General features: G+C 32.9%; 1 long non-coding RNA gene across 2 annotated transcripts; it reads right to left on the bottom strand.

Moving 5' to 3' along the window:
- Positions 1-23,622: 23,622 nt before the first annotated feature.
- LOC117909257 lies at positions 23,623-58,234 on the bottom strand. 2 transcript variants are annotated; one of them, XR_004650323.1, is made up of 7 exons: positions 58,148-58,234; positions 56,575-56,623; positions 52,449-52,521; positions 27,418-27,492; positions 27,185-27,291; positions 25,733-25,799; positions 23,623-23,854 (listed from the first exon to the last, which is right to left on the bottom strand). It is a non-coding gene; the product is annotated as an uncharacterized LOC117909257 (long non-coding RNA). The 2 variants fall into 2 exon arrangements; XR_004650324.1 differs by lacking the exons at positions 52,449-52,521; positions 56,575-56,623; positions 58,148-58,234 and adding exons at positions 28,906-28,963; positions 39,473-39,627.
- Between the last annotated feature and the right edge of the window lie 13,855 nt (positions 58,235-72,089).

Genomic DNA, 72,089 nt, shown 5'->3' with positions numbered 1-72,089 from the left:
GGATCATTTTAAAATATTTTTGTCCATAAGAAAAGATTGAAAGAGAGAAGGTCAACCATTCATTTTTCTTTCTCAAAATCTCATTCTTTTTTTACAAGAGAGGTTTTAGAGACTTCAACATTTGAAAACTTTTCTTTTTCTTCTCTAAGTTTTTTTCAAGTTGTTGAATTTTCTTTTTGAGAGAAGCATTTTTCAAGCCAAGTTTTTCAAGATCCTCATATAAATCTTCAAAGGCATCATGTAAATCATCATGGCTAATATTAGAATTTACCTCATCGAGTTCATCTATTGCCATGAAGCATATGTTTGCCACTTCTTTCTCATTTTCTTCTTTAGAGGATTCATCTTCATTTTCACTTCAGGTGGCTATCATTGTCTTCTTTTTTCTCTTCTTGGCTTTAACTTTGTAGAGAGGACAATCATATTTAATGTGTCTCGGTTTTGTGACTTGAAGCATACCAAGTCCTTCTTCTCATCTCATCTCTCCTTGTCACCATTTGATGAAAATTCATTTTCAAAGAAGTCTCTTCTAGAAGTGAACATTTTGTTAGGATAGATTCCTTAAAAGCATGGCATGATGTAATAAATTTGGAATTCATTATTTATTTAATGATGCTCTAGTTTCATTTTTATCTATCCTTATTCCATGTAGTATACTTTATAAGCATTTCTGTCTGCATCTTTTGCATTGTACGTGACTTAGGTGCATTAGAAGTTGTACAGAAGATCTAATTCATGGGTTCGTTGCAAATAGATGACTTGTTCACAATTGATTTGTGGGTCTAGGCAACCCATTAGAGGTTGTAGTACACTACCTTCTAATTGGAGGGATGATTGGTCTTGGCTATCAGGATGGGTTTCCCATGGTGAGTGCACTAGTGTGTATGGTTACACATTGGACAGGACCTATGGTGAGTCATGACTTAAGGCTATCAAGTAGTCATGATCTCACCAAGGTGCTTCATTGTGTTGTCTCTCAACCTTGAGAGAATATTGAGTTTATGCTAAAGTTAGCAATGACTTTAACCTACGAGTGAGATCATAAGCTGATCATATATTCCCTATGGATTAGGTCACTATTAATGGAAATAGGTAGCAATAGGTATTCTCAATAGATGCACCATGATATCTCATGGGATTGAGACAATGTGTCCCCTTAGGTGATACTAAGGCGGTGTTTTCATGGAAACTATGACCATAGTAGTTCCTTAAGTGGAACTTGACATAGGCACTTTACGAACTAAGACATGTCAATTGAATACACAATAGGAGGATTTGTAACTCAAGGATAGTAGAGGTATTCTTGAAAGGTTGATAGGTTTCACCTTGTTAGACTATGGACATCGGTTCATGGGGAGATTGAACACAATGGATAGCATGTTATATACTCGAGCAAGTAGTGACTCGTTCTTATTTACATAGGATACTAGAGTTCAATTGATCTCTATAGTGGGATGTTGAATCAACTTCAGAATTGGATTATGAGCGAGCCAATACTCCTATGGGTCCTAGTGGTCCCCGCTTTGAGTTCATATACCTTGTTGCCGCCAATTATGAGGGTCGGATTGGCTCTAGGTTCACTTTTGTGCATAAGGGTGTTTTGGTAACTATGCAAGATTGCACAAGGGTAAGTGAACAAGGTGTCTAGATTGGGATAATTAATTAATTAGTTGGCATTATTAGGTTAATTAATCAATTAGAACCCATTTTAGGCTAGATTAAGTGACCTAAGCCTATATGGGCTCAAGTCACTTAACCTTAGTTAGGAATCCTATAAATACCCCATAAGAGTTAGGGTTTCCATAACTTTTTGTCTTCCACCATCCAAAGAGAAAGAGAGCCATAGCCTCCACCCTCCTTTCCTCTCCACCGAAAGTGTGCTAAGCATAAGGTTGAGTCATCAGACAAAAGATCGTGGGTTTACGAGACTTCCAACAACTTCAAGGTTGTCTTCAAAAATTAGAATTTAAGGTTTGGGAACATCTAAACTTAAAGATTGGTACTTTAACCCTAAAAGATCAATTTTTCATAAATTGGTATTGCTTCTGTTGCTTAGATCTAAGATGCTAACATCTTCTTCCTTTAAACTTTTCACCATTCATGAACTTGTTGAACTTCCTTGTGATAAGGGCTAAGTCTTCATCTTCTTCACTTTCCTTTTCTTCTTCAACTTCTTTTTCTTCCTTAGTTATAGCCTTGAAATATATACTCTTCTTCTTTTTGTCTTGTCTTCTTGTTGCTTCTTTCCAAAGTGATCTCATATGTCATCAATGACCCTATGAGCTCCTCCAAAGGTAGTTTGATCAAGTCTTTGGCTTTTTGAATTGTGGTGACCTTTGCATCCCACTTTGATGGGAGTGATCTCAAGATCTTCATTACCTTCTCTGATTCCTTGTAGGTCTTTCCCAAGGCTTCAAGACCATTGACAATGTCGGTGAACCTACTAATCATCTTAACAATAATTTCATTATCTTTCATAGAAACAATTCATAACTATGAACAAGTAAATTGATATTTGACTCTTTGACTGGATTTGTTCCTTCATGAGTTACTTTAAGTAATCTCTAAATTCCTTTAGCTAATTTGCATTGACAAACTCTATTGTATTCATTTCTATCTATAACACATTGAAAAGTATAAATGACTCTAGCATTCAGTTGAACATTTCTTCTATCACGCTCATCCCATTCTTGTTTGGGTTTTGGAACCATAACCCCATCAATAAGTTTTGAAGTAATTGTGGGACCATCTTCAATGACATCCTAAAGGTCAAGATCGGGGTATTGTAAAAACCAAGTCATTTTAGTTTTCCAATAGAGATAATCGGTTCCCGTAAAAAAATGGAGGTCTATTGGTTGCAAAACTTTCAAAGTGAGATGAAATTGATGGATTAGCCATTACCTCTTAGATGATTAAGTCTTAAACAAGGAGCCTAACTTTGATACCAATTAAGAAAATAAGGTTAATCTAATTAAAAAAAAAAAAAAAAACACCCAAGAGGGAGAGGGGTAAATTGGGTTTTCGAAAAACTTTTTCAAGCACAACAATTTTAAGCAAAATAATAAACAAATGTAAAGAAATTGAGTTAGAGAGATCAAACACAATTTTATAGTGGTTTTACACCCATTGCTTACGTCCACTCTCTTCAAGCTCCTAATCAAGTGAGGGTTCCACTATCTTTAAAACTTCAACCAAACTTCTAAAGTCTTTATACTTAGATTCCAGCTCCAATGGGCTCTTACACAATTCTTTAAGTAATTACCAGCTTGAAGAATTCCATACACACAACCTCACTTAATCATAACTTAGCTCAATAAATGCTCAAATATAAGGAAAAACAAGGATGAATGACAAAGGTGCACTAAATGGTATGCAAGTGAAGAGTTAATGCACCAAAAGAAAGAAGTGAGAGCTATGAATGAAGAATAGGTAGGTAGGCAATTGATTGCAAGTGTTCTCTAATTCATAAATGAAATGGAGCTTTCAATTTTTAGGTTTCTATTCTTGGGCCCCAAAAATGCTAAAAAACAACCTTGATCAATTGAGCTTTCGTTTGATCGATTGACTAGTTGTTAGGCATTAACTTCATGACAGATAACCATTGGGCCTTAACCGGGCCTTGACTAGGAAGACATACCCCTTGACTGGGAGAGGTTTCACCTTGACCGAGAATGCAAGGCTATTAGAAGAGAGAGAAGATTTTTGCATCCCTTAATCAGTCCTTGATTAGGAAGGCTTAATCGATTGAATGATTCCATGATTGGTTGACCCGATTCACTAGTCCTCTTGACCGATTCACCTATTTTAGCCCAAAAAACTATATATATATATATTATTTTATTTTTTCTGTTCCTTTCACTTCTAACACTTAGGCAAGGTCTTTAAGAGTATTGATATGTCAATTTTAAAACAATTTGTCTATGATTTGTATGAGAAAACTTGGGTTTTAATTGAAATTTAACTTTAATGCATAAATCGAGTTTTTGATGATGCATGAATTAGTATGAATAACCTAGGTGCACTCATGCCTTCACCTTAGATATATTTCCTAAGATTAAAAAGTCTTTTTGCATTCATTTGGTCATTTGATGATTTTCTTGAATATCCTTTTGAATTATCAAATCAAAACCTGAAACTCTTCTAATTCAAAATCATTAGCAACTTAACCATGATTTATTATCATTAAAACGTAATTAAGAGAACCCTTGGGGCAACACTTTTTAATAAATAGTTAATATTTTAATTAAAATTTTTATAGTTTTCTTTCATATAAAAACTAAGATAAATTAAATTTAGAAAATTAAAAAAAATTAAAAAATTAACTATTAATTAGAGGTATATATGATTTTGTTAAATATATCATACAAATTCTTTTTTTAAAAATTCTATTTTTTTTATTAAGTTTATAAATTTTCTTTATTCAACATTGTTTAAGGCTATGTTTGGTTCTTGGAAAGTACTAGGGAAAGAAAAAAAATACTAAGGAAAATTATTTTTTCATGTTCGATTTCACTATAAAAAATACAAAAGAAAATCAAATTTAGCTATAAATTTTTAGATTTTAAAATTACTTAATCTTTATATAATGGAGGGAAATAAGTGAAATGAATATGAAGAAACATATAAAAATAAATTATTAATTTGAATTTTTTTTTTCTGATTTTTTTTTTCTTTTTTTTCTTTTTTCCTCTTTGTTTTCTTTCCCTCATATTTTCCCTCAAATTTTTTGGAACCAAACTTAGACTAAGAGTTAGATTATTTTCTTCTTTGTAGGCATGACAAGGAGAGGTGGAGAGACAAGTGTTTTTTTTTTAAATTTTCTTTTTTTCTATTTATCCAAAGAAAGTTCATGCCATTCCTTGAATCCTAATTTTGAGGGCCTTGGACTATAAAAAGGAAGTCCATGTCAATTCTTTCTAAAAAAAGCTTTCCCCTAAAAATTTAATTTGACCAACAAGTAAATCTTAAAATTTAAAATTACATTAAAATTTTAAAAATATAAATTAATTTCATATTACAAAATACAACTGTTGAGAACAATTTTAAAAAATAGTTATGTAATATTTTTTAGAACAAAGGTCTATTTGAAAACTTAGAAATATCCTTAACTTATTTTATGTGTTTCCAAATATTTTTTAAAAATAATATTAATACATAGTAATTTATTTTTGTTTAATTATTTTTTTAAATAATCCCTAAAAAACATGTGAAAATTGTTATCTAATATTTTTTGAAAAAAAGTCTTTTTGGGAACTTGAAATGTTATCAACCTATTTTATGTGTTTGTACATGTCTTTTATAGTTGTGATTTAATTAAATTTCAAAATAAAATTTTAAGATAAATAATAATAATAATCAAATGAAAATTAAATTAAGATAACAATTGCAACTTAAAAAATAAAAAAAATAAAAAAAATATCGTAATATTTAATAAAATTTGACAAAGATTTTATTTATTATTTTTTAAAATTTTCTTGAAATTTAATAATATTGATTATGATGAGTACTTAAAGGGAGAATATTAATATATTAAATAGCTGCAATGCTTGTGTAACATGTATCATCCAAATTTATAAAATTCCATTAATTGAGCCCGAATAGACATTTTATATGATATTAGTGTCACAAGATGCTTCACAGATTAAGTGTCTTCACTTGTCTAAGTGTTGTACGAGCTTAGGGAAAGACTAAGTCCGTGACGTTAAGCTCACTTGCTGTTAATGGAGATTGTCCCTTTAAAAGGAGGGGGAACAATTATGCTTTAAGGATAGATGAGAGTGAAAATTGCTCTAATGCATTTTATCTCTAACATACAGAAAATGAGAGCCAAGGGGATCTCATTTTTCTCTGTATATTCCTCCTCCACGTCTTCCAAGTGCTCAGTGAACTTGTTCTTCAAAAACTGCAAATGATCAACAGACATTTTGTTAGATGACATTCAAATTGATGATGAGGTTAGATGTATTTGCTAAAATGGGGAGGTTTATGGTCTCAATAAAAGTTCTCAATCTCCCTTGCATATATTGTGCTTTCCTCCTCTATGAAGAAAGCAATTTCTTCATTCTTCTTAAACAAAGAATCCTCCATTTTGATGAAGAAGTGCTTGAGATTCTTAATTCGCTGACAATTGGGTTTCACAAAAGGCATCTTCCATTGCAAGGAACATTTTTGAGAAGTGAGAAAGGGAACAAGGGAACATAACCCTAAAGCAAACAAGTAAAGCTGCCAGGAATACCATTAATTGCCTACTTTTACTCTTCAAAGTTCAAAATTCACCATCTTGCTTTTATCACTCATCATCTTAGAAATCTGTTTTTCTTTTTTCTTTAAAAATAAATAAATTATTTTGGTAAATTTAAGTCTTCTTGATTTCTATAATTTTTTTTTAAAAAATGAATTCAATAACAAAAATTCTTTTAAAGGATATTTTAAAAATAAAAATTTATTAAAAAATTTAAATACAAGTCTTGATTTCACTAATTTTTAGAAAATTTCGTAAGAATTTTGTTCTTGAAAAAAAGTTTTAAAACTGCCATATATTTATAAAATTCAATAATTTCATAATTCTATTTTACCAAATGTTTAAACATTTTTAATAAAGAGTGAATAATTTGATTAAAAAAATTATAGTTTTCTCTCCTATAATAACTAAGATAAATTAAATTAAAAAAAAATTGACTAATTTTGTTAAATGTATTATACAAATTCTGTTTTCAAAAAAAAAAAAAAAAAAAAACCTATTTTTTTACTAAGTTTGTAGATATCCAATTAGATTATTTTCTTATCACCAGGCAAGGAGAGGTAGAGAGGGAAGTTTTTCTTTTTTATTTATTTGAATTTCTCCTTCCTTTTATCAGAAGAAGCCCATACCAATCCTTGATTCCTAATTTTTGAGGGGCCTCATGGCCTATAAAAAGGAAGTTGGCCATGGCCTAAAATCACATGTCAATTCAAAATAAAGGAAAAAATATAAATTAATTTTAGCAATAGCCTCTTTGTTGAAAAAGTTTAGTTATATTTATATGCCCACTTTTTTATTAAAGAAAGAAAAGATGAGTTTACAAATATTTTCAAAAATAATTTTCAAAACATTATATTTCTATATATATATACCAACAACACCCAGGACAAGGTCATATGCAATGAAAACAGGAATTATGCCATGATTCAAAACAAAGAAGAGGGTTAGAAACCAAACAAGATAAATAACCAAAGAAATTTAAAAAGAGAAGGAACCTCAAACTTTTTAGTTCATAAATATAAAACCATCCATGATAGCAGGTAAATTGGAAACATAAAACAAACCATCCATGATAGGAAGTAAACTCAAAATAAACTTGAAAATTTACATAATTTAAAGACCATCCATCATAGGAGGTAAATCTTAAAACATAGATACATAAGGAGAAATATCTTACAATGGGAGGAAAACTTTGAAGAAAGCTTGGGCCTTGAAGGGCTTACATGTTGAGAGAGAAAGAAGAGAGAAGAAAGAGCATAAGCTTGGAAGAGATTTCAGATCTAAAATTCTAGGTGCTTACAAATGAGGATCAAGCCTTCTTAAATAGCCAAAAAGATGGGACAAAGCACTGTTTGCTTTTTGACTATCTGCTATGAATAGTAATCTTGTGCATGAATAGTGAATAGAGAATATTAAAATTCACTTTTCCATTGAATTCCACCGAAAAACCCACTTTCAGAGAAGACTACTGTCAGGTTGCTTTATACTGTGTAGTCACATGCTTGCTGCTTTTGGAGCTGAAATGCAAAGCTGTAAAATATTCCTGATGGTAGGAAGACATAAGGCTGATGATTACTTAGATCTTCTTATTAGAGGAAGGATTCCTTCACAGTCGTCACCATTGTCTGGAAGATAGCATGTTGAATCATCAGATTCTACATAAGAATTTTCTTAGGAAAAGCTTGAGCTTCCTTCTTCAAGGATTTTCTGGAAATCTTGAGGGGTCTTAGCTGCTGCGAGCATAGCTTGTAGCTGTTGCTTTTTGAGGAGAAACTGAGACATATCATCATTGACTGAGACTTGTGTGGGGTTCTTGAGGAAATACTGCTTAACTGCATCAATAGATGCATCATTTTTCAAGGCGTCCCACCATTTAGTTTTAAAAGTCCTTCCCTGAGATGGAAAGGCTGCTGATTCATTTGTAATGATAATATAGTCCCACTAGACTATCCAAGCAAGGCCAAATTTGATGAAAAATAATAGTAAAAGGGGAAAAGCTTAAAGTTCTCTAGAGATAACAAAAGAACTGTTGAATAGCTCAAAGTCATCAAGGATGGGCTTAGGAAGAATCTTAATAGTCAGACCATAATAAGTCCACCAACTGTAGAACCAAAATAGGAAAGATGAAAGCTGATTCTTAGATGGAAAATAGAACATCAATGAATGATGGAAGTCCCTATTCTAGATCAGAAAATCATTAAACCATGTTCTCTAATAATCCCAATAATTAAAAAACCTTGGCTTTGATGGTTCAGAAAATTCCCTTGAAAGATTAGGATTTCCACCCCATTGCTTGACAGTAAGAATCTTATAGATATGGCAGGTGGAGAATGCCAAGCCCATATGGTTGAATTTATCAGCGTTATGCTTAATTTTAACAGAATCAGTTTTTATAAGGACTGCTTCATAAAACTCTCTTGTTTTTTAAATATCACCAGAGGGATAATGAAAATTTTCTTGAAAAGCTTTTGCAGCAATTTCTTTGGGGTTTTCAGAGAAAAATTCTCTTTCAATAACCAAAAGAGGTTGATTTAAATCACTTTTCCAATATCTTGATTTCGTTGAAAAAGGTATGGGGTTGGCAGCCACCACAATTTGCTTGTTTGAAAAAGAAGAGCTTGATGCTAATTCCTTTTGAGAGGGATTAGCCTTTGTGACTTGCTTGAAGGACTGAGACCCTGAAATGGATGGGTATTAGGTGGCCTTGACTGGATTAACTGGATCAGAATGATCATAGTACAAGGTCATCATCTTATTAGGCATAGGGTTAGAAGAATGAAGCCTTGCTTATTCTTCTTCAACTTGTTGGCTCCATAGCATTTTATAGGGAGAAGGAGCTTGATTGGATTGGGTTTTCTAGTTGGGAGCTTGGGTATTCTTTTTAGGGACCATGGTCTCATGAACCTTGCAAATTCCACGAGTTGAGTGATTAGGAATGGAACTTTCTCTTTTAATAAACTTAATTTGAAAATTAGGGTTTAAAATAATCCAATCATTTAAATTATACTTAAAAGCTATATACTTAATTGTTTTGTCAGATGTAAAAACAACTTTTAAAAATCCTTGGTTCAAAATATCAGTTTAAAATTTTGAAATGCATAAAGGAATGCTTAAAATGTCATTTATAATGAGATTATGAATGAATTGGGTACCTAATATCTTAGGTGGATCATCTATTCCAACAAGATTAATTTCTTGATCACAAGGAGTGATGTTTCCAACAGGATTAGCAAATTCAAAAAGAATTTCCTTATCAAAAAGCTTTGTTCTTATACCTTGGTTATCTACCCACAAGGGATAAATAAAGCTTAAGAAGGGTATTCCTAGGAGGGCTTTTTCCTTAAGATCCTTAACAAGGATAAAGGTTTGCTTAATACAGATGTCATGGTTACGGATAAGAACATCTGTTAATTTATACTTAATGGCAAGTCTTTTTCCATTGGCTCCAAATAGAGACTGACTAGTCTCTTCACATAAAGGAATAGGTACAAGACCTTCTTAAAGGCAATTTTCAGCTGCTCCTGAATCAATCAAAGCAATAATATCAAGGACAAATTGATCTTTGACTACTATATTAAGGGAGATTTCCCACCTCTGGAAGATAACCCTACTCATAGTATTCAAAAAAGTATTTGTATCATTATCATTAACATGAGAAGATTCTGGAATATCCATAAGGTTTCCTTGGTTGACGATTATATTGATTTGTTCTTGGAGATTAGAGAGACCTAAACCTATGAATTGTCTTAACTCCTTAATCTCTTTTCTATACTACTTGACTTCATCATGAAGTTCCTTAATGCTAATTTCCTTAGGAGACTGTTGGTCAAACCTGTTTAAGATATCATTAAGGTTATAAGGATTTGCAATATTCTTAGCTTCTATCTTAACAACAGATTTCTTAAAAACTTCATAAAGATTTTGCTTAGTCTTTTCATCTTCAGCTTTCCTTAAAGTATCTAGGATAAATTCCTAATCTTGGCTTATAACATTTATAGTTTTATGACAGCAATTAAAATTACCCTTAATACATTCTGCTTGGGCACTAGAAGATTGGCTAGAAACTTCACCACTACTGTCTAGTTGATTAATGTCATCTTCATTATCTGAATCAGTCCTTGATTCAGAATATGTGGAGTTTAACATTACCTTACAAAGCATATTTTTTTAGCTCATTTGAGACACTTAAGTTATTAATCCTTTGCTTAACTCTACAATCTTTTTTATAATGGCCAACCTTGCCACATTTAAAACAGATAATTGGTTTAACATCTAAAGGGGCTTCTACTTTTTTCTGGGTATCTTTGTTGACCCTTCTTTGGACGTGTCTTGACTGCTTAGTATCATGCATCCTATAGTTGTCATAGGTACCTCTCTTACTGTGGTAAAACTTATCTTTGCTAGGCTTCTTGCTTGGTTTTTGTTTAGAGGGAGGCATAGTTTCCTTTTGGTTGAAACCAAACTAGCTACAGAATTATCCAAATTCATTCTTGTAGATTTTTTGTTCATTCTTCATTTGTTGCTTAAGCTTGAATTCGTTGCACAAATTAATCCCTTCAGTTGTGACAATGCTTATAATCTCACCATAGGTTAGCTTATCATAAGGGATTTGACCATTATACTGTTCCCTTATCTTAATCCTAATTCTCTCAGAGAAAAGCTTGGGTAATCCTGAGATGAATTTTTCTTTCCAAAAAGACTGGTTACAATATGATCTTAGCATGACTTTGGTTCGGAAGACTTCCTTATACCACCTAAAATCATGAAGCTTGGGACACTTAAGGTTGGTTAAGAGATCTGCAGTTTTATCATTAATTTTTGCAGGATCTCCAATGAAGTGCTTAGATATTGAGTAGATTAGAGTAGTTATGACATCCTCTATATCTTGGTCATCTTCGTCCTTAACAACTTCACTATTCTCATTAATCCTATAGGCTTTTAGGATACTATTTCTATCATCAAAAGTGAGATAATTATCCCACCAACCCTTAAGCTGACCTGTAAACCCAGCAACAATGGTCTGAGCTACAGCATGATCTGGTAGTCGATTGTTTAATTTATAGGCTGTACTTACCATGGTCATTTCTTGAAGCTTAGTGAGTATGTTATACTCGGTCATACCGTCTATGTTCCATTCATAGATAGTACCACTAGTGTATGAGGCTTGAGTATACTGATTTCTTTCCTCAAACTGCATGTCAGGAAAGGTAGGTATAGGATAGTAATTCCTAGTCTTAAAGGCTTCCAAATTGTTAATATCTTTTGAAATAGTTTGATTATGGGGTTCCTCAAACATCTTAATTAGTTCATCAGCTTCTTCTTCTGAACTAATATCTCATTTAACCATATTGATTCTCTTATGAGGCTGGACAGTCAAAGGGACAACATGATTATCCTTAATCTTCTGATTAATTCTATCAACAAAAGCCTGGTTGATTTGGGGATTTTCTTGGAATTCCTTAGAAAATTCAAAAGACTTAATTTTATCAGTGCTCTTAGTGTTATTAACACGCTTATAAGGATAGTATGGATATTCCTCTTGTTTGAAGAGTTCAAACCAAATCCAAAACTTAATATTTTTCTTTTCTTATCCTAAGTAGGCATAGAATTCTTCTTGGTAAATGGCTCTAATGACTTTAGGGATAGTGCTAAAGAACCAATCATTTCTTTGCTTATTGACTTCAGAATAGAAGTCATTTCTTAAGAGATCCTTGTTGATCTCAAAGTCCTCATCACTTAGGCTTATTGTGTTAATCATCTGAGAATAGGTAGGAGACATAACAGGGGACTCATCCTGTTGGGATTCCTGAGTAGACTCATTTTCCTCAGTGTAAAATGGTCTAGCCACGTTGGTGTGACTTCTAACACCTGTTAGCTTAATGTTCTTAGGATTTCTTAAGCTGGAACCTTCTTCTTCCCTAGTGGTTCTAATTGGGATAGAAGAACTTGAAGCTCTAGAGGGTTCATAAACTGAAACTCTAAGGTTGTTGGAATGTCTGAAAAGAGTTGGAGAAAACCAGTTCTCCTCCTCCATTCGGATATTGAACAATTTGTTCAATCCTTTCAGATCGTTGTGCAATGGCTGGAACAACATTAGCAAAATGCCAGTTTTCAGGAAACTCAATATCTTTCCACAAGATCTTCTTAGGAATGATGAAATCTGACTTATCTAGCATATCTGAGTGAAAGTAAGTGGTCTCACCCTTAGGACTAGTGCAAAGAGCCCCAAATCCAACGCTTGTGTTCATGCTCTTATAGGCAAACCTGGTTATGATTGAAACAGGACTGTTTCCTGGTTGGATCTTAAAGCCATGGTCTTAATATGCAGGACAACAGAATCTAAGATGTCTGCATCTCTTATTTTAATTGTGAAGTTAGGATAACACTGGAAATAAACTGGGCCATCATTCAGTCCAGCTTGGACAGCTCCTATAATAGAATCTCGATATTCGAGATGCCTATTATCCCTTAAACACATGACAATCGAGGTGTTTAAACCTAATCTTGTCAAAGGCTTAGCTGCTACTTGAATCATACCAAAGTGTATGAAATTATAGCCATCTTTCTTATGTTTTTCAATGGATCTGTTATCTAGAAGTCTTATGAGTTAATCGTCTTGTTCTAAGCTGATTGACATTTCAGAGGTCTTGATGGTATAATCTGTAAAAAACTTAAAGGTTCTTTTCTTATAAATTTCTTGATTAGACACCTTGGGTAACTTCCAATCATCTAAATCATTTTGGATCTTAGGATAATTGATCTCTTCACTGTTTACAATAGTATCTTGAGAATCACTAGATCTCCTAGACATGGTTCTGAAAATTGAACTCATTTTAGGGTTTTGATCTAGAGCCTAATAGCAGATTGACAAACCTTATGAGACGTCACCCCAACCCTCTTACAGCCTAACAAACACCTATCCACGGCTAACAACGGCTCAACCGGCAGGGCTCCTCGTGCTCCTATGCACACTGCTACCTATCCTAGGATAGCTCAAAACACCCAAAACAAACCCAACTTCCCTATATATATATATATATATATATATATATATATATATATATATATATATATATATTTTAAAATAAAAGTTTGTTTGATAACTTGAAATATTCTCAACCTGTTTTATATTTTTAAAAATAAATTTTATATTTATTGTTTTATATTTAATCATTTTTGTATAATTACTTTTTAAAAAAAAACCCCTAAAATAATTCTAAAAAAACTTGTTTTGAAAATAATTGAGAAACAAAATGTGTTTTTATATTATTTTATTTTAAAAATAAAATATTAATTTTAAATTTACTTTTTTTTCAGCTACAAAAGAGAAGAAGAGACCATACAAATCATATTTTAATTTTCTCACAAGAGAACATTATTTTAGTAATTTATTAGTACCACATTGGATTTGCTTTTGGGCATTGCACTAAGAAATGCATGGAATAGCCCACAAATGAAAGCTATTGTAAAGGTAATACTGCCTTTGTTGACCTTACATATATAATATTTTTTATAAGCCTTCCTTGTTTTAGAGAAAGAATTTAGTATGTTTGAAGGAAATGGGGAAGAATAAAGAGCAATAAAAGGAATAAATTAAAGGAGGTAAAGGTTCTCTTTATATTTTATGAGTGTTTATGCCTAGGATAGGCTCTTTCTTAATTAATGAATCTTCCTTATAATTTTCTTATATGTACCATGTTCACTCGTAGATTTCAAATAGAATCAAATAAAAAAATAGATTGTACCTAAATATGGAAAAAAGAAAAAGATAGTACATAAGAGAACTATAAAAACTAACATTTAAATAAAGTTATAAAACTTATATGGTATTTGACATTATTCCACATGACTTGAACCCGTAACATTTGGATCTGATACCAATTGTTAAATTAAGTTTTAACTATTTTTATCTAAAAACCAATTGATGTTTAGTGAAGATAAGTAAAACCTTTTGATGATATTTAACATCATACCACAGGGACCTATTCTAAGAACTATCATTTGAGTGATCCATTCCAAGGATTAAGAGTGATGTTTTTACACCATAACAAGATCACTTTAAGGCTACACCATTCTTAGTTCTTTTTATTTACTTATTTAATTTTTCAAATTTCAACATTCAAATAAATCTCAACACTCTCTACAAATTAGTTTACATAAAAAACTCTTTTTACTATGTTTATATCATTATTTTTAATATAAAATTTAATTCAATTATTTATTTTAAAATCTTACTTTATTGGATTAGTAGTAATTATATAAATATGGAGTTTAATTTTTTACATTGCTTTTCTCATAAATGAAAATTCATTATTTCATAAATCTACAACTTTACATCTTCAACCAACAAGACACCTTTCATGTCTTATTAATATTCGAAATTGCTCATTACTTGTAGTATTTTAATATATTTTTGGAGCATTGTTGAGTATTCTCATTTCATAGTCGATCATTTTATATCTATTTCAACATGTCTAGCCATTTCCATTTTTTCCCCTTATTTTGGGCATATTTACATGTTTAATTTCCATTTTAGAGTGTGCAAAAATGTTCAGGAAGATGCCGTAAGCATTAGGAAGAATTTGAGCATGAAGATGAGCTCAAAATAAGACCCTAACAGAATTTGAGAGCCACATCAAGTGCTGAAAATTCTAAGTTCGGAGAAATTTGGCCTTTCTTTATTTCCTACATGTGTAGGTTAAACCATGAAGTCGCTTAGTTTTTCTATCTCTTGATCTAGGTTGCTACATCCTTATTATGTAATTCTTGGGTTTAAGTTTGGACTTAGTGACTGGTGTATTCTATTCTCGTAACCTTATTTTAAATTATAAAATGCTTATGATCCAATTTGGAAGTTTGGATTTTAATCTTTTAAAACTAGATATGTGATTAGGTCATACATTGGTAAAAAATAAATGTTTAATGAATCATAAGATGATATGGAAGTTAGTTTTGGCACTCGTAAATAAGTTAATTTCATATTACAAAGCACAGTTTTTAAGAACAATTTTAGAAAAGTTTTTTTGAGTTATTGAAATGTCCTTGACCTATTTTATGTGTGTGTACATGCCTTTTTCAATTGTTATTTAATTGAATTTCAAAAATAAAATTTTAAAATAAAAATAATGATTATGGAATAAAAATTATTAAAAAATAAATTAAGATAGCAGTTGCAACTTGAAAAAATAAAAATAAAATAAAAACTATTTGAATATTTAATAGATTTTGAGAAAGATTTTATTTATTTATTTTAAAATTTTCTTGAAATTTAATGTGTTAATTATGGGGAATACTTAAAGGATACATATTAATATATTAAATAGTTGCAATGTTTATGTGACATCTATCATCCAAATTTATAAAATGTCATTATTTGAGCCCAAATATGTATTTTATATGACCTTAGGTTTATTTGTTGTTAATAGAGATTGTACCTTTAAAAAAAAGGACAATTATGCTTTAGAGATGGATGAGGGTGAAAATTGCTCTAAAGGGATTAAACTTTACATAAATAGTGTTAAAAGCTAAAAGAAGTTATGAAATTATAAGGCTAATGTATCATCCATAAATACCCAAAATACCTTTAAGAGTCTTTCTTAAAAATGGACAATTAAGTACTCATAATAATTAATACATTAATATTTCAAGAAAAATTAAATAATAATTTTTTTTTTCAAAAATCTATTTAGTATTCAATATTATTTATTTATTTTTTTAAGTTGCAACATTGTCTTAATTTATTTTTTATTAGTTTAATATTTGATTATTACTATTATTGTTTTTATTTTTGAAATTTAACTAAATAACAACTATATAAGACATATTTATATCAACTTATTTAAATTAATTTAACATTCTATTATTATTAGTTTTTATTTTGAAATTTAATTAAATAACACAATGTTTATCTTAATTTAATTTTCATTAATCTAACATTCCATTATTAGTATTTGTTATTATAAAATTTTGCATTTTTTTAAAATTGAATTAAATAACAATTTTATAACACATGTTTATCTTAATTTATTTTTCATTAATTAAACATTCAATTATCATTATTTTTTATTTTTTATTTTGATTTTTTAAAAATTTAATTAAATAACAACTCTATAAGACATGTTTATCTTAATTTATTTTCATTAATTTAATGTTCAATTATTATTATTATTTATTTTGAAAATTGATTTTTTTTTTAAATTGCGACTCTATAAAACATGTACAAATTTGTAAATTATGAATTTATGTATGTATATATTTTTCCATTTTCTTTGTTAGTTTTCCATATCAAATTATTAGAAAATGACAGGCTGCCTCAAGTTGCTTAGTGTACAACCATCATAATTAATTCTCCTCTCTTCTGAATATGCTTCAGACAAGTATCAACCTTGTTTCTATGGTGAATAATCATATCCAAAATATGGATGTGCCAACAAAGCTTGGAAATGCTATACTTACATTACTTCGGAATTTGGGTATGAAACAAATTTAGAGCTTGATTTATATCTTAATTTTATAGATAGTAATTTTCTCTATGGAGATTGATCTCAAACTGCCTTCAGGCCAAGAGGACAAGTTCAACACTGGATCAAAGACGAATCATGATATTGTTGATTTCCCTTATGGAATTCATGTTAGTGAAGATGTCTACAATAGGTGACATGCATTGCTTATTCTTCAAATATCTGGTGTATCCAACGTCTCATCTCACTATATATTGAAGCGCGGGACAACAGACCCAAAGATGGGGCAAACTATAGATGAAGTATCAAATGGGCTTCATTGTAGGGTGCAACGTTTCAATGATCTATGTAAACGGGCCATTAAATTGAGTGAAGAAGGGAAACCTTTGAAATTGCAATTCAGGCATTTTTTATGTGTAACATGTTGCTCAAGATATTTATGTTGAGGAGAAGAAAAATGGTTTTCTTCTATATATGAAAGATACAACAGAGGAGGGCTATATATAACCTGTACATGAGGTTAATTTGGAAGAAACTAATCACACTAATCTAGGCTACAATCTTGGATGATTTACAATTAAATAAAACTAACTTGGTAACTAAAATATTTTTATTTCTATAATTGCTCCTTCAACAACTCACATCAATACTCCCCCTCAAGTTGGTGCATAGATATCATCAATGCCCAATTTGTCAAGTGAGGTGTGAAATATTTTGCTAGAGACAGCCTTTGTAAGAATATCTACTAGTTGATCTTCTGACTTCACAAAAGGAAATTGAATGACTTTGTCTTCGAGCTTCTGCTTGACGAAATGCCGAATCCACTTCAACATGTTTGGTGCAGTCATGTTGAACTAGGTTGTGCGCGATTGCTATGGCTGCCTTATTATCACAAAACAAGTTCATTGTATCCTGAGATGAACACTCAATTTCCTCCAATAATCTTTTTAACCAAAGTAGCTCACATAATCCTTTAGCCATGCCTTTAAACTCAGCCTCTGCACTAGATAAAGCAACTACCTTCTGTTTTTTACTCCTCCAAGTGACCAGATTACCTCCCACAAATGTGAAGTAGCTCGATGTAGATTTTCTATCAGTAATGTTCCCTGCCCAATCTGCGTCCGTATAGCCGTCAATGTGCAAATGTTGGTTTTTCGTGAACATTAGTCCTCTTCTTGGAGAAGACTTCAAGTATTGTAAAATACAAACCAAGCTCATATGATCTTCGCTAGGACAATGCATGAATTGACTAACCAAGCTCACCTCATAAGCAATATCAGGCCGTGTGTGAGATAAGTATATCAGCTTTCCCACAAGGCATTGATACCTTTCTTTATTGGTACGGGTCTGGTTAGGAAATTCTCCCAAGCCATGGTTTTGAACAACTGGTGTATCAGTAGGTCTACAATCAAGCACTCTTGTTTCAGACAATAAGTCAAGCACGTACTTCCTTTAGGATAGAAATATGCCTCATTTTGATCGAGCTACTTCAATCCCCAAAAAATACTTCAACCCTCCAAGATTTTTCATCTCAAATTCAGTTGCTTGTCATTTCCTGTAATTATCATATCATCAACATAGATTATTAGAGTTGTTACCTTCTCCCGTTGGTGCTTCAAGAAGAGAGTACGATCTGAATTACTTGGCTTGAAACCGTGCTTTCTCATGGCAAGGCTAAATCTTCCAAACTATGCTTTAGGAGACTGTTTCAATCCGTTCAACGCCTTTTGTAACTTGCAAACTACCTTCCCCTGTGTCGAAGAAACAAAACCCAACGGAATGTTCATGTACACCTCCTCTTCAAGATCCCCATGGAGAAAGGCATTTTTTTACGTCAAATTGGTGCAACGGCCAATCCAAATTTGTAGCAAGAGAGATTAGTACTCTCACAGTATTAATTTTGCTACAGGTGAGAAAGTTTCTTGATAATCTACCCTATATGTTTGAGTATATCCCTTCGCAACGAGTCTTGCTTTATATCTTTCAACTGATCCATTTGCTTTGTGTTTGACAGAGAACACCCATCGACATCCCACAATTTTCTTCCCCTCAGGCAATGACACAAGCGCCCAAGTATCATTTTTCTGTAATGCTTTCATCTCTTCCTCTATCGCTTGGTTCCATTTGGGATTATTCATGGCTTCACTCACTGTATCAAGAACACCATCAACAGATAATTTATGAACCAATGCCTTGAGAGGTTCATACAATTTTTGAGTTGAGATATGGTTGGCAATTGGGTACTTTGACTTGCTTGTTCCATGATCGGGTGAATAGAAGTTTGGTGGTTGCCCACGGTTATGCCTAAAAGATAGTTTATAGCCAGCAGAAATATTGTGAGGAGAGTTTATAACTTGTACCTCAAGAGTATTCTCAGGAGATTGGTCTGATTGTGGTACTCTCAGGTCATGGAAGGGTTGTTCACTTTCAATTTTCGTAACTTCTCCATTTTGATATACTCTTGCTGGTTGTTGTTCGATCTTTGCTTTGACATGCTCAGCATTTTCAACTTCTCCTCTTTGATCTATCAGTATTGCCATTGGTTCTCTTAGCTGAACCTCCCCTATATCATTTGAAGTTTCTTCAAAGCTTGGCCAATTTTCCCAATTCTGCTCTTCACTCATCATCTCCCCCTAAAGAGAGGAGCGGGAAGATTGAGAAGTGAATAAATTCTCTGATTCAATAAAGGTGACATCCATGGTGGTATAGAGTCACCTTGTAGCTGGATTGTAACATCAGTATCCTTTCTTATGAGCTGCATAGCCAAGAAAAACACAACGGACAACACATGGATTAAGCTTTTTCCGTTGATTCTTGTGTATATGAACATATGTAACACAACCAAACTTTCTTGGAGGAAGCATTAGAACTGATGGTAACGTCACATGTTGTGCGAGAACTTGAAGAGGGGTTTTGTAGTGCAAAACTCGTGATGGCAGTCAGTTCATTAAGTATACAGCAATTATTACTGCATCTGGCCAAAATCATTTAGGGACATAAGCAGCAATTAAGAGAGCTCGAGTGATTTCTAAGATGTGTCTATTCTTGCGCTCTGCAACACCATTCTGTTGCGGTGTTTGAGAACATGATGCAAACCATGTTCCTGAAAGTATCTATGAAGTTGTGCATTATCATATTCCCTGCCATTATCAGTCGAAGAATTTGAAGTTTAGCAGAAAATTATGTTCGAATCATATTATGAAATGATCGAAATATTTCAAACACTTCATGTTTATTCTTCAACACATAAAGCCAAGTCATTCGTGTACAATCATCGACAAAGGTTACAAACCAGCGAACACTAGAAGAAATAGTAATAGGAGCAAGGCCCCAAACGTCAGAATGAACAATAAAAAAAGGGGTGTCACATTTGTTCAAACTGATTAAATAAGGTACCCGATGACTCTTAGCTTGAATACAAGCTTCACATTTAAAATCTAACTCATTAAACTTCATAAATAAATCTGGAAATAAACATCTCAAATACCGAAATGAGGGATGCCCTAACCGATTATACCATAACCAAATCTGTCTTTCCTTAACTCCAGCAGAATGCATATTATTTGCTCGACCATAACTGAAATCATCCATGTAATACAACCCTTCCCTTTTAGTACCACGACCAATAATCTCCTTGGTGAGAATATCCTGAAACAAACAAAACTTAGGATACATTAGAGCACAACAATTCAATTCCTCAGTCACTTGTCCAGTAGATAACAATTTATTGGAAAGTGATGGAACTAGTAAGGTATTTGGTAATGAAAAAGAAGGAGAAAGAGCCACTGTTCCAAACCCTGTTATTGGATATGTTACTCCATTAGCATTGGCAATGCATATTCGTTTCAGTTGGGTGGCTTTAGAGAAGTCACAAGGGTCAAAGGTCATGTGGTCCGTTGCCCCAAAGTCAATGATCCAGCCATCATGGTTCCCCGTTTTCGAGCAAGAAAAAACATAACCTTGGTTACCCAAGTCATTCTGAGCAATCTGTTCACTAGTGGAGATAGAAAATTCTTGTTGTGGTACAAGAGATAGTTGAGGCTCTATGCTCATAAGAGCTGCATGACTAGGATTGTCACCTCCACTTGCTTCACATTTTTTCTTTGCCTTGAGTTCATGCTACCAATCTAGATAACCATGTAGTTTGAAGCATGTTTCTTTGGTGTGTTTTGTATTCCCACAATGTGTGCATCCTCCTCTTTCCCCTTGTGACTTTGGTTTTGTGGCTATGTTAGGCTTTCCATTTTATGACGTTTGAAAAGATAATTGGTGTTGAGGTTTATGTCCTCCTCTTGAAAGCAGAGCACCACCAGATTTGGTATCTTCATTCATCATCATTACGGATTGCCTCAAATCCTCTCTTCGAACTTGTGCATAAGCTTGTTCCACTATTGGGAATGGTTGTATCTGCAGCATATCTGCTTGGATCTTGTCAAGCCGATCATCAAGTCCGTCTAAGAAGGTGTAGGCTTTATCTTCTTGCAAAAAAGAGTTATATTTTTGTATATCAATATCACATTCCATAGGATTTGGTCGATGAAAGTCGATTTCTCTCCACAAGCCTTGCAGATTGTTGTAGTATGTCTCGATAGATCCTCCTCCTTGTTTGAGTCTGGTTACTCTTCTTTTGAGATCATATACTTGTGATTTATCAGTGCCATCAAAGTACGTAATAGCAATATTATCCCAAACAGCTTTAGCCGTTGAGAATCTGATAAAGTTATTGACTAACTTTGGATCCATAGAATTGATTAGCCATCCCTTCACCACTGCGTTTTCAGTTCTCCATTTTCTGAATGCAGGATCTATTTGCAGAGGCTATGGAAGATCTCCATTTATGTATCCCAACTTGTCTTTACCTGAGATATACATCTTGACAATTTGGGAGCATAGTGCATAATTGGTACCATCTAACTTGATTCCAATCTGTGTAGCAGGTTCATGACTTGTGATCTGGTTCTGAGTTTGGTTGTGGTTTAGTACTTGTGTCATTCTTGTCGTAAGATCTGCGAGAATTGAATCCTCCCCTTCGTGTTTTTCCACCACAGTGGGAGGTGTTTCCATTTTCCTCTTTCTGTTTTTTTTTTTCCAGAAATTCAATGGCCCTAGAATCTCTGCTCTGATACCATGTTGAGGAGAAGAAAAATGGTATTCTTCTATATATGAAAGATACAACAGAGGAGGGCTATATATAACCTATACATGAGGTTAATTTGGAAGAAACTAATCACACTAATCTAGGCTACAATCTTGGATGTTTACAATCAAATAAAACTAACTTGGTAACTAGAATATTTTTATTTCTATAATTGCTCCTTCAACAACTCACGTCAATAATTTCGTCTTCTATATTATACTTTAAGTGGTGCTTTACACTTACTATAGGGACAATTAATTGAACTCCGTACTACCTATTCGTGATGGCTATTTTAGCAACAATAGGGCATGTAGGGGCTGGTGTGACACTTGAACTGTAGTTCTGATAGTGGCTCTCCATGATATCTTAGTTGTGATATGAACAAAAGTGGTTTTGACAAGTTGGTTCCATTTTTTTTCCATGTTTGGTTTAAGTGTAGGGAAGAAGGGCGGGCTCATCTCAACTAGGGTTTGCTTTGCCAATTCGGTGTTAGTAATCAATATAAAACTATGCTATAAGAAGATTTATGATTGTGTGTTCTTCAATTTGTGTCTATTTCTGCCCTTGAATTGAATTGCTTTTAATCTTGATTGGTTATCACATTATCTGTGGAAGAGAAGAGGTGGTGCATCCCTTTATATCGTCTCTGACATCATGAACCTAAAGAATATATATGGAAATGAAAGATGCTAATATCTTCTCTGTTTGTAGTTATTCCTGCTGTATAGTGTTCGAACTCTCCTTTAAAATGAAGTAATTTAGTTTAAGCACTCCATTAAAGGGGGGACAAGATGCTAGTTGTGAAATTATTTTTATATGCTTATTCAAATTAATTCACTTATTTTTGTTTTTTTATATAAAGATTTAATAATTTGAAAATATATAAATTTTTAATTAATTTTGTTTGTTTAATTTTCAAATATTTTTCATGGCAAACCAAATATAAGAGAATAATATTTTTAAACCAAATTTGAAAATAAAAATAGCAAACAAAGAAAAAATATTACTTAAAAATAGGCCTTACAAATTATTGTAAGTCTCCGAATAAAATAAGAGTTAGTTATTTTGCTATGAGGTATACAAGTATGGTCCTTATTAGGTGAGTTCCCTTAGCTCATCATATTGTTGAATAGAAGTTTTAGTGTTTTTTTTAAAAAAAAAATTAATTCAAACCTTGTTCGAATTAACTTCTATTTACCCGAATAAGAACTTTTATGTATGTTTAAATAATTGTAATCAAGTCATTGTAGTCATTGCCACATTCACTCTTGAATCTTCACTTTGTTGTCAAGCGATAAAATAAAATGTTGTTCCCAATACCATCTGTCTTCAAATATATACACCGCATTGAAACTTCAGCCTGCTGCAAGTTTGAAGCATAGAAGGGGACGATCCACAAAAGTAATCACTCATTCTAGTTATAAATGACTTTCATAAACTTTTTTCTTTCTTTTATTATTTTTCTCTTCAATTCTTTTACATCTTTTATTTGGTGAAAATAGTTGTCCATACATAAAATCATAGCATAAACCGTTTCTCATTCTAGGAATGGTGATTCTCAAATTTGTCTCCCTCTATTTAAGCATACCAAACCAAGACCAGCCCAAACCAAATAGCTCCCTCCATTGGTTTTTAGAGTTGCAATCTAGAGTATAAAATATCTATAAATAATTATCAAGAAAGTAAAATTCTTTTTCCCATGAAAAACAATTATCTCCATCTACTTAGTTGCATAGCAATGATATAAATATTTATTGGCAACTAAAGCAATTCAACTAGATTTTTTATACCATGGAGCTAAGAATACTACTCAACTCTTCTTAAAACATTCTCATATCAAGCTATTTTAATTTGCATTTTGAATTGGAATTTACATACACTCTTGTTTTTCCTGAATAAAAAGTGTCAATCACCTTATTGTCATCCTCAATGAGGGTGTTTCCATCGATTCCCATCAATGCTCATATGGATGTGGCTGACTGCACTATTGTAAAGCTCTAACTGGATTGATCCCACCTGATTGGGAAATAAAAATAAAGCATATCTTAATAGATTTTATTCTTTATAGTCTTCAGCACTATTATGGTATAATAAAAATTAGAAGAGATGAATTTCCTAAACTAAAATATGATCATATTTGCTTTATGAGATGAATTTGTTTATCATTAAACCGTGTAATTAATGAGTAACAAGTATTTGATTAACATTAAATATTGCTATAATTGAAAATTATTGATAAAGGTTATTGAATTGATGGTGTATTCTTGCAAACTATGAGTTATTCCACACCTAAATAGCTAGGGATATACAATAGAAAATTTGCTTCAAGTTATTTTAATCAACCAGTCTTTCAATTGAAAATTAACAATTAACTTGTCACCATGGGTGTAGAAGTTGTCAATCAAGAATATAAATGCATAGTATTAGTGTATTTTGGTTAGTTGGATATTTTTTTCAATTTCTTACTAATTAGATGCAACTTACTTACTTGGGTCTTAATGGTTAAGAAAACTTTAATCTTCTATGGAATTGAGTTCGGGAAGGTACAAAGTCGTCTAGTTCTAAGTAAGCATACATTTATGATTGGTAAAGCTTTTCAAATAACTAATATAATAAATTAGGATGAAAATTACTGTGTTTTCTAAGTTGGTTTCTATTACTTTTTTAATTCCAAAAATTGTTTTCGAATTTAAAAATTTTTTTTTATTCCTAAATTTTAGTTTGATTTAAGAAAGGAATTTTGGAATGTTTTAAAAATTGGAAACTCTCCTAATTGGTTACTAGGGTTTTTGGAATGTTTTACTATTGGGAAACTTTTCATAATGGAAGTCTAGGGTGTTTCAAATATAAAAGGATTTGTTTTATTGAAAATTATCGAACTCCAAGAAAATTCTATGTGAAAGAGTTGTAATAGAGCAATTGTCATCTCAAAGCTTCATCTTCCAATTCTCAAACTTTTCAAGATCCTTCTTGAATTACATCTAGTTTTCTACAAAGGTCTAGACTAGAACGACTAAACCTTAATAAGAGCTTTAAGGAATTCACTAAGGAGCATAAGAGAGTGTTTTATTGGGAATGTGGAAAATAGGTGGGGTTGCAGATCTAAGACCCTAGGGAGTTGGCGCATTTAGTTAGGTAAAACTATGTACTATCTTTTCAAATTTAGTGAATCATTTGCAGTTGAGAGACTATTTATGGTTTTCACACTTAGTAGGTTGCTAGGTGGTTTTTCATGTTATACCCTATGTATTGTTAGAATCAATTTTATTTATCTATGCGTGAAGTTTTTACTCTCAGTAAAAAAATAATTGAAAAGGACATACTAAGGTGATAAAGAATAAAATTTTGGGATTAATTCAAGAACTATCTATTCACACACCCCTTGGTAGTTCTGTTACATCAAGACTAACTATAAAATTTCTTTCAGATAGTAGTATTATTGGGTTAGCCTTTAGGTTTCCACAATAAAATTTCACCGGTTTTCTTACCTAATTACTTATTTAATGCACTAGTGTGAATATCCAAATATAGATTAATGCTTCATATTTGTAAGTTTGTTTTGTAAGAATCCTTGAGTTCGAATGCCTTAAAACATTACCTAGTTCCAAGTTTTTGGAAAATATAAATGCATTCTAACTAACCTATGCAAGGCATTCCCCACGATCTTTGGAAGGAAGAAAATCATCTCCATGCTATGCATCTTTAAAACAAATAACTTCAAGAAGCTGATCATTTACAAAAGAATCTTTGAAGTTTCTCTATACATCAAAATCAACTATGATTCTTTAGAGAGCTATCTAATGATGTGATCATAAGGTTGGCTTGTTATAAGAATAAGAAGAAATCACTCTTCTCATTGGAAATGAAAGAGAATATTTGAGAAAGAGAACTTACATATTTTTCTTTTACATTTGGTCTATCTGGAAAGCAAGGCAAGTTAAGGCAAACAATTGACCTGGTGCTACATATCAGAGAAAGAAGTCACAATGATGATCAATCAAGTACAACCCATATAATATGAAAAACCTTTATTACCTTAATACATGGTAGTTATAATAGCATAAAGACTAGGTTCTGCTTAGCAGTTAAGAGGTTTATTATCTAAAAAACTTTAGCTTTTGGGGATTAATTATTAGTTTATTATGAATTTAAAGTCATTCTAAGACAATACCCTATTTTTATAGCTTTCCTTTCCACTTCTTTGTTTTCTTTTAACAAATTGTCTCTTTTTCTATTATTATTACTTCTTGTTATCAACCTTCTGTAAATAACATCGCATATTTTTTATCAATCAAACTAGATCATCAAATTCATCAACTATGACAATCTTAGATTCTTCACTCAAAGGTTATGACCTTGATGGCTATGTTAATAGAACATTTTCTTTTCTTCATCAATACACCATATCTAAAGATAATATAAAGAACTCGAATGTCAAACTTACATGGCCTAAAAAATTTTTTTATATCTTTTGACATGCTTTTGAATGCCCATTTTCACCTTATTCATTTGCAATTATCTAAATTTCTTATGGTGATATTTAAACATTCATTAATACAAGGTAGTCAAACTTGTGAATGTATCTTAAACATGTAAAAATACTTATTATATGATTTGTCCAAATTATACATGAGTCCAATCTTCAACAATTGATTTCTACAATCTTCCATATGAACATAACCTCATCATATATGAACTTTACCACCATTTTAATGATATTTCAATGGAATGTTTTCAAGTCCACTTATGATCCTTTAAAAACACTTAGAACAACTATGTATAGAATAGTGCAACACCATTTTTGTGTGTTGATTTTCATTTTAATTTTGAGAGTACTTTTCTTCATGAAATACTTTTGAACAAGGGTACCAATCCCTTTTCAAGGTCATGGCGAAAATTCAAGAGGTAAAGGACATTGTTTTTGTTTTCGAAATGCCTTCAACTATTTATAGGTTGTTTACCATGCACACTATATGCACCAAATAGGCCTGCACAATTGTACGACATTTTTACTTGTCATTATCCATATCATCCTTGTCCTTAAGCCAAACCTCTTTCAAATTTAATATCTCAATTTTGGTAAGTTGTTGGAAGGTTTATGAACAACATCTAAAGTTAAAGTGGTTGAACATAGTAATTCACCTCAATCCTATTATCATTTCACTTGTACTATGGAGTTCAAGGTAGTTATTTGATCATTGTCTTCCATTGTAGAGACACTTAGAAATGTAAGCCCGTCATAGCCATTGTAGAGATACTTAGAAATGTGACTAAGGATTGAAGTTATAATTAAAGGAAGTTTAATTGAAAATTATAAATTAGAATATAGTAGCATTTTATATTTACCTGTGGGGTATGCTTATTTCCTTCCACTCTCCTAGTTGATCTTTTGTTTTGATGCAAATAGGGAGTTCAAGGTAGTTATTTGATCATTGTCTTCCATTGTAGAGACACTTAGAAATGTAAGCCCGTCATAGCCATTGTAGAGATACTTAGAAATGTGACTAAGGATTGAAGTTATAATTAAAGGAAGTTTAATTGAAAATTATAATTAGAATATAGTAGCATTTTATATTTACCTGTGGGGTATGCTTATTTCCTTCCACTCTCCTAGTTGATCTTTTGTTTTGATGCAAATAGGTAGAACAATGTTCCTGCATTCTCATGCTCTTCACATTATTAAAAAATAAAACAAAATGCTATTATAGAATTAAATATTCCTTTTTAGTACATAAAACCATCTAAAAGTCAATTTGATAGATTGAAAATAAAGATATCCTTGCACATTAATAACTATGAATTCAAGCAAAAGTTAAGATTTCAACTTCCTATGTTGACATAAGCCATAAATAAACTATTCTAATTCTAGTGTTAAAAACGTTCAAGCATGAACTTTCCAATAATGGATATGTATGGAGAGGGTAGTTGTTTAAGGAACATGATTAGGAAATCATGTTACTTGTACATCATTGAAAAGTGTAAATTTGATCTTTAAAACTTTAGTCTTGAGTCCTAAGAATAAAATTAATTTTAAGTGAAAGGTATAGTCATGACATATATTCACATGATCTTTATGTTTGTATATATGTATATATGAAGTTGTTAAACATGGACATGCTTATGTGGCTATCCCATTTATGCATGCTAAGTGCCTCAAGGAGATAATGCTAGTTGTGTACTGTGCATGTCAAGGTCAAATCCTTTCAATTAACCTTCATTAGTTAGCTCTAATTGGCACTTTTTCACTCCATAAGGGTTCCTTCAATTATCATCTTCATTACTTCTCAAAAAGGTAGTTATATGAATTAACATTATTTCCAAGAGGCCATGAAGGGAATATATATACACTACAAGAAAAATGAAATACAATGACGCTTTTTACATGTCAAGAAATGTAAAAGATGATGCTTCTCTAAAGCGTCGTCTTCTGGCCTGTCATTGTATGTTTTAACCAACAATGATGCTTTTAGGAAGCGCCATCTTTGATGAATACCTTTAATGACATTTAAAAAAGTGTCATCTTTGAATAACATTAACAATGACGCTTGTAAAACCCGTCATCTTTGAACATTTTCTAGAGAAATATTTTTTATAAAATTGATTATCTTGACACTTTAAAAGAGTGTCATCGTTAATATATTTTATCAATGACACTTTCAGAAGTGATATCTTTGATTCATGTTAACAATGACACTTAATAGAAACACCATTTTTGAACATTTCTTATTAAAAATAATATTTGTATTCTATTATTAAAATAATGATTTCCTATATAATTAAATAAAAAGAAAAAACAAATCCCTCAAAATTAAATTAAATTTTACTAATGAAAATATCTTCAAATATTAATATACAATAACTTAGTTCAAACCATCGATGTAACTACTTATATACAATAATTATATACAAATTTCTTAATTAAATCAAAATATTTCAAGAACAATATCTAATTCTTTTAACAAAAGAACAAATATTTAGTGCAACTATTAACATCTATATTCTACAAAAAATACAGTTCAACCTCCAAATGACTTTATTGATGTAGTCTTCATAGTTTTCAACATCACCTTCGATCCTTTAACATAATGATTTCTCTTCTTTTGGCAAATCAATTTTCTTCGCAACCTATAAACAAATACAGGAAAAATAAAAAACCTCTAAATTATACATGTAACAACCAATAAGTGCAATTGAAACTATATATACCTTTCACAAAAATCGGAAGGAGAAAAACATTAAACCAATATAAAATGAAATGTAGAAAAATTTGAGAAAAATAAACATGAGTTAGAGAAAAATAGTTAGAACTTATCACTTAAAGATAAAATGTCTTTCATTGATTGAACAAAGAAACTTTGTAATAAAATAGTGTTTCATTAGTAAAAAAAAATAAAAAATTATTCAAAAGTAATATATTTCTAAATATGATATAACATCAAAAAGTTAAAAATAATGATTCATGGTACCCCAAACAAATAAGAGGATAAATGAAACATGACATAAACAACTAACCCAAAATAAATGCTCTACAAGCAAAGTAGTGAACATAAAAAATTGAAATATACAAAGAAAATACCAAAGGAATACAAGACTAGGGGAGTTCCTTCTCTAAAACTTTAAAAGCTATAAATAATGGGGAAAATAAAGAAAAGAGATGTAAATTTTCCTTACCATTAATTATTTTCATGTTATATTTTCTCAGAAATTTTCAAACCTAGATAGAGAATTTCTTTCATTAATTTTTTAATAGGTTGCTTTCTTATAGAAGTAAAATTTCGCATTCAATCATCACTCATCTTTTTTTATTGATCAAATGGAAAAGTGGAAGAAGAGACACATACATGTAGAAGTAGACTATATATTTTAATGTATAGAGGCCAATTATTAATATTAATAATACTTCTTATTTCTAAAAAGAAAATAACAAAAATGAAAAATGGTTGCATTTTTTTAATATACATATGCCTATTCTATAGTATGGTGTTGAAAAGCAAGACTTTTAAGATTGCGTTAACAATCTTAACATGAATACATTTAGTCCCCTCATCTTTAAATGATTTTGTATTTTATCCTTTCCATCATGTTCCGGTCCACCTAATAGGGTCTTAAGAATGTTATGTTATATTTTTATCCCATTAATTCTCTTATTTGGTTTAAGAATTTGAATTTGAGAATCTATTTTCACCCAAAATCCATCATGTTGATATATTATTATAAACAATATGTAGTTTATTTAAGCTTACAAACAAATAAAACTAATTATAATTAGGTAAGGTACATGAAGGTGGTAGTGGCTGGCTAACAATGGATTGGTTTGAACTCACCACAAACTAAGTTGGTTGTGGTGAATGTTGACCTTCATTGGGGAGGGGGAGGGGCAATATAATAAAACATCTAGCCTTCATCAAGGGTATGAGCAAGAGATTAGAGAAAGTAATTGTGGACCCGCATTTTTCATGTGCGTCCCCACTCGATCGGCGAGACTCGCTTTTTATTTGTGAAAAATAATTTTTGGAAAAGTTGGAGTCGCCACTTATTTTATTTTTATTTTAAAGGGAAAATAAAACAAGAAAGAAAAACCCTAAAATGTGACTCCATAATTTTTGGAAAAAAGACATGTCTTTGAAAAACCCGAGTCTTGGTCCGGGGATCAGGTTACTTATTGGGAAGGTACCTCTAGGAGGTAGCACCCCTCTAAGCCCTACAAAGGTCTCTACTAACAAAGTTAAGGGAAGTGTGGTCATTAATCAGTTAATTATGGATACCTAAGTAGGCTAGGTGATTTCAAATATTGCATGCCTAACAAGAAAACAAACCATAAGAGAGAATCGAAGTGCGTACCTGAACGACTTCTCAAGCGCTATCATAAAACATAAGAGTTAGTGTAGAAATCTATCACACAACATATGTCTTATCCGGGCAAATCTAATATATATTTAAACACCCAAGAATGACATCATGCATGGATGTAGTCACCAATAGCATACGTGTCCCTAGAATTCTCGAAAAAAAAAGATGAGAAGGAGCGTACCTGGATAGTAAGCTAAAGCGCCTTTATGGGAAGCAAGGTTAGCCCAATAACAAATATAAAACAAATTCAAGCATATCTCCAAGAGGAATCAAAATCAATTAAACACCAAACAATCATCTTTAAAATCAATATTAGTGAAGATATCAAGAATGTAGGACCCCCCACCAAAGTCCATATTACTTTTGCACGAATTGATTCAATGAATTCCATTGTTTGGAATCATGAAGTTTGTTCATGCTTGTCAAAAATCGAGAAAATCATAAAATAGTTGAAGATGATGAAAATGCATGCCGGAAGGGAAAGTGGCAGCAAATAGTATGTTAAAATTTGGATTTTATGCCTAGAGACTTCTCAGGAATTTTAAATAAAACTAGAGTTATTTTTGACGGGAAAAGACTTTGAAATCCAGATTTAAAATGTGTAAGATAACAAAAAGAATAAGGAGAAACATTAGGAGGAGTATGATGTGTGGCAAGGTGACCACTATATGAGTGAGGTCTGGAGGTGCACTTGAGACTAAATGGTTGAAACAGATTGCATAGGGAGGATTCTGTAGACCACTGGTTGTCTAGAAAGAAACTGAATGTGTTCGTTTCTGAGCCCATGTTCACTGGATTTTAGGGTGCCACCTCATTTAAAAAAAGAAAGGCTTCAATACAACTCTGGTTTCTCAGGATCACAATCTGAATTATCAACAGAAACTTCTGGTGAAGACATAATGCTCAATTTCAGATTAAATTTCCTGTTCTATAACTCGTTTTCTCTGAATTTTCCTTTAATGACTGTGCTTTCTGATCATATAAGTTGCCCGTCTGGTTCCTTGTTTGAGACTCTGTCGAACCTGGAATAATGCTTCTAGGTCTAGTTGAGGGGACCTTCACCCCTTTTCATGGAACCTGAGGCATACGTTAATTCGAAACTCTATTACTTTGCCTTCCATTGCTTTAAGTCTTTTAGCCATCTCAGCCACAAATCTGGAGATTCATTTATCTTTCTTTAATATTCAAGCTAAATGTCAATTCAGTCCGCTTAAACCCTGATTTGAATGATTTTGAACCCTCTTTTTGCGCTCTTGATGTCTTTCACTCCAACTACAACGGCAAACCACCCTTCAAAAAAAAGAAATCTGGACCGAATCCTAAAATTTTTTAATTCACAACCTCCTGAGCCTGACTGAGAGTCAACACAATTGAATCACCTTGAATAAGAGTGCTTCTAAAAATCCTCCGGAATATAGACACAAGTGCAGCATTCACTAATAATGACCATTGTATGTCATAAAGGAATGCTTCTTTCTCATAATCATCGATGCAAATTGACTCTTAATGGGCCCCATTGCCTGCATCACATCAAAGACTGGACAGATAGAGAGATTCACAATTTCGATAGCTATCTTTGCATTATTTGGGCAGGGCAATCATGTTATGGATATATAGCTCGAAGGTGACTTGCGTTTTGTTCTGTATCATCAGTAGCAGCCTCAAACCCACCATAGGTTTGAGTGGTATTAAAAGACTCAACATGATCAGCTGTAGGTGATCGAGCAGCCAATTCATCATTGATCAAATCAATAAAAGCTTGGATATCATTGCCGAGTGGCCTAAAATCATTAGATAAATCATTAAAGTCATTAAGTATATTACTGATCTTCATGAAAACCCTCCCCCTTGCTTCGGTAGAGCGAACACAAGCTGCCACTAAAATTGGTTAGCCCGGATTGCTAATTTATGCATCCAATCACCATCGATTTTTCTTGTCCTTTTTGGAACTTCTGGAATATGGATGAAACCTGTGAAGAATGTGGTGGAATTACGTTCTGCAAGCACAAAGTCTCCAGTTACTTGAAATGCTTCGAAATCATGGTTCCAGTTTACATCTACAAGCATTGACTCAAGTAAGTTCGTATCAGCTTGGGTGGCTTTCGGTTCCAAAAGCTCTAACAACAACATGATTCTCAAATATCCGAACAGCAATGTCCAAAATTGAACCAAGAAAATTCTTTAGCAGCAGTCTGTGTTGTCCCTACTGGAGCCATCGCAGGAGAAACTAAGCTAACTGCCAAAAAGGTTCTAGCCAGTGAGATCCCATTCTGACGTTTCGGTTTTGGTGACTGATAGTTTTCTAATTGTCTCTGCAAATAATGTAAACCAATAGTTCCATTGAATGGATTGTCATTCAGAGCAAGGATCCGAATACTTGTAAGGCCATCAAAGAAATCAGCGAGGGTGGTGTCGACTTCATTGTAATCGAAGAAGGCGAGTTGCAATTCAGACAATCTGTGAGAAGAAGACAATTTTCCATTGAAGTGGTTCATTTGAAACCCCAAATTGCAGAGCATTGAAAGCTGGTTGAAGTTCTGAGGGAGAGGTCCCTTTAATCCCAATCCCTTAACTTGAATCTGCGTAACTCTGTCACCACTATAAAGTACACGAGGCCACAAATTTGACTCCACCCGTTGGCTCCTTTCCTTCATTCATTCGCTTTAACAAGTCACATTTAATTTCGAAGAATATTATATAATCTTCAAGTATGTTCAAATCAAAGGGCTCTAGTTTGTTAACCTTTACACTCTCTAGCAGGTTCTGTTCTTGTCTCTTCCTATTATACAAAAGTTCGAGCAAGTTTCATAAAGCCTGAATTTCTACACGTAGCCACTATTGGGGTCAGGTTTATCCAAGTGTGCTGCTCCAACAGAATTACTGATGTGTCAGTTTCTCTAAAAAATCACCTTGTGAATCAATCCACAATACCGAGGCATCCCATCATCAGAACTTCCTAAGTTTTCAGCAAGTAGGCAAGCATTTATGCTTGACTCAACTCTACCGATGACAACAAACCCATCCAAATCAAACTTCATAGCTGTTTCTTCTTTTCCATTAATCTCAACTGGTATCCTTCCTGAAAGAATCCTTTTCTTATGACGACCTGACAGTAAAGCCCTTTTGCGAGAATGGCTCAGAGTTTTGATCATCATCTGATTCTATTGTATTACCGGGATGATTGCTTTGGTAAATGGAGTTCAACAGAAACCACACATTCATGACTCTAAAATTCAGCTTACTAGTAACCAGATGGAATACACCATTTTCTGGTTCAGGCATTCGTTTCTGGTCAAATTCTAGCGCCTATCTTGAAACCCCAAGACCGAATTCATAGCCCGACGTAGCCTTTCCTAAGAAGTTGGAGAAATTGTTTCTCTAGTTGAAAAGCTTTCAAGACCGTGCTGAGGCTCTGAATGTTGATAGTTTCCCGTTACAATTGACGTGAGTTCCTCATCAGCAGTGTCATAAGAGTGACTTCATGAGAAGTTTCTTGCTGTATCAGAATCAACAGCATTAGGGGCTGCTTCATCTCTTTTGCAGGCAGACATTCATCTTTAGGAACCAAACAGCAAGGGGGCATCATCATAAATTGCAGCAAGACTAAAATCCTGAATTGCACCTCTAGGTGTTCTAGAAAACTTAGTCATGTCTGCCTCCTATGTTATCTTCTGATAAATCTGTTCTTTCCAAATGCTTTAAGAGGTTGAAATCAATACAAACTGCAGAAGCATCATGGTCGTCGATGTATTCAAATTCTGTATTCTTCAAGGAATCACAAGTGGGCACAGTTTCGTCTAAAGGAGCCAAACCATCTGATCAACTTGGGGAAATATCCATGGTTCTAAGGATGGAAAGGATGCTAACTATGCTATTTGAAGCAGAAGACTGGTAATGTAACTAGGAATGCAACCTCAGGTGCCCTCAACTTTCTTCTCTCTTTCCCATAAATTTCCATGCGATTAAGCTCAATGACGTTATCGAATTCAAACAGTGGCTGCAGATCTTTGACGCGTACTTTGAACCCAAAACTGCTGTTGCTTTCATTGGCAACAAACTGACCGACTTCGCCATTGGCAGAGCTACTGCCGCCATCAGTGTTGCCAGAGTCATACGAAAAGCTAGAAATCTTTTCAGATAAAGTAATTAATGTCACTTGAAAGAGTAGAATACATTGGAAGTTCCAACTCCTCAGTCGTGTCAGCAAGATTCAATTCAGAAATATGCTCACACCTTGATAAATCTGGAACTGTCATACCATCATTTCCTTGATTCGATAAATACTAAACAGTTCACCCTTCAAGATACCAAGACGTAAGCCATACTTTACCATAGGATTCAGTTCCTTATCAAGGGTTTCCTTCCGCAAGGTACCTTTTCTTGAACCAAAACCAGCTGCGACCAAAACTTGATACGGTATTTCTGTCCATGTTAAAGGATTCATAGATCTCCCCCAAAACTTCAGCACAAACTCATTTTGTCCAACCGATTGAAGTAACCCAAGATACTTGCAGTTTTTAATCACATGAAGGAACAATCCACTTCTAGGCTGTCAACTACCACAGGGTAAGTATATAGAAAATAAAGGACCTTGAACATTTTCTTGACAAGCTCTGGAGGAGAATCTCAAGGTTGCATGCAGAATGGTTGTCTCATCTTAACAGCATTGGGGGAAATTTGGCCAGCAAGTCTTTGCAAAGTGAACAGCCATGTAGTCCATTGGTAGCAAAATGAGCAGATCATGTCACAGGAACTGATTCAATTACTAAATCGTCCAAGTTTAGGTGATCCTTAGGATCTGGATAATTTGGACAACCAGATGGAAAATCATCTTCACCGTCGGCATCAGAAACAGCTGCAGCAGCCACAGCTACAGGTTCTGCTTGAAATGTCTCAGGTATTGAATCACCTGAGATTAAAAGATCTTTTGGATCTAGACAATTTTGATTATTGGATGGAATATCCTTTTCACTATCAGCACCAATAGCATTGTCACAGATCTGCTGATGGGTTAGTGAAGAATTAGAATTTGCCAGAAGCTGATTTAAGACCCCCATCCGGTGAGAAACTCGAAGACAAACAACATGGTTATTAACTTCTCGATGAGGATGTACATAAGGCTGCAAATAAATTATGGTTGCTGGAATATCCATCCAGCATTACTGTGAATCAAACTCCACTTGTTGTGGTTGTATAGCAAAGGGGTACAATTCTCCCAAACTCAACATCAGGCCTAGAAAATGATGTCTGGGGAGGACCAGTCTTAAACACTAAAATCCCCAATGGAATGGTAGAGATATCTGCATAGGTTGCTGGATTGGGATCCGCACATGCCAATCTTGTAGCAGGTTCATTAGATGCAGCTGAATTTCCTCTGAGAGACAATGCACTGCTAAACGGTGGCCCATTAACATCCCCTTGATGCTGAACCAAGTTATCAGTGGCATTATTTCCACTCACATTAGAATTCTGTGTGGAAGTTGCACTTGCTATACTCTCTTTTCTAGCTATACCACCCCCAATTCCATCTACTGTTTCCTTTTTCAAGATCTTCATTCCCCATATTTATGGATTTAACTTCTAGAGTCTCATACGAAGTTCCATTAGCTGCACATATTTCTGACAGATGGCTTGACTCCAACATATAATAACTTTCCATGAATTTTGAAAAGCAACCTTTTGGTGAAGCTGACGATTGATGACCATCCAGTCCCTTGATTGGAATTGTTCCATTGAAGGATAGATTACGAGAGAAAAATTCAGGAATTCTAATATTAAGGTAACATGCCTCTCCAATAAAACTTCCATCAAGTGATATGTGAATTTGTGAGTCACAAGAACCCAATTGGGAGGCAGCGTGTCAATCGTAGTTAAATGCATCTTCACATATTTCATCTATCAAAGCAAACACCCCATGTTCAGTCTTCGCATCATCACTCAAAGTATGCACTTGAGAGGCTGGTGGAGCAGAATCACTGTTGAAAATCATTAATTCATCACCAGAATCATTCATTTCTCTTGCCCGCTGAGCATTGTTCCACCTTGTCTTCATTTAATACAAAAGCCACTGTATCATGTCCAGAAGAAAAATCTGCTGCCACAGCAATTAATCCAAAGCTAGCACTATCATCTTCATTTTCTTTGCTTCATTCACCAATAGGCAAGGATCCATCAATCTCATGTTCCATATTATTCAAATCAGTACTCAACTTCACATTCCGCACCTCAACGACAAGAACATCTGAATCAAAGTTATGAACGTCACTCTGCCTGGAGACGACATTTTGAATGCAAACTTGAGTAGACTTAGATGGAGTGGGAATTGGAACAGGGACTCCAGCATTTATATCTTTCCCATGAACTCCAATTGCACATTTTATATTTTCAGTTGTATGTGATTCCCCATGTAATTCAGCTAAAGAAGATACCCCAAGCTTACTAGAAATATCTCCCTCGTGATGGCTTCCACTTCTATAACAATCACCGTCAGATAGTTTATTGATTTCCTGGGATAATAGAGAAGCATTCAAGTGACTAGCGGGAATCTCACTTTCAATTGGTTCCTACTATTGGAACCAACATACTAGATCGGTAGAGACTTCTTGTAAACCAATACCATGAGAGTTGCCCGCGTTCTGATGCCAATCTGCTGCTTACCTAAGTACCATTGTCTTTGTAATAGAGATCCCATAGTCTTCACCAGTTGAGATGGACTGTTCAGTTTGGAGAGTCAGATTTCCATTTCGCAGTTTGTCAGTGGATTCGGCGACTGAATCCTGATTTTCAATATCAGAACGTGAGTGGGATATAAGAAACTGAGAACCAAGTGAATTGTCAGACTTTGATAACTGATTGAGCAGCTCTGCCTGCTCCCAGGGAATTCTTTCAGAATAATCTGAGGGAGCACGGGTGACCCCCAAGTAGCTCAAATCCATAGGACCGGACCCAGGGTCAGCATATGCAGGAGCAAAATGGACTACTTGCTGTGAGATGGTGATCGTAATCAGATTTAGGAACCTGTGCCTGATTCATGGCATCAACAGGAGAAGAGATCTTCACAGGTTTGTGGTGCTTTCCCTTATTTTCTGAAGGAAAATTGATCCAGTGAAGAAATAGAGACTAATGCTTCTTCAATTGGGATGCAATCCATCACCTCACCATCAGATGGCTCCTTCACTAGCACACTTGATTCCTGAATTTGCGAGCCAATGTATGACTGTCCTTCAGCATAGCTTTCTTGTCGAGTCATCAGCCCATGAACTGAGTGTGTTACATGATCTTGACAAAGAAGTTGGAGCAAAAACAGAGCTTCAGCAGATCTAAGAAGCAACTGCCTGATGCATTTCGTGGCTCTCACCTCCGTAGTGGCCAATTCTGCAGGACAATATGGAAGTCGTTGCCTTTTATTTGATGTTCCTCCGTCTCCAAGTTCAATACTCCAATAGTAAGCACCATCATCTAGCCAAAAGGCATTGAGTCGATCAAAGGGAACCTTGACTCGAATCAAAGCGAACAAAGCCTCAGATATTATTTTGATAGGTTCTCCCATCCACTTCAAATTCTTGTGGTAATCAGGATCAAAGCCTCTATGTCATTTTAAGTTACCTTCACACCAAGAACATGCTTGTAAAAGGACTGAGTGAAATAAACATCCAAAAGCTGACCATCAAGTAGCACCTTTGCGACCACTCGACCCACGAATTTAAAGTAGGGAAGATGTTCAGTCTAGTAGACTGAATTGGGGTTTGGCTGGAATGTTGAATTGTTTCCCACAGTGGTGAAAAGTAAAGCTCCTTTATCAAATATGATTCTTGACAGCAATTGATACCATTCTCTCGTCAGACCACCAGCATTAATACCCTGTTCATCTTGGAGCTACACATTCAAACGTCCCTTTAATACTACTCCTGTGCACTTTAGCATTTATTCTTCAGTTATACCGTCCCCTTAGAAAGCATCTATCCCACACCATGAAGCAAGCAAGGTTCACTATACTAGGATCCAATAGTAGCAACAAAAAGGTGATCCTGGAGATATTTTAAACTCAACTTCATCAATATCTTCAGCGCGCACTTCTGTTGGAACACAAGCGACAATAGCAATGAGAAGGGGTGTTGTACTGATCCCGTTTGGATTCCAGCCCAGAATACCACGAACAGAGAGCCCCAAAAATTGAAGCAACTTCTGCATCCAACTAAATCACATCCGGAACCCGGTTTAATGACTTTCTCGCCTTGAAGAAGAAATACCCAATTTGATTCAACAATCTACAATCACGTGCCAAACCTCACAAACAGCCCATATTCTACATAGCCTCTATAAAGTTTCCACCTTTCATGGGATACTCATGTTGTCATGGTCTCCATAGTCCAAAACGCCAAAGTAGGGGGAAGAAAGAAATACATAGGAATAGAAGACAAGAAAAAAATAAAAAATAAAAAATAATCTAAAGAAAGGTAGCAGAGTTAAAGACAATTGAACAAGCAAGCCACAATTCATTGTTTTCAAAAGGGCTTTAAAAAAAAATGGTGGAGATTCTGGAGAACAAGAGAACGGTTCTCGGATATCAATATCAACGACAATCCCAACATCAACCATTAACAATAGAGATTAAAAAGACTAAAAATCAGAAACCAAAACATAGCATGCTCACGCTTGAATATATTCAGCAAGAGAAAAATCAGTCCTAATTCTCCACAACAATCAATAAGATGACCTCCGGCTTGCAGAATAACATTCAGGATCATATAAAGATGAGAGTATACGAATTTCCCGTGACCGTACCTGGAAGAGCCAATCTTTGAGGAGAATTGCTCAGCTTCAAACGAGAAGGATGCGTGCTGTCAGTCCCTCTCTCTATACTTCCCCTCAAGACGATCTCCAAAAATCTTCCGAATTTTCACCCCAATCCTCCAACGCGTGCTCCCTCTCTATCTGTGTTTTTCTCCCCAAAAGCCAGCTCCCTTTTTCCCCTTTTCTTTTTTATATATGGCAGCCCCTTCCTAAAGAATATTTTGTTTCCTTATTTTTTTAGTCTTCTCCTTCAAAAGCAAATCTTCCCAATTTCGAATTCCCCTCCAAAAACCTTCCAAGAGGAGTCCCACCTTCCTTAAACTCCAATGGTAATTTTTTTCCTTGCAAAAACATGAAATTTTTGAAGTTAAATAATTGAATGAATAGATAAGTAAGTAAATAAATTAGGAAACGGTAAAAAATAAAAATAAAAATAAACAAATAAATACAAAAATGGGCCCCACAAGCTATGCAACCACACAAGTCATACAAGTCACGCTAAAGATGTCTGAATAGGCCAAGTGTGCCTAAATGGGCCTAAGGTGAAGACTAGGTGGGCCTAACTAAATGAGCCAAGGGTATCTAAAAAACTATCCTAAAAAAACACAAGAAAAGCCTAAGTCTAAGCTAGGGCTGCCAAGGGTCACAATAAGGGATCAAATAATCCTCAACCAAAATCTCCGAGGTGATTCAGAAAAAGGTAAGTGGTATGAGTAGCCATGGGCCACCAAGGAACTATTATGGAGCATTAAAAACGAATTTTAAAGACATGTGCTAAAGGGACAAAATTGAGGGTCTACAGTAATTACAAGATTTATGGTACAATTACCTACCAATAGAATTTTTTGTTTGCAGATGCCCATATTAGAATTTGCTTAAGATAATGCATTTGAGTTAACATATAGTGGGTTCACAAAATTATCCACCTCATGACCAAATTGTTGATGGCAATCAAAACCACTCTTTACAAGATTATTCAAGGCATAGAATATAAGAATGATTCCTACTTTCATTCAAATTAGGATTCCTATCTACATTAGTAAAATTAGGATTTCTATTTTTATCAATATTAGCTTTCTACTAATTAGTTTCAATTCTTAGCTCTCTAGTTTGTTGTTTCAACTATGTTAGAATTTTATTTCTTGTTGGACTAGTGATTTATTTCTATTAGGCTTTTTTGAATTGCTTATCAATAAGACTGATTATAATAATGGAAGGATCAATTGTTACATCAATTATCCACCATGCCATTCTGAAGGACAGACATGCATATATACATATAAATAAATAAAGTTGGGGTTATAAAATGGAAGATAAACCTTAACTTCAAATAAAATTACCAAAGTTTGGACAACTTTCTGGATGTTCAGGTTTTTACTAGGAAGCATGACATTGCCTTGCACAAGTATTTTTTATGAGAGGAAATAAACATACTAAAATGTGTTTCCATAAAATTTTTTGAGACTCCATAATAATTTCTGAAAATAGGTTTCCGGAATTTGAACACAAATAGAAAAAAAAAACTAAAACTAAAACTAATAAATCAATAGCAGGACATTATAAAGAAGATATTAAATTGAAATTCTAGGGGATTGAGAGTATGTTTCTTGAAGTAATTAAAAACAAAAACAACATGCAAGAATTATGAGAATCAATTGAACTAATAAATAAGGACCACTACATTCCAAATAATAGGTGTTGCTATCACCTTCACAATCCTATTAAAATAAATATAAAAAATGTATTTCCATAAATTTAAATTGATTGTAAATTAGTTTAATAATTTACTATGATTTTAATGATTTAGTTAAGTTATTAAATATATTAAGTATATTTGGTTTAAAAAATAATATTATCATTTAAAAATAACTTTAACCAATCATTTAACATAATCAAACTTAAAATTAAATAATTAAGTATTCGTCTTATGTTTTTTTCCAAATACCATATGATTATATATCAACATTGTTCGATAAAAATTTGTGTTGGAATCTCTCTTGGTTGGAAAAGTGATGAAAAGTATGATTCCTAGTTTGGTAATTACTTGGTTGTAAATAAATAAATAAATAGTTGTGAGATTTTATATGAATAGTAAGGAAAATATAATAAATAATACAAATGTAATTTAATTGGTCACAAAGATAAAAAAAAAAATGTAATATAATAAATTTTTTTTTTTTGAGAATGTATACATTTTTGGAGGAAGAAAAAAAAAGAATTTAATATAATTTTTTATTTATATCTTTTTGTTCTTCTTTATTTTCATCTTCATGTTTTCTTTCTCTTTATTCTTATCCTCAAATTTTCTATGAACCAAATCTAAGCATAAAAGTTTGTCATATATATAGATAAAAGTTTAATATTGTAATCCTAATAAATTTACTATAAAAATGGGTTAGAAATTATTGTAAAAACCTGAGAGATGAAAAAAATATTATTGACTTAACAAATAACATAAATGTTATAATTTTGCTTTTAATAAGCTCAATTGCCTTCCTTTTTGGTGCAGCTATAATTAGAAAAAATAGTATAATTGTTTAAACAATATGTAAAAGATAATTAATTATTAGTATAAATATATGCTATTAATTAGAAAGTTGATTTGACAGTACAAGCAACAATTCATCTTTATCTGAATTAGAATTAAAAAAAAAAACAAAGAAAGAGGAAAAAAACTATTTTCTAATGCTACTTATCATCAATAGCATGATTAGACGCAATAATTCTTTGTTGGTAGCGATGAGAACTAGAGTCTTATTTTTCTAAACACTATGTATCACTAATAAAATGAGTTCTGTTTGTTGCTGGAAGGTAAGATGGGGTGATTTCCTTATCCAGATATTATTTTGGAGTCACATTCTTCATTAGCAACTTTGCTTTCTTTGCTCTTTTTTTTTTTTTTTCACTCACATTCATCATTTCTCAAGATAACTACTCTTCTAGTATCTTAGTCACAACTAGGGTAAATGCATCTTGCCCCTTTGGACACAACTAGGGAAGTCTTATCTTTTAAAGTTGGTCTAGATAGGTTTCACCTCACTCTAAATATAAAAGAACATAGTCAAACTTTGTTGAGTATATTCACTATTGAACACTATGACCTATTATAAAGAACATAGTTAAACTTTGTTGCTTGAAACCAATTCTCAATTTTCCCTCTGACCAAACACCACTATAACACCCACAAATATAAAAATTAAAAAAATTAAAAAATGTAGTTCCAGAATTTTTTAAAAGAAAATAGCAAAACTTGTTTTTAAAAAGGAATAAAGGAAAAAAAAGTAATACCCAAAACACAAAAGGATGGGAATTTCCAATCCATGCAATTATATTTGTAGAGAAATAAGTAAATTCATTAGTATAATTTTTTAAGAGAGATTATAGTTATAGATTCTTTTAATAGAGGTATGATTTCTACATCATTGGCTTGCCTATCATCAATATTGGTCCAATATGAAAATTCAATGTGTCATTGAGAAATACAACTCTAATTAAGCTCACAGTGGAACAAAAATAGAAATGGTGAGCTTACTATAAAATCATCTTCAGCATGCTCTTTTACCTTGTACACTCTAGTGATCTTCTCAAGTATGCAATCAATGGTAGGTTCGAGATGAAGCAAACAATGGAAGATTTAAAATGATGACAGCTAAGTTAAATCATGTGATATATCCATGAATTGATTCTCTATTGTACTTCATCCAGCAATGGTCCAAGAAGAACTATAAAAGCAACTTGCAGTATATGGTAATAACTTTTTTTCCATTTCCCATTAGTTATAAGTCAAGGATGAGTTAAGGCTCTAGAAGGATAATGCATTCTTGTTCTTCAGAGTTAATGGGGTTTGTACCATTTGGCCTAAAGATGTATGCTCTAAAGGCCTTTAATAAAAATGTATTTCTTCTAATATCTTAAGATATGATTAGTAAATGATAGAACAATACCATCAAATTAAAAGAAAAGTTGTACCTAAGGACTTACTTTCGTGTTCCATCATTTCCAGTACAAGACTATATAATCGTTCCATAGATGCATTGATCTTCAAATTTCAACACATACCAAAAATGCATATCAAGATGCAAGAAAGAAAATGAAAACTCTTATTTAGACAAAAAAAAAAAAAAAAAAAATGAAAAGTGAGTTTTTAGCTATAAAAAAAACAGTCTATGATTTAATCCTCTGTTCTTAGGATAAATAAGTTTCAGATTTCTCAACACTACTTCAATACTAGTTACAGATGCATTTGACTGGAATAAAAAAGTTTTAGATTTCTCAACACTACTTTAAGTGTACTAGCTACAAATGCATTTGACTTTAATAATATTTGCATTGAGGTAGAATCTACAATACCCCAAAAGAACAAACTTGATAAGTCTTTGTTTTGCGTCAGATTTTTTCAAGGTAAAGAAATTATATGGCTGACCTATTTAATTGGTGCTTGAGATGACATAAGTGCTCTCGGTCCCTTTCCTTAGTACTCCCAGTCACCAAACCAAATCTGTGAACGTTACCAAACACATACCCCTAAACTAGTCAGATATATAACACAATGAAATGCAGCATTTGAAATTCACTGTACAAGAATAGATCCAACAAAAAAACAAAATTAAAACTCAATATCTCAACATGAAAAGAGGAAATGGTTACCCATGTTCAAGAGGATTCATGTGTAGGTGATTGGCAGTGAGAAGGTTAAGCTTCTGGCACTCATTGTCGAGAATGATAATGATCTTGGTGCGAGGGTAGTGGTGGTGGATTTTTGGGAGTCTCTAATGGGTTAGGGCTTCATTGATAGGTTTCTAAATATTTCTAATAAAGTTTTTGAGTAATGGTTGGTCATCACCAATTTGTTGCTGGTGGTCACTAGTTGGCTTTTGGTGGTCGCCGATGTGTTCGTCGATGAAATTGTCGGTAGGTAGCTTTCCTATACAAATGGGGGTTTGTCGATTTGAGATGGGTTCGTGAAAATGAGATGTTAGTGGAGGGAAATTATGGCCATTATATATATAATGGGAGATAATGACCCTTAGAACAAGTGCCAAGGAATCCAGTTATGCATACAGAGGAGACAATGACACTTGTAACAAGCGCCAAGGTTGTTCTTATTTTACAATGACATATTTTGAAGCGCCATCTTATTAAAAGCGTCATTATTTTATATACATAAACGCCAATGTTAATCAAATTTCTTCAAGCGCCAATGTAAATATCCAGGAAGTGTCATTGTTTAGAAAGCGCCATTATTGGTCTAATTCATTGACGTTTTTTAAAAGTGTCAAGAAATTAAACGCCATTATTTAGTATTTTTGTAGTAGTATAAGCACCTAGTTACTTTATCAAGAGGATACATTCAGGGCAAAGATCATGAAGAATTTAATCACTCCATTGGTAAGCTCATATTTTACATTTCTTTCAAGGGAGCCTACGAACATGTAAACTATATGTTTTAGTTTCATCTCACTCGATGGTAAGGCTTGATGTCCTTAACATGGTCTTGGTCCATTTTGATAGATATCTTACCTCTCCCTCTACTAATTATATAGGATGGTTGGAGGGTTTTTGGTTTAATGACTAGATTTTGAAGATTTCTAAAAAAATAATGATATATAACTTGTCAAACCTTCTTTGGTCATATTCAAAACGGATGGAACCACTATTGTCCATAGTGCAAATGCAATGTCCACCACATTTCTTCTTAAAGCCAATATCTATGTGGTCAACCTCTTCTAATAAAGAAACCTTCATTAAAAGGAACTAAATTAGGATAAATGAAAATGAGATTATAAACACTTAACCTTTATTGATTAAACTTTTCATTAGATTGATAGAATAAAAGATTTTATCATTTGAGTAATGACTATTTTTCATTGTTGATCTTGCAAGAAACTTGGGTTCACCAATCTGATAGAGGATGATACAATCTTCCTATTTCATGCCAACCTAAATTGATTGTAGATTTTGGAATCTTCAATAATCTAAAATTCTATTTTAGATTAAAAGCTTTCCTAAAAAATATCAATTTTAAAATAATTATAAAATTATGTTATGTTCCCTTATTTATTATTTCTTTTTTATATTTCCAATTTGAGATAGAAGACATAGAAAGGATTCTTTTTAAAGAGACATAAAATTCTCACAATCCATTCTTAGAGTAACCAAATTAAATCCTTAGACATTGTTGCGACATCTAACTCAACACTCATGGATTTGCCTTTAGCTTTGTGAAGAGAGATATTTCAAATTCATTTTCATAAATAACTGGTGGATCAAGTATTTAGCTTTGGGGAATCTAGATTTATGAAATTTCACTATTCAAATGATGAACTTATTTGCTAAAATATTTGGTCTCATAATGGTGTAGTTGAAGATTGTGAAAGCTGCTACTTAAGGTTCAAAACTTGAATTCTATGTATACCGATATATTTTTTGTGCCTTTTTTTTAGATGTATTTTATATGGACAAAATTATGTGATCTTGTAAGAATATTCTTCAATGTAACTAATTGAGCTTCCTTCTCATGCTCTTTATGCTCTAAATAGTTTTTCATGATGTATCTTTTTTTATAACAACTAAAGTACTTGTTTCTCTTATACATCATATTGTATCCACATTCACCTTTGTTACCATAAATATTATTTTATATTCTCCCTTTAGCAACTAAAATCACCTAATTGGCTCCACTTTCTCCATGGAAAAAGTATCTTTACCATATTGCATGGGCATTAACAGCAATACTCCTTAAAACCATAATGGTTAAATTGAAATCATCAAGATAGTCTTCAACATAATTCTTTATACATATTTGAAGATAAAACAAATTTTTTCAAATAGAAACAACTTATCATTGGCTTAATGATATTTATAAGCGATTGAAGTCATAAGTTTCATATCTAATTAGACTAAAATTACATCTTAGGTGCATGATAGGTGACAAGCACACTCTTAAAATAATTTGACTTTGAACTAACTTAAGAAAGCCCAATTATTTAACTTTGTGCTTGGAATGTGGTATTTATGTAGCTTTTAATGCATTTTAGATTTGGTGAAAGGCATGTGAGGAAAGTGAAGGAGCATGGGTTAGTAGTGGAATTTGTAAATGATAGCTTAATTAACCCTGTATGAAAAATATCACAAAGATAAAGCTACATAACTATTAACACAGTTTCAACTTTCACCTAGTGCCATCTTTCTTTATGGAAAATGCAACATTTAGGCAAAATGGAACTAGGATGGAACTACACAAGCAGTAGGGCAACCTTGGTGCCATTACATTTTGATAGCATGGGGTACATTATTTGGATAATTCGTAGCTTACCCTAGCATCTCCTACCTTGTTTTTTATACCTTCACTTAGGGCAACTATGAGCACATGTAAATACTTTTTTTGAGCAAATGAATGGAGTATTTTGGAGAACCTTAGGGGAGATTCTTCCTTCATTGAGGAGTTGTTACGGTCTCTATAGTCTTCGTAATATTCTAATGTTTTAAACTCTCCTCAATAAAATTTGCATGTTGCTATTAACACAATTTAGTTTTGTTTAAGTTTGAATATTCTATTTATACTCCTTAGTTAAGTATTATTATTTTTTCTTTTGAGTATGATTGATGCCATAAATTGCATGCCAATGAAAGCAAAAATCATCTTTTAAGCTTGATATCGACATTAAACACACTCCCAAACTAGTTTATTTATACATTATCTATCATATGATTGGTTTTCTAGTATTTTCTATTAGTTGTTAATGTTTAAAACTTCTTTAATGAATGATGGTGGTCTTAGGATTCTCTTAGACCATCTCAAAAGCAAGAACAAGGTATGAGTAGAGCTAAATTTAAGGAAAATATGGATTACTCCATTCCCTATTTTTAGACCATTAGGGTATTCTAGGGCTCTCTAGATCCTTGCACGAAAGCAAATAGACATTTCAAACCTTTAAATCTAGAAAATTAGTATATTAACTTAGATCTAAATGTTCCAAGATTAGATCTAATTGGTGAATAAGTATCAAAATCATTTTAAATCTCACAAACCTAGAGATCTTTTGTTGTAATGTCTCTTTTTCCTTGAATCCAGCACTAGAGGGATGTAATCCTCTTAAAAGGTTGGTGGCTAGAGCTTTCTTCTCTTTGCTATGACTAAGAATACAAGATTGAAGCCTTAACCCCTAAAAAGGGTTTATATAGGCTTCTAGTAGGCTTAAGTAATTTGAGCTCATCTTAGGCTTGGGTCACTTAAACCATCTCACTTGAGTTCCAATTGATTAATTAACCATATTGAGCTCTAATTAATCAATTAGACCAATCTAAATAAGTCATTCACAAGTTCCTATGAAATATTATGTATTTACCAAAACAACCTTATGCACATATGTGAAGAAACAACTCAACTAACCCTCATAAATAGTGCAATCAAGGGATACAAGGTCAATAGGGGACCATTGGGACAATAGACAAATATTAGCTCTCTCAAAATCCAATTTTGAAGTTGATTCAACATCTCACTATAGATAGTCAACTACATTCCAATATCCTATGTATATTACAATGAGATACAAGAACTCAGGTCCATGACCTTCTATCCACTATATGTAGGTTCCCTATGAACTAGTGTCTGTAACCTAATAATGTGAACGCTATCAACCTCTACCATTCTTGAGTTACAAATCTTCTTATTATGTGACCAAAGGACATACCCGAACTTATAAAGAACATTTGTGAAATTCCAATAAGGAATTACTACGACCATAACTTTCTTAATCACATGTCCTTAGGATTACATGAGAGGACATACTATCTCAATCCCATGAGATATCATGGTGCCTCTATTAAGAATATCCGTTGTCATTGACTTCCATCAATAGTGACCCAAATCATAGGGAATCTATGACCACCTTAGGATCTCACTTGTAAGTCAAAACTATTACAAACTTTAGCACAAACTTAGTATCCTCTCAAGTTTGAGAGATCATATAATATAGCAGGTTAGTGAGATCATGATTACTTGATAGCCAATGTCATGACTCACTGTAGATTTAATCTAATGTGTAACCATACACATTAGTATGCTCACCATAGTAACCCCATCCTAATGACCAAGACTAGTCATCCCTCTAAATAGTAGGTAGTGCACTACAACCTCAAATGGATTGCCTAAGTCTATGAACTAGTTATGATCTAATCATTTACTTTTAAGGATCATGGCTTGAATCTTCTATACAATTCCTAATGCATCTAAGTCATGTACAATAAAAAAGATGGTAGGCTAGAATGCTAAAAAAGTATAATGCAGATAGATAATAAGGGAAACTAGAATTTTATTAAATAAATAATAAATCCATAAAAATGTTAAATTATGTCATGCTTTTAAGGGGTTTGTCCTAACACTAAAGGATCAAAGTCACATGAAGATCAACGAAACAATCTTATTTCAACCAATCTAAAGTTTGAGAAAGGTCAATGGGATTAGAGATGTTCAAATGGGTTTAAGTAAATTCTTTTAAATTTTAGACTCTTTAAATATCAATCTCAAGAATTTTGAGAATATGTGGACATGATTTTTAGTTGCAAAGAAATCAGTAACTATTGATGAAAAATAGGAATGTTGATGGAACTATGGAGCTTTGTATAAAAAATGGTGCCACCACAAGCCTTGGTGCCATTTTCTAAACCTAGTGCCATTTTGAGTAGAAGAAGTCCACCTATTAAAAAAAATGGTGCCAAGATGGTGCAACCTTATAACCTAGCACTATTTTCACTAAAACTGACATTATTTTGTTTTGAAACTCCAAGAAGTCATGAGATCCACATTCTTGGACTTCTCTCAAGCCACCATTAGATCTCTCACCTTGTTTTAGATGCCTTTACATGGTATACAACTTAGGAAACATAAGAGCATCTATTTAAAGAGATTTTTCAACTAGAAAATGGGGATTTTGGGGAAGTCCCCTTAGTAAGGAGCACTTCTTCAACCTCCAACTTTTTGACTTATTGTTATAACTTCAATCCTTGTAATGTTTTTCTCCTTTTAGTTATTTTCTAATAGCTTTGTATAAAAAATGATGCCAAAATGGTGACACCACAAGCCTTAGTGCCATTTTCTAAACCTAGTGCCATTTTGAGTAGAATAAGTCCACCTATTAAAAAAAAAAAATGGTGCCAAGATGGTGCAACCTTATAACTTAGCACCATTTTCACTAAAACTGCCATCATTTTGTTTTGAAACTTCAAGAAGTCATGAGATCCACATTCTTGGACTTTTCTCAAGCCACCATTAGATCTCTCACCTTGTTTTAGATGCCTTTACATAGTATACAACTTAGGAAACATAAGAGAACCTATTTAAAGAGATTTTTCAACTAGAAAAGGGGGATTTTGGGGAAGTCCCCTTAGTAAGGAGCACTTCTTCAACTTCCAACTTTTTGACTTATTGTTATAACTTCAATCCTTGTATTGTTTTTCTCCTTTTAGTTATTTTCTAATATCTTATAGTTCTTTCTTTTAATTATTTTCATTTATACTTATAAGTTTTGGCTTAATACAATATTGAAGTTGAATCTTGAGTTTTAATGGTGATTTCCTTACCGTATGATTTTGCTCTTCATTTTCACTCCATTTTCATGTCTTTTGAGTAGTGGTTTAAGCTAAGAACACGTGGGTCTCTAAGATCTCCCTTGTGCCCATGAAATGACCTTCAAATCTTAAGGAACTCATGATTTATTAAACTTATTAGTTGGAATACTCCACTTTAATTAGAATACAAAGCTTTGATGCTTGGAAATTAGAGTTTAGAGGCCCCCATTAAGCACTTGGTGGTGAGAGTCATTTTGATTTGAGATGACCATTACTAAACCTTTAATTATATAATTTGGCAAACAAATTAACTGTGAGGGATTTAGTTAAATCGTGCTTGTGTTGAAAATTCTCCAACTAAAGCACCTATAGGTAGTTTTAGTTGTGTTAACTTAATTAAGGTTCTTTTCATGGTAAGAAGAGAGCTCAAGGGACTCCCTAGTACTTTTGTAAATCATGTTAAGTCAAGTTTGAATTTAAATGCACTCTTTTTCCCCTATATATATATATATATAGATTTTATAAAATTCATCAACCTTTTTTTCAAGCAATTAAGTGAAAGAGTTTGCCTAAAAAATTCTAATCCTCCTCAAATCTTTCCAATTCCCCTATTCATCTAAGATCACCTCCTTGTAGTTTGACACCCAATTCACTGGAATTTTAAAATTTCTTCTCCTGCTGCTCGCTTCGTTTCTTTCTTTCGTTAGCTTCCTTTCTTTTCTTTCAGCTAGGGTTTGCTCCCGTTGGAGCTTCTCGTTTTCCTATTAAAGAATCGTTTTATCAAGTTCAGTTATTTATCTAAGGCTCAAGGGTGGTCGAAGATCAGGTGGCAAGCATCATAAGGACTCCTTACATCTCTAGTGAGGATCAAATTTCCGACATCCTCACCAAGGGACTTAGCAGGGCATCTCCTCATAGATGATGCTCAACTTACTAAGACTCTTAACTACAACTCCTTTCTACATTTAGAGACTGTACAATATGGTATACTCATTTATGAATTTCCAATAAGCTTCCCAACTCTATTGATAACCTATAAGAATATTGGAATATCATTTTATGCTTAATATATGAGTTTATTAATTTTCATATAGGACATTCTCATAGCTGAAGTGACTTTACCTTTATCTATGATTATGAATAAATCATAATCATAATCATAGAAGGATTCAATGATTTATGTGGTTTGACACCTTTGGACCCTCTCCAAACTATTTTTAATAGATTTCACTATCTTCCAAATGGTAAGCCTTATTTCCTTATATATTTGGAATATAAGTAGTGAAGAAGCTACCCTAAAAGAGTTGAATTTTTCATTTACCATCTGAAGATGAATTCTAATGCTCAATGATTTATGTGGTTTGACACCTTTGGATCCTTTCCAAACTATTTTTAATAGATTTCACTATCTTCCAAATGGTAAGCCTTATTTTCTTATATATTTGGATTATAAGTAGTGAAGAAGCTAACAAAAAAGAGTTGGATTTTTCATTTACCATCTGAAGATGAATTCTAATGCTCTATCATTTGAAGGTTCATGTTAAACATGTCTTCTTGTTTATTGGATTTCATCTCAAGGATACTAGATTGATCTTACTGATCAAAAATAGTCTAAAGACGAATCCTAGGCTATTATTCTCTAATTTGATGACAGTAGGTCTTCAAGATGACATAGCTCAAGTTTCACATAATCCAATACTTGAAGACATGATTATTTCGAAGATAAGTAGAGATACCTAGATAAAACACACACAAACAAATTTAATGCTTATTTTAAGGTTATGATTATTTTGACTTTTGTCACAAGGAATCATGAACTAGCAAATATTGAACAAAAGTATCCTATAGTTTTGTGTCTTTTGACGACTTTAGAATTTCAATACCAAAACCAATAAAAATTACTCTCTCTTTCTCTCTCCTTATTCATGTTCTTTTTCTTTCTCACACTATTTATCTTCCCTTTCCCTTCTATCCCCCTCTAAGGAGAAGGTCACACCTTAGTTTAATGTACTTTTAGGTCATCAAACGAACATATGTTTAAATATATCTCAAAATTTGCTTATTCTAATCTACCTACAACATCATAAGGAATAAAAAAAAAAGAAAAAAGAAATACAAATAATGAAAATTTTCTCTTTCTTTCTCTTTCTCCTTTTCTCCATCTCTCTCTCTCTCTCTCTTAAGCCTCTCTTTACTTCTAAAGATAGTTTCACCATAATTAATGTGTTTTTAGGTCACAAAACAAACATACATCTAAGATACATCTCAACAAAACTAAGTAAACATCAATCAAGCCACATAATTTAATTCTAAATTAAGTAGAGCATTATAAGAAATAGGAAATAAAGACAAATACCATTTTATGTAAATATTGAAAATATCATTATTAAACAATCACCTTGGCCAAGGCTTAAAATAACAACTACCACAACATTCATCTTTTTTCTACAAAGATTCTTCAGCATCCAATCCTAACAAAAACATGCCAAATCAATCAATCAAGATGTAATATGAGTTAATTTGATTTGATTTTCATGAACTAGGAGTTTTTTTATTGACTAACTTAAAACTCATAATGCAATGATTTAGAGGGAACAAAAATAGAAATTAGTATAAAAACATAAATTTATTGTTAAGTGCAATAAATGTTTGATTAAATGTATATTTCTAAAATGAGGTGAATATAACTAGACATGGGTTTGATCAATTTTAGGAAACAAAAGCCCACTAAATATCTCATAGGTAGAATATTTAGTTTGAAGTAAAATAAAAGAACGTTCCAAATGAATCAAAAAACTAGGCCATAAAATTTTCAAATGTGATATGAAAGTATGCATAGTAGCCTCGAAAAACTTAAAAACAAATGAATAGTTATATTATATCATTTACTAATTGAAGCAACCTAGAGGAGAGGGAAATGTACTCAAAAAGCTATAATTTATGTGAAACATTGGAACTCAAAAATACAAGTATATTCTAGTTGCATTTAATCTAAACCCAAGTACTTCAGGAACTTATTTTTTTGCAACTTTAATATATAAAATCCACATAATTCACAACCTTAAAAAAAAAAAAAAATAGAGTTTCACCATAACAATCATATCTCAGGAGCACACTTGACTAGATATAGAGTTAAAAGTTGTCAGTTGATGTATAAAAATAGGTTAAAAAATAATTTTTGTAGAAAAACAAGTAATGATTATGAATGCTCTAGATAATTTGGGTGTTTGAGCTTTTAACTTTTAGCCTATATATTCCATGACTTGATTTCAAAATTTTAGGTTTAGAATTTGTATATTTATTTATTGTTAAAAGCAAGATTGTTGTATAATTATCATGTTTGTGAAAATATTTTGGTCCAAATTCACCTCTTTAATCTCTCCCTTCCCCATTATAACCCTTGCACATTCATCCCTTCCTCATTATGAATGCCATCCCCAAGCACATTCATTTCTATCTTAGGTTTAATACCACAAAATCAAATTTTTATGGCTTAATAAAGCATCACCAACCATGAAATACGAGCAATAATTTCATTCTTTCTTCTTTGAAAACTAGAAAGAATGGGATATACTTAATATGTGTCACAAAAATTGGGAAACATGTTAATTAGCTAAAAATATCACCTTAATAAGGTCCGACAATAGATTTAGTGGTAGATAGTAAAAAAATAAAAAATAATCCTACCAACTTTCATGCCTATAGTAGTAGCCAAGTGAAAATAAAATTTATCTAACTGTACCTTGAATGCTAAGAAGATACAATGACTAGACTATGATTTGTAGAGTATGAGATAATGACATGCACTCTCCATTGTAGGAAGATGTACTCCATTATAGCATGTATTTCATATTACATGTGCCAATAAATTAGGAGTAAAGGTAAGAAAATTATGAATCCTCTTTGCATCATCTCACTCCTAAAAATTCTTTTGTTTGATGATGATCAAGTTTATGCTTTAATCAAATATGGCTACACCATCAAAAAAGGAAATAGTGTTTAGCTACTTTCAAACATTGCCTAGGTCATGAATGATTTAACTTTAATGGACATTGTTGGCAAATTTGCTAGTTATGATCTAAATGTTATAAGGGAAAGTGAGATTATTTCCTATGACATCTAACTTACAATTCATTCAAATCTTAAGATTAAAGTATAACTCTTTTAGGGATTAAAGATAATTGTGCTGATGTGACAAATTGAATCTAGGGAATATTAAGACTTATACTTCTAATGAAGGTCTGATGTTTCTATATTAGCTCTAATCGAGTTTCTAGTATAGAGCTTTAGCATATTGGTACTGTCAATTGTCCCACACAAACCATTGGCTAGTATGATCATATTTTTAGTTTAGTAGATTCGAGAACAAAATATTGGTTTTAACTCAAAGCAAGTTTATATGTGCTAAAGAATATGGATTTTCATATATCATGACTGGTAATCGTTTCCTTTTAGCCTAAATATATGCTAAGCTCCAACTTGAGTATGAATATATTTATCTAGTAAAGAATGCAACAAAAACAAAATAAAACATAAAACTCATGGAGGTGTCAAGGCAATTGAGAGTCTTAAGGGTGATGGAAACAAGGTGTAGAAGTTTAGATCCTTTTTTTTTTTTTGCAAGAAAATATGAAAAAGGGAATGAAAAAGGGCATTGTCAAAATGCAAGAGCCAAATCTATACTTAAAGCTTTACTTCGATACCTAAAACAAGGAAGGGAATGATTCAAAGCATTTTGAAACAAGGGGCATGTTGTATCGAATGCAATGTTAAATTTTGGTAAAACCCCCAACTTGTGAACAATAGCATTTAGAAGCCTAATGGTCTATATCAAAACCAAATTGATACTTGACTTAGACTTATCGAAATTTTGATAGAGGCCCTAGAGATGTCAAGCCTTAGTGTCATTTATCTATTATAATTAATGATACTTCGAATACAAATTTGATACAAGCAATCCTTAGTATCAAAGATATGATACCCACTTTAACAATATACTCATTTATCAATTTCTAGCAAAGATTATTCTAGCCAATTATCAAAATTTTAATGTTAGCATGATCTCTCATCCAAAATTTTGATACAAGTATGCAATTTTTCTTTTTCAAATTGATTCCATAATAATGGTCTTTTTAATGAGCAATTTGTGATGATTAGGGTGTGTTTGAGGTCTAACCAATCAGAGAAAGCCACACAAGGAATGATACTTTTGAAGTTGCCAATTTTTGGTACCAACACCAGGAATTTCAAAATCATGTTTGATACATAGTTCACATTTTGAAACAAGCACTTGACAGATGAGATCCTTTATCAAAAAATTTGATATCAATTGTGCATTTTGTTATTTTGTTTCTAATAATTATTCTATTTTACTTATTTATTTTCTCATATTTTAGGCATTTTATTAATGTTTTTAGGGTTAAGAAGTATACACAAATACCGACATTAGGGTCTTTAATAAGGTGGGTTGGTGATTATTTACGTTCTTTCTTTTTTAGTAGTTGTTAATTAGTTTCCTTGAATTTAATATCAGATGTTAGATTAAGTATAAGTGGCTAAAAACCTTGATATCGAGATGAGGATGATCTTCAAAGGAGAATATTAGAGGAATGCATCCATGAATTTTAAGAAATTATTCCTACTTTAGGATTCGTAATTTCTTATAACTTGAAAAAGGAAAAATAACTCTATGAAACCCATAAGACAAGATATGTTTAATAACTATTGGATTCAATGCATGCTTCTTATAAAAATTGTTGATTCATTATGATTATGCATGAATATAAAGCTACCAATAACTGTACTAATGCACATATGTCTCTCTCCTATCAATTGGTATTGGATATAGCTTAGCAAATTGGACAAATGTTATAATCTTTTAAATTTTTTATCATGGGTAAATAAGTTTGAAGGTTTTAAAATATCTCAAATCTTAATAGAAAAATGTTGTAATGATTATTGAACAAGCAATGTTGAAATTGACTAAATATTCAAAATTATTCTATTACCTCAACATGATCTACTCATACTTTCTTTCCTTTGGACTATTTCTTTGTTTTTGCAAATTTATTTCTCATGACATAACATTATGCTCGCTATTACCGACTAATATGAATTATTTTTTTGTTTGTTAGGCCACTAAGAAAAATCAAGTTAATTAAAATGATGCATTTTTATCAAATTTGAAAGGACAAAGCAACAATTTATTATGCTACCTTGCAAAAGTTATCTTCTAGAGCTCCTTCATAAGTAAGCCTTGTATATAATTGAGTATAAATATAACCCAATAGCTATATAATTAATAGGCAATTTAAAAAATAAAGTGGAATGAATCAACATAAAAAGATAGTATGAAACTTATTTTCTTAGTCTCATGAAACAAAGAGAGAAAACAAGATAATACTAAAAGGTTTGGAATACAGGTTAATGTTTCAAAAATGAATATATGTAACAATGAATCTTGATAGAGAATAAAGACATAACCTAGAAGAAAAGGGAAAAAGTGAGTAAAATAAAGCTCTTACCAATAATGAAGTAGTTCCAAAATGTTGCATGAAATTCTTTGTCACTTTCCTATAAGAAGTATTATTATAAGAAGTATCAGTCCTAAAACAATAAAATAATTTTTCATCCACTTGAAGCATTAATGCATATAATGATTAATATGCTAAAGGATGGTTCTTTCTAATTTGAGGTTATGTTTGAGGAATCAATACTCATTGATATGTTTCTCGTGAGTGGTTTAGCAAAATTAAATAATGTGTGACTATCACATTAGTAAAGAAACTTTAAAATAAACATGCTTGGAAAGTCATGATCTTAATTATTTATGACTGTAAACTTATTTTCTGTAGCTAGGGAAAAAAATTATCCTACCCATTTAACATCCTTTTTAGTTTATGGAGAGGTTTTACTTAAATTTGCTCCTAAATATATACATTTTTCAGCCGTTTTTATTCATCCACCTATTGGTCTCCTGAGTCTCTTACCCCATTTTCTTTCATGAGTTTTGCTTAAAAATGGCTTCATAAGACTTCTTCTTCTACAAATGCAAGCCAAGAGCAAACCTAAAATTGGAGATCTTTTTTTATTGCTAAAGAATTACCTTAAGGTGGTGTAGTTGACTATTCTACTAATTAAAAGTTAAGGTTAAATCTTATTCACCTTATCCATTGCATTCTTTCCTAGCACTACCTATCTTCTTATGATTCTCCAAACTTTTCTCAAAGCCTATCAAGTCTTTATTATAATAGCTTAGTTACCATGCACTAGTTTTATCTTCCAATTCACATGCTAACTTTGATACTCTATAGAAGACCAAGGGCATTGCTATATGTACATATGAGATTGTGGTTAAAGCCACTTTCAATATAAATGTTTCCAAGGACAACGTAACAAATTAAATGGAATAAAAGTACCAAACTGACATCACCCACATGAAAGAAATCAATGATTTTGTTCCTATTTTGTGAGAGATTATTCGCATTTTAAGGGTAAGATTTTTGATAACCTAGAGTTTTTCAAGATCTTTTTAAAAAGAAGGAATAACTCCTTCAATGGCATGCTCACTAGTCTACCAATTATCGATTATATTTATCCCTATGTTCAACTCATTTTGCATTGTTCAAGTATTGATTTGTTCATCAACCTAGTGAATCTTTGTGTTTCTAACATACTTGATAAGAATTTAGTTCTTATTTCATTGATCTAGTTTAATACTTAGACATAATGCAATAACGTGTATCATTTATAAAAAATAAAAATAAAAAGGATTATTAAATTGCTTCTAACAACCTATTACCATCCCCCAAAATTTAGAGCAACAAGTCCTACTGTAGAACATAATTTGATACCTCTTCATAATTAGGTAACAAATAGTGTAGTTAAGCTTTGATAGAATTTTAGGTGGAGTTAAAAATCTATGTTACCATGTGATGATTAGCAAGTCTATAAAAAAATTAAAAAAAACCACGAAGACAACTAAGAAGGAAGAATAAAGATCCGCAAGCTTAGTGGACTAATGATGCATCAATTTTTTTAGAACTAGTAGGAGATATGCTTATGTGCATTAAAGAAAATGTAGTACAAAAACATTACCATAGGCCACAAGTTTGGTTCAAGAGCACTTTCAAGACCAAAAGTAGATGATAACTGAAAACCTTCTAGAATGGATTTCATTTTCATTACAATCCCCCAACTGGAACACATATAAGAAAAAGTTGAAGTAAAATGAGGTTATATGAATGTTATGGAAGGGTTGAGATGTTCCAACAAACAAAGTGAGTGTGGGCAAAACCATTGGGTGTAAAAAAGATGCAAAAATAGTCAAAGCCTTCAAATGACATACAAAGTCAATTTTCTTTTTCAACTTGGTGATAGAGCAAATGAATTTGAATTAAGGAATATGGCATAATAAATAAGTTGTGAATAGTCTTTGAATAAAGGCTTGTTGAACAATGCTTTCATAGGAAAATCATGTTTAGTTGAAACCCTATGAAATTTCTTTAAGCATTTGGGTTATCAACCATTTCAATATTCCTTGATTGAAAGTTTTTTTAGATGGTCCCATAGTAACTTGTAGAATGAGAACCATTGTTCATGGTTGAGAAAGTATGACTTCATCCAAGGCTACTGGATCCTAGGTTCTAATATGAGTATCAAATGTACAAGGTCAACTTCAATCAGCAATTTTAGTTTAATTGTGTAGAAGGAAAACTTGCAATAATTCGAAGACCTAAAATTTATTGATTCATGTTAACATGTGTGATCAATATTATAAACCTTAGTTCATTTAAAACAATACATATCCTACAATTTGGTTTCATATATATTGTCATGTATTGATAATAATATGTGTTATTAAGGTTCAAGATATAACAATTTTATAAATTGAAGATTCCTTAAAAGAAAGAGGAGAAAAGGAAAATGAAAATGAAAAAACCCAACTACAACACCCATGACAACAAGAAATGGAGGCTTCTTTTAAAACCATGAGCCCTTGTCATAAAATTTTAAAAAAAATTGTACCAGAAAAAAATATTTACTATTTTATAATAAGATTTTAATGTTCTTACAATTGACTGAGAAAAAAAAAAAAGTGTTTCTATACCAAAGGAAATAGTGTAAGGAGATGAAAGAAAAAACTTAGGGAAGAAAAACCCATGAATAATCATAACTACAATTTTCAATCAATGTTCTACTAGATTCATTTTAATGCCTCCATTACATGTCTATTTCCTTTGCTCGTTCATTGATAGTCTCTTTTAAAAATTGAATCATATCCTTAGGTACTCTTTTCGGTGGTTGATTCTCCTGCAAGTTCACAAGTAATGGTTGCATGCATGTGATTTCTACTTCACCATTGCATTATGTAATTAGTATGCCTTGCCACCCCTTTGATAAATGTTTTATTTAGCCTTCAAGATGGCTCAATAGCTAATGTATACTTTATATATATACATATTGGTATCTATTTATGAAAATAAGTTTTGATAAAATATCTGAAAGAATATTTTAGGATATGAGAAGCAAAAGTTTGCTAACTTAATCATAAATATCATACCAAGTAGGTAGAAATGTAAAGGGCAAATAATAAATAATGGAATAAGACTTAGAGTTCAAGTATAGAGATTAGGAGCCTAAAAATATGAGATATTTTGAGGGTTAAGCGTCATATTTGCTTTCTATTTCCTTAATAAATTCTCTATGGTGTATTGAGTTTGTTCTCTCATACATGCATATAAACATAATTGGACAAACCATTTTAAGACCTTTTATATGCTTATATATGTATTTATTTTTATCTTTAGGTTATTGCACTAACACAGTGATCAAGCCATCTTGTGGAAGAATTAAATGACCTCAAATATTGCAAGTTGTTGTTGTTGTTGTTGTTGTTTTTTATTATTATTATTATTTACAAAATGATCTCTTTAATTAAACATTGAATATTTAAGGCTTAATTGTTTTTTCCTAGAATAACGTTGATAAAAATTACAATATTTTAAAAGCATGTACAGAATATTTTTAGGTTTCTAATATAAGAACTAAAATCAATCTCTCGTCACTTATCATTGCTTTGTGTTTGAAAAGATTGAATTTCTTGGATTTTTTAAAATATCTTTGAATACAAAAATATCATCAACTTAAAGATGGATCAACAACCATAAATATAAAATTGTAGAATAAAATTGCAAGTGTCTAATTTTCAAGAATGTGTTATGGATAATATGCTTAACACTCGATCAGTTCTAGTTCATTGGAAGGAAAATGAGAAAAAGAACAAATATGCTTAAAATATTGGGTCATGAGACCATATTTTCCTTTTTTTTTTTCTTTTTTTCTTTTTTAATTTATGTATTTTACCTTCCCTTCATTTAGGTGTTGTTGATCAAATAAATTACAAGCTTTGAATTCATGAAAATGAAAAGTATTTGTTCCCTTCATTTAGAGGAATATGAGATAGAAAAATAAAAATATAATATTATGAAAAAGTTTAAAATATTTTTGTCAAAAAAGATATGGAAAATCTAAGAAAGTATATTTGTTAATTATTTAAATATAGTTTCTCCAATTTTCATGGATGACAAACTCAAAGAACCTTTATCACTATTTTCTTACAGCTTACAACTTTCATTGTATTGTTTGGAATCCCATTCTAAAAGTAGCTTCAAAGCTGTTCTTTTTATAGTGCTTGCTTTTCTCAAGAATTGAGCTTAGCCCTTTAACCAGCACTTATTGGGGGAATTCTTTCTAAGCCGACAAAGGCACTGTTTCACCTACTGACACCGTTCACTAACCGGTTAGATATATATATATATATATATATATATATATATATATATATATATATATATATATATATATATATATATATATTAATTATGATGAATATATAATTTTATTTTTTAAAAATTATAAATGCAAGTCTTGATTTCACTATGTTTTAGAAAATTTAGTAAGAATTTTTTCTTGAAAAAGGTTTTAAAACTAGTTTATATTTACAAAATTCAATAATTTCATCATTTTGTTTTACCAAAATGTTTAAACCTTTTAATAAATAGTGAATAACTTGATTAAAAAATTTATAGTTTTCTCTCTTGTAATAATTAAGATAAATTAAACTGAATTATTTTAAAAAAAAGATCACATATATATGTATATATTGTACAAAGTTTTCAATAAAAAAAACTAATTTTTATTAAGTTCGTAGATTTCCAGTTAAATTATTTTGCAAGGAATAATCTAGTTTACTTAATGTTTTAGCCTTTACAGGGTCGGTATGATAGGTTTTTGTTCAGTTTGGTGAAAGAAATCTCTCATTTCTTTCCTGTACAAAATATTTTCTTTGTCATCGTTCTTTGAATGAGTTGAAAATCATTATTTGGAGCCTTCTGCATCAACAGCTTGAGCTGACCCAAACAGGTACATGCCTTGCAACTCTCTCTTGCTGCTGCTAATCTCTTAGTGTGTGCTATCACCTATTTGGATGATTAGGGTTTCATATCTAATGAAGATGACTATAACAATGTTCCATCTGTGTCAAGTTATTCCATCTGTGTCAAGTTATTCTCACAATTTTGTTTTTTTTTTTGTCAAGTCATTTTTTTTTTTTTTTGGGTACAGTTTTAAGTGTAGGGTAGGGGTTTGCACTACATTGAAGGGGGGCAATATGCTAGTTGTAAAATTATTTTTATATGCTTATTCAAATTAATTCACGTATTTTTGTCTATATATATATATATATATAAAGATTAAATATTTTGAAAATATGTAAAATTTTAATTAATTTTATTTATATTTCAAATATTTTCAAGGTAAACCAAATATAAGAGAATAATATTTTTAAACATTGTTATTTCTTTACTCAATACTTTTCTTCTAAAACTAAGCATTAATCTCAAATAGTAAATAATTAACAATATAAACCTTGGAGGGGAAATGAGCTAAACATAATTTCATGTCCCAAATTTGAAAATAAAAATAACAAACAAAACAAAAACATTACATAAGATAGGCCTTACAAATTATTGTAAGTCTCAAAATAAAAGAAGAGTTAATTATTTTGCTAGAATGTAGAAAAGTATGGTATTACTCATTGTAGAGAATTCCAGTAAATCAGTTATTGATTTACGGAATCCTCCTTGATTGTAGGAGATATAGTTTAGGAGATACGATTTTCATTTGTACTTATCTTTCCTATTTTATCTGTATATTCAAACTCACTCTGTTTTGTATACGTCTATGTAAATGGAAACCTCAACCCCATAGAGGGTGGTGGTTTTACAAATATTCTTATGGTATCAGAGCTCTTTTGGATTAACCTCCTTGATCCCCTTATGGCCGATTCTTCCTTCTCTTTCAACACCATGATCCACATGGTTACTATTAAACTCTCCTCCGCAAATTATCTTCTCTGGCGAAATCAATTTCTCCCTCTTCTTCAATGTCAGAATCTCCTTAGCCATGTCGATGGTTCCATTGCAGCGCCTCCAATCACTATCGCCTCTGATTCTTCTTCCTCTCAACCGAATCCTAAATATGTGGAATGGCACCTTCAAGATCAACGCCTTATCAATCTCATCTTCTCTTCGTTGACTGGAGAAACCATGGCTGAAGTCCTTAGTCTCACCACTGCTCGTGATGTCTGGCTTGCTTTGGAAAATTCCTTTAGCCATATTTCCAAGACCCGTGAGCTTCGCATCAAAGATGACTTGCAACTCATCAAGCGTGGCACCCGAAGTGTTATTGAATACTCTCATTCATTTAAGGCTTTATGTGATCAACTCACTGCAATGGGTCGCTCGATTGATGATACCGACAAAGTTCACTGCTATCTCAGAGGATTGGTGATGCGACTCATGGTAGCTTAGCTTTAAAGGCGTATCAACAAAATTTATACCTTAGATACTATTACTAAAGTAGCCAAGCTACTATAGCATAGTGGTTCTAGGATCGTTCACTAGGAAGGGTTTTCGCAAACACAAGTGATATTCAAATTAGGAAAATAGGTGATTTTCTTATGGATGTTAGCTTTAAAAGAAGATGTAAATGTTTTAGAAAGATTTAAACTAATTTAAGCTAACATTAAAGACTAAAATGAAAGGGTGTAAAAACAAGTTTCTCAAAGATAGGATAGCTATGCTTTGGCTCTTATGCAAATTGGAAATCTCAGGATAGGCTCCTCGCGTTGGGGTTGCAACTATGGTGATGCTTGCTTCCCGAACCGGTATGGATTTAGCAAATCAAGTTTTAATCCTTTAAAATGGCAAAACAGATGGTAGTGAATTTCATCAATGGTTATTCACCTTAGACTTCCTTTGAATGGCTCGTAAGAGATAACTAATGGTCTAAAGCCAAAAGCTTACCAAATATTGGCAACTCAAAGTCATTCCAAGTGATAAACTCACCTTTCAATGGCCATTGAAATTGGTTCTAATGGATTAATGCAAAACTTGGAATTGAAAACCTCACCTTCCAATAGCTCGTAGGAGATAACTAATGGATAGAAATCCAAAAGCTTATCAAGTATTGGCCGTTGGAAGTTGTCCAATGGAAATAAAAACTAAACTTTGCATTAATGAACCATTAATGAAAAACAACTACCTTACCTTCCGGGTGCAAGAAATTTCCATGGGAATGCATCCAAGCCATCACATAACATCCATACTTTGAGAAACTTAAAAGGTTAGCCTCTCATCCTTGGGGATTTCATCCACCAAGGATGTTTGGCTACTAAGAAAATAGAAATGGAGAAGAAGAAACAGAGCAAGGCTCTGTGGTATATTTCAATATATATGGGTATATTACATAAATTTCTCCATATGTTTCAACGGATGCAAAGGAGTATAAATAGAGAAGTTTTTCCAACCTTCCTAGCTAAGAAATCTTATGATTGGTGGATTACAAGGAGAGGAATGGAAATTTATACAAAAATATCTAAAAGAAAAGATCTCGTGTGGAGTCGGCAAAACAGGGGAGGGGGTGTGCGAAATTCGCACACGTGATCAGGAGGTGTGCGAAATTCGCACACCATTTGCACACCATTCAGAAGGTGTGCGAAATTTTCGCACACCTGGAGCAGTTTTCTTCCGAAGGTCATAACTTCCTCCTTTCAGCTCCAAATCGTGCATGGTTTGAAGCGTTGGATTCTTGACTTCTTGAGCTTTGAAATGGTATATAGAATGTAGAAAATGGACTTCGGAAAGTGCTCCAAAAGTGCCAAAGAAGACTGCAGCTGCTGTCCTCTGTTTTCCTCCTTGCTTCTCTTTGCTTCTCTTTTGCTTTTCTTTGCTTCTCTTTGCTTCTCTCCTTTTGTTGGCTTGTCTAAGCAGCTCCTCCATCATTTGGCATGCTTGAATTGATTCATAAGCTGATATAAACATGTAAACTTGCCACAAAATGGTTAAAACCAATTACTAAGGACCTTAATGAATTAATTGGGTTAAATGAATATGATTACTACTCAAAGGTGCTTAAAACCATTATAATTAGGTCTACAAAATAGCACTTTTTGGTAGTAATCACACCCCCCAACCGACTCATTGCTAGTCCCTTAGCAATGGAGGAGATAAAAACTAAGTAAACCATAATATACATAAAAGGGATCATGCAAATCACTCCAAAAAATGATATGAGTGGCATGATTGGATCAAACTCTCACATGACAAGTCAAGGATATAAAACTCAATCATCAACAAGAGTCATCAAATAACTTACCTATCACAACATGCAAAGAGTGGGCATTATGCAAATTTGAGTATCAAAATAATTTCCACTCCCAAAGGACCAACACTTAATCTTCCACAAAAATCTATGTGTTATTTATTAGTTTCCGGATATAGTATGTCAAACTAATCTCTCCCCTCAACCTAGTTTTTTTTTCAAAGCTTAGCAAACTAATCAACCTCCAATAGGCTAAGAACGCACCTCTTTTCTTTCACAATTTTTTTCTTGTAGGAGTGCAAAGCTTAAAGGCATTCTTTTCTAAATTGTCCATGTAACGGGGGTCCATCGATGACTCCCAACCAATCAAGGTTTAGGGCATCAAGCTTTAAGGATTTTTCAACCACTAACTCCTCGGATTTCACCCCGGACTTTTGAGAATAAATTTTTAAATACCCAAGCACCTACAATATGTTAAACTCCACCTATCCACCCTTGTAACGAGCATTGAGGTCGATGACTCCCAACCAATTAAGGCTTAGGGCACCAGGTTTTAAAGATTTTCACCATATACCCCTCGGACCTTGCTCGGGTTTCAAGGCAAGCAAACATTTTTCTTTCTTTCTTTATTTTCTTCAAAGACTCATTGGCCTTTTATAAGGTGTCTCAACACTATTAAAATGAGGTCAAAGGTACCAAGTCTAAAATTTTCCTAAGTCAAGAGGGAAATAGTTCTTCATCTTATAATCGGAACCTATTGTGTTTAGTGTGTGGATAGCTTAAAGTGGAAGAACTAAGCTTGAATTCAATAGAAGTTTCAACAATTCATCAACTTTAGTAAGCATAATACAAATTCTAAGACTATGGCAATAAGATAAGAATTTAATTTCTCCCATTTACTTTTCAGAATTTTTCCTTAATAACCATGGAGACTAGAATAAAAACTAAAAAAATTTAAAATTAAGCAAAATGCAACTAAATTACCAAAATAACTTAGCATTTAATAACAAAAACTTCCTTCCTCAACTCTCCCCCCAACCAAGCTGAACATTGTCCTCAATGTGACAAAGCGATTAAAAAATAGGGAGGAAGTGGTACCTCCTGAGTGACATGGAGTCTGAGTCATGTAGGAGAAACCACATGTTTCAAAGAAAACATAAGAGTTAGTGAGTAGAGGAAATAGAAAAACGCCAAGTTTTAAACAAGAGTTGATGTCTATATATGATGTATCATCAGTAATACATCCAATTCCAAAATATAAGACATCAAAACATAGAATTGTCTATACTAATATATAAATACAAAAATTGAAGAGATGATCAAGTAATGGAAGGGTCCTGTGGAGTTGATGCATTTGTGGTGGCCTTCTGAGTGGGTTGGATCAGGACTTTGGCCTCTTTTCTGGTATTCTCCTTGGATGGCATAGTCTCCTCAACTGGAGCTCTCAGTTGGAGCTATGGGCTTTGATGGTTTAAGGAGGTTAGAAATGGAGTGAAAGGCTTCATGTGTGTGATCCCAGGGTGTGCGGGGCTCTTTGACTGCTCTGGGGAGCTGTGGCATAGCCTCCTCGGGTCTTAGGCATAATGGAGTAAAGAAATGAGGCTTAGAGGCTTAGGTTTGGGGAGGGTAGGGATGAAGAAGCTGAAAAATTCGCACCATGCAAGGGGTGGCACTATTCACCCGCCCAAATGCAAAATGGTGGCTCCTTCAAATGGCCATAACTTCTTCGTTTCAAATCCAAATCGCACACCGTTTGAACCACTGGACTCCTGACTTCCCAAGCTTCAAAAAGACATATGGAATGCATAATTTGAGCACCATAAAGTGCTCAAAAAACGTGTCCAACAGTAGCAAAAATGGATGGGGCTGCAACATTTCCGTTTAAGCTTTGCACAGTCGTCTTCAAACGGCTATAACTTCTTCGTTTCAACTCCAAATCTAGCACCGTTTGAAGCTATAGACTCCTGACTTCCCAAGATTTGAAACGAGATATTGTACGCATGAAATGAACTTCAGGAAGTGCTCCAAAAGTGGCTGTCATGACTGTCATCAAGGATGCTTCATGGCAAATTTCTTTTTGCTTCCCCTGTTTCCTTTGTTTCACCTCCATTTCGATTTTTGCAAGCATCGTACCTGCATGAACACTTCAAAACTCATCTCAAAAACATATTAAAACTAAATTAAAGCTAAGAATTCAAACTAAAACATGCATAAATTTAAAGAAAGCATAGAATTTAAATGAAGCTGATAGCATGTACCCCAAAAAGAAGATGAACTATTTAGCTCATCCTCACTCACACACCCACTTCATGCTGAATTCCCCCTGGATCCCAAACAAAATTGGCATCCTTACCATTTGGTCCAAGGGAATTCGTTTCTCTTCTCTTCCCTGGAGAAGTGGATGCTTTAAAGGATTCAGGTAACCCTTTATCATCTTGAACCTTATGATTTTCAATGGAAGGTTGGTCCATAGAGTTGTCATAGCAATCCCCCACCAAAGTGTCGATCTTCAACACTTTCCTTGATCTTTTTGCATTGGTTCCTTGAAGGTTATGGTGGGGTTGAGGAGGAAGCTTCCTTTTCTCCCTTGCTATGTCGAGATTGGTGAGCTTCTCAATGGAGTCTTGAACTTTTTCTATCCTTAGTGATAGATCATTATAAACCTCCTCCATTCTTACATTTATTGAACTCTCCAAATTATCAATCTTTTCATTAAGATGAGAGTTGATCTTTTGTTGCTCACCTACAAAGTCCTCCATGACTTTGCTTATCTTCAAAATGGCTTGCTCCAATGAAGATGTACTCATTGATGGTTGAGGTTGAGGTTGGGTTGTAAGGTTGGGATAGTTATTCCAACTTGAGGTGTAGGAGCTTTGGTAACCGCACATGTCTCTCATAGTTGGAATGGTAGGGCACTCCCCTACCGTATGCTCATATGAATCATCTCCATTCAAAGCATACTTACTACCCCATTGGCTTTGTTGAACTTGCCTTTTCCCTAATTCAATCCGATCCCTCATGGATAGGTATGCGAATTTGTCCTTCGGTTGATGTTGAGAACTTTGATCACTACCCCATTGGCTTTGTTGAACTTGCCTTTTCCCCAATTCAATCCGATCCCTCATGGATAAGTATGCGAATTTGTCCTTCTCATGATCATAATGAGAGCTTTGATCTTCATGTGGAATTTCCATTTCTAAAAAAAATGATATTCAACTAAGGCTCTTTTCTTCAACTTGTACCAGGGTTCTCTCTTGGTCTCGAATCCAACAAGGAAGCACAAATTGAAATTAAAACAAAAATAAAAGAAAAGAGAATAAAAAAAAATTAACTAAACAAAAACTAAACTAAAAAAAATTATAAGAAAACTCACCAAACTTGTGATGAAGATCACAAGTTACCCTTAATGGTTGCTTCACTGTGCTTGTGGCACCTTCCCCGGCAACGGCGCCATTTGATGCGACTCATGGTAGCTTAGCTTTAAAGGCGTATCAACAAAATTTATACCTTAGATACTATTACTAAAGTAGCCAAGCTACTATAGCATAGTGGTTCTAGGATCGTTCACTAGGAAGGGTTTTCGCAAACACAAGTGATATTCAAATTAGGAAAATAGGTGATTTTCTTATGGATGTTAGCTTTAAAAGAAGATGTAAATGTTTTAGAAAGATTTAAACTAATTTAAGCTAACATTAAAGACTAAAATGAAAGGGTGTAAAAACAAGTTTCTTAAAGATAGGATAGCTATGCTTTGGCTCTTATGCAAATTGGAAATCTCAAGATAGGCTCCTCGCGTTGGGGTTGCAACTATGGTGATGCTTGCTTCCCGAACCGGTATGGATTTAGCAAATCAAGTTTTAATCCTTTAAAATGGCAAAACAGATGGTAGTGAATTTCATCAATGGTTATTCACCTTAGACTTCCTTTGAATGGCTCGTAAGAGATAACTAATGGTCTAAAGCCAAAAGCTTACCAAATATTGGCAACTCAAAGTCATTCCAAGTGATAAACTCACCTTTCAATGGCCATTGAAATTGGTTCTAATGGATTAATGCAAAACTTGGAATTGAAAACCTCACATTCCAATAGCTCGTAGGAGATAACTAATGGATAGAAATCCAAAAGCTTATCAAGTATTGGCCGTTGGAAGTTGTCCAATGGAAATAAAAACTAAACTTTGCATTAATGAACCATTAATGAAAAACAACTACCTTACCTTCCGGGTGCAAGAAATTTCCATGGGAATGCATCCAAGCCATCACATAACATCCATACTTTGAGAAACTTAAAAGGTTAGCCTCTCATCCTTGGGGATTTCATCCACCAAGGATGTTTGGCTACTAAGAAAATAGAAATGGAGAAGAAGAAACAGAGCAAGGCTCTGTGGTATATTTCAATATATATGGGTATATTACATAAATTTCTCCATATGTTTCAACGGATGCAAAGGAGTATAAATAGAGAAGTTTTTCCAACCTTCCTAGCTAAGAAATCTTATGATTGGTGGATTACAAGGTGAGGAATGGAAATTTATACAAAAATATCTAAAAGAAAAGATCTCGTGTGGAGTCGGCAAAACAGGGGAGGGGGTGTGCGAAATTCGCACACCTGATCAGGAGGTGTGCGAAATTCGCACACCATTTGCACACCATTCAGAAGGTGTGCGAAATTTTCGCACACCTGGAGCAGTTTTCTTCCGAAGGTCATAACTTCCTCCTTTCAGCTCCAAATCGTGCACGGTTTGAAGCGTTGGATTCTTGACTTCTTGAGCTTTGAAACGGTATATAGTATGTAGAAAATGGACTTCGGAAAGTGCTCCAAAAGTGCCAAAGAATACTGCAGCTGCTGTCCTCTGTTTTCCTCCTTGCTTCTCTTGCTTCTCTTTTGCTTTTCTTTGCTTTTCTTTGCTTCTCTTTGCTTCTCTCCTTTTGTTGGCTTGTCTAAGCAGCTCCTCCATCATTTGGCATGCTTGAATTGATTCATAAGCTGATATAAACATGTAAACTTGCCACAAAATGGTTAAAACCAATTACTAAGGACCTTAATGAATTAATTGGGTTAAATGAATATGATTACTACTCAAAGGTGCTTAAAACCATTATAATTAGGTCTACAAAATAGCACTTTTTGGTAGTAATCAATTGGGCACTGACTTTGCTAATTTTTCTACTGCCTAGATGTCTCTCACCCCATTACCAGCTTTCAAAGACTTGGTTCCCAAAGCCGAAAGCTTTGAGATCTTCCAAAAGTCACTCAGGTCCTCTTCCCCTGTTTCTTCTGCTGCTTTTACTGCCACCAAAGGTCCTTTTTCTCCATCTCGGGGTGGTAGCAACTCCAAGTCTTGTCGTTCTCGCGGCGGCTACAATGGAGGCCATGGTCATGGACATGGTAAACGAGGCTCCTATACCCCTCGATGTCAAATCTGCAAGACTGAAGGCCACACTACTGATCGTTGTCGTGGCCGTTATGAACCTACTGATTGCGTGCCCAGCTGGTGTACCTTGATTTTGGTCCTCAGATAGGAGTAATCAACAAAATTTTTAACCTATATCACCATGTGCTAGGATAGCCTCAGCTAGTATAGCATAGTGGCTTTAGGATCATTCACTGGGAAGGGTTTTCAACTTACAACTGATAACAATTCAAAGTTGAATTGATGCTTTTTCATTTCAAGGTTAGCTTTAAAAGAAAACATAAACTTTGATTTAAAAAGAATTGGTTTTAGGCTAACTAAAAAGAAAGTAATGGGAATTACTTATAAAGAAAAGTGTTTCTTGGAATTTTAGGTTCACTGGGGTTAGGCTCCTCATGCAAAAACAGAGTTCCGGTCACTTGAATCTTTTCCTCGCATTAGAGAATTAACATATAGTTAATTCTCTAACTGATGTGGTACAGATGCTTCCCTTTATTAGATTCAAACACTAAATCCCTCTCACTGATTCATCTTGCAATGGCTCATGCCTCTCACCTAGCATTTACCATTCAAGGTGATCATTAACCTTGGATTTCCCTTCTCAAGCTCGCAAGAGATAACTAATGGATGTCTCCTTAGAGTCCAAAAGCTTACCAAGTGTTGGCAATTCTAGAAAATCCTACCTTTAAGTCACCTCCCAAAGGCTCGCAAGAGATAAACTAGTGCATCTCAATGGACCGATATCACTTGCCTTACCAAGTGTTGGCCCAGTTGATTTGAAGGCGTTTTAAGTTAACTAAAAACATAGAAACCATTAACGGGTTACACTTTCTCTTCATTAACAGCTGAAGCAACAAAACTACCAATTCTTGCACTCGGCACCTTACCCAGCTACCTCAGCTCCAAGAGACGAAAAGTCTAGCCACTCATTCTCTGAGGAAACATCCTCAGAGCTTGTTTGGCTAGTAAGAAAAATACAATAAAAAACGGGTAGGTAAGGCAGAGCAAAGCCCTGTATATTACTTCCTTCAAAACTATACAAAAGGTTGTCTCTGAGAACAAGCTCTCGAGATATTTGTGTAATAAAAATTACAAACAATATATATATGAGGTTATTCACCCTTTGTTCTTACTTACTAACTAAGGAATCCTATGATTGGTGGATTACAAGGAGAAAATGGGGATTTAAACAACAAATATCTGAAGAAAAAATCTAAAAGTATCGGTCGCAAATATCTGGAAGCACTCAAGAGGATTTCGCAGGCATGCAAGATGGCTGCGAAATTTCACAAGCTGAAGGTCTCCATTTCGCAGCCAAAGGCTGATTTCACAACCTGCGAAATTGGCCTTTAGCTTGATGTGATTGGATTCCAATGGCTATAATTTCTTCATTTCAACTCCGATTTGCACACTATTTGAAACCTTGGATTTCTGACTTCCCAAGCTTCGAAATGACATATAGTATGCATGAAATGGCTTCCAGGAAGTACTCCAAAAGTGTCCAACAGTTTCTATCCTCTTGAATTCTTCATGTTAGATTTCTCTCTTTGCTTTCCCTCCTTGCATTCATGATTTACTTTTGGAAAAAGACTACAAAGCTTCAAAGCTTAGGTTCTTCATGTTAATGAGATTCCAATTGCTTTGCCATGGATTCCATAGAACTCTCCTCAATCTTGGATTGCTTTGGTGATAAAAAATACTATCAAAAACACCAAAACTTACACAATTTGATTAGAAACGATTGCAAAGGTACTTAATATGCTAATTGAGTTAAAAGGTAATAACTACTACTTAAAAGTGTTTAAAAGAGTTAATTACAAGCTACAAAATAACACTTTTTGAGTAGTAATCACCTACCGAACCTACGAGGCAGCTTGCTAAAGCTTTCAACACATCCTGTTCTCTCTCAAATGGTTCGAAGTTCGATTGATTCAATGATACTAGTGTTTCCACTCACATGAC

Source organism: Vitis riparia, chromosome 3 (genome assembly GCF_004353265.1).
Source record: "Vitis riparia cultivar Riparia Gloire de Montpellier isolate 1030 chromosome 3, EGFV_Vit.rip_1.0, whole genome shotgun sequence".
NCBI classification, from domain to species: domain Eukaryota; kingdom Viridiplantae; phylum Streptophyta; class Magnoliopsida; order Vitales; family Vitaceae; genus Vitis; species Vitis riparia.
This window is presented reverse-complemented; position numbering and strand designations above follow the sequence as displayed.